The sequence below is a fragment of the Chondrus crispus genome, genomic scaffold (assembly GCF_000350225.1).
Source record: "Chondrus crispus Stackhouse genomic scaffold, scaffold_213, whole genome shotgun sequence".
NCBI lineage: Eukaryota > Rhodophyta > Florideophyceae > Gigartinales > Gigartinaceae > Chondrus > Chondrus crispus.
Genome location: NW_005179087.1, coordinates 64,307 through 134,721, shown reverse-complemented (window position 1 = coordinate 134,721; position 70,415 = coordinate 64,307). Strand labels below are relative to the sequence as shown.

At 53.1% G+C, this 70,415-nt stretch overlaps 7 protein-coding genes; 2 read left to right on the top strand and 5 right to left on the bottom strand.

Moving 5' to 3' along the window:
- Positions 1-51,941: 51,941 nt before the first annotated feature.
- CHC_T00009046001 (Phosphatidylethanolamine N-methyltransferase) lies at positions 51,942-53,388 on the bottom strand. XM_005715366.1 is given in 4 exon segments: positions 51,942-52,429; positions 52,430-52,493; positions 52,597-52,671; positions 52,790-53,388. The coding sequence occupies 3 exon segments, from the start codon at positions 53,386-53,388 to the stop codon at positions 52,430-52,432; spliced, it is 738 nt and encodes a 245-aa protein (XP_005715423.1). The 3' UTR covers positions 51,942-52,429.
- A 1,057-nt stretch (positions 53,389-54,445) lies between these two features.
- Positions 54,446-54,628, bottom strand: CHC_T00004124001 (hypothetical protein). Its single transcript, XM_005715365.1, has one exon. It carries the CDS (start codon positions 54,626-54,628, stop codon positions 54,446-54,448), a length of 183 nt encoding a protein of 60 aa, XP_005715422.1.
- A 5-nt stretch (positions 54,629-54,633) lies between these two features.
- Positions 54,634-54,816, bottom strand: CHC_T00004123001 (hypothetical protein). The gene has a single exon (XM_005715364.1). The coding sequence runs from the start codon at positions 54,814-54,816 to the stop codon at positions 54,634-54,636; it is 183 nt and encodes a 60-aa protein (XP_005715421.1).
- Positions 54,817-54,838: 22 nt separating this feature from the next.
- CHC_T00004122001 (hypothetical protein) lies at positions 54,839-56,232 on the top strand. XM_005715363.1 is given in 2 exon segments: positions 54,839-55,525; positions 55,526-56,232. The coding sequence occupies 1 exon segment, from the start codon at positions 54,839-54,841 to the stop codon at positions 55,523-55,525; it is 687 nt and encodes a 228-aa protein (XP_005715420.1). The 3' UTR covers positions 55,526-56,232.
- Positions 56,233-56,278: 46 nt separating this feature from the next.
- On the bottom strand, positions 56,279-57,511 carry CHC_T00008773001 (glycerol-3-phosphate acyltransferase). Its single transcript, XM_005715362.1, has one exon. It carries the CDS (start codon positions 57,509-57,511, stop codon positions 56,279-56,281), a length of 1,233 nt encoding a protein of 410 aa, XP_005715419.1.
- Positions 57,512-57,862: 351 nt separating this feature from the next.
- On the bottom strand, positions 57,863-58,585 carry CHC_T00004121001 (hypothetical protein). Its single transcript, XM_005715361.1, has one exon. It carries the CDS (start codon positions 58,583-58,585, stop codon positions 57,863-57,865), a length of 723 nt encoding a protein of 240 aa, XP_005715418.1.
- Positions 58,586-58,726: 141 nt separating this feature from the next.
- On the top strand, positions 58,727-61,164 carry CHC_T00004120001 (hypothetical protein). XM_005715360.1 is given in 2 exon segments: positions 58,727-60,289; positions 60,290-61,164. The coding sequence occupies 1 exon segment, from the start codon at positions 58,727-58,729 to the stop codon at positions 60,287-60,289; it is 1,563 nt and encodes a 520-aa protein (XP_005715417.1). The 3' UTR covers positions 60,290-61,164.
- The last annotated feature ends 9,251 nt before the right edge of the window (positions 61,165-70,415 follow it).

Here is a 70,415-nt window from a genome sequence, read left to right as displayed (position 1 = left end):
CTCCGAGATGTCGATCAATACGTTTTTGATGATATATCGGAAAATGCGACCTCAGATGATCGCAGGAAGTGGATTCGTGGTGATGCGAAAGCAAAGGCAGTCATCGGACTCACGCTTTCTGATGACTACTTGCAACATGTGCGAGGGTGTAGCAGTGCAAAAGAGACATGGGAGGCGATTCTGAATGTGTTTGAGCGTCACACTTTGCTCAACAAACTTTCCGCCCGTCGCGACTTTTACACTGTTTCCATGCTCCCATCCGAGAAAGTGCTCGTGTTCATCAATCGTGTGAAGCAACTTGCTGCCAGATTGCAGTCAATGAGTGTTGAGATTGACGATAAAGAAATTGCAATGGCTGTGTTGAATGGCTTGCCTCCACGATTCGATAACGAGTAATGCGATACGTGCAAGGGACTCGTAACTTAGGAATCGTGTTTGACAATAAATCCAAATCGCCGGAGTTGCTTGGTTTCAGTGATGCTGACTGGGCCGGTTGTTCAGACTCTCGCAAGTCGACCAGCGGATATGTTTTCAAGTTCTGTGATGGAGCTATCAGTTGGAGTTCCCGGAAACAGACTGTGGTTGCGACTTCGACGTGTGAAGCTGAGTACATTGCACTATGTGAAGCGTGTAAGGAGGTGACCTGGTTGCGTCAAGTTGTTGCTGATGTCCTCGGACTTGATTCTGATCCCACGATCATGATGGGGTGTGACAATGCAGGGACGATTTCGTTTGCACAGAATGAATCGATCAACCGTCGCAACAAACATGTTGATGTAAAATACCACTACGTACGAGATGCTATTAAGAGAAACATTGTGTATTTGTCGCATTGTCCGACCACTTCGATGCCTGCGGATATCTTAACCAAAGCACTTGGGCGAATTCTATTCCAGAAGTTTGTAGAACTTCTGGGGCTTGCAGTGTCCAGTAACAGCATGTGATCGAGGGGGAGTGTTGGAAATTTTCGACCACATGCTAAGCTACAAGCCTGGACAGATATTACACGTGTACGTCGACGAAACCTAAAATGCTTGCAAGAGCATTCTCAGGATGTTTGGTCTTCAAAGTGAACACGTGTCATATTTGTACACGGTTGCACTTTCCTATCATTTCCGAGCATGTTTCAATTTTGGTGTTGACACGTGTAAGTTATGTACCTCGTGGCACTCTACAGTACATTCTGAACATGTTTCATTTTTCTCGATTTGACACGTGTGTGACACGTATGACGTATGTGCCACAGTGGTTATTAATTGTATTGTAAAATCTGTAATCTACAGTACAGTACATTCAGATATTATTGACTCTCAAACGGTCCCAAATTATTAGCAAGAGAGAGTACAAGTAGGAAAGTCATTTGATTATCAACCGAGAGTGGAAATAGGAGAGTCACTTGATTATCAACCGAGAGTGCAAGAAGGAGAGTCATTTGATTATCAACCGAGAGTGGAAGTAGGAGAGTCACTTGATTATCAACCGAGAGTGCAACAGGGAGAGTCACTTGATTATCAACGAGTGCAAGAAGGAGAGTCACGTGACCAGCCCTAATGGCTCGAATTGTATGTAGTTCGAAGAGTATAAGTAGCGCCAATAGTTGGCGACCAAGAGTAAAATGGTATCAACTTCTTTTCCCGTCAACCACCAGCAATCTTCAACCATCCTTCTTCCCTCTGCCCCGCTGACCTTTCTATATGGTCATCCATTTTGCCGAATGGATGTACCCTTCGAGTATACAAGGTCTCTGTTCCGGGATCCCAAGCCGTTAACCGATAGTCAACACAATGGCAAGCCCACCCGTCTAAGAAGTTCGATATGATTACTATGAAGTTGCACTAGGAGAAATTTGCGAACAGATATGTGAATTTATTTGGATGAAATCCCTAACTATTCTGTTCACAAACTACCTTCGAGTATGCGGCACCGTTCTCGTGGCACTTCAGGTGCCCGTGAGACTCAAAGACGTGATTGCAAGGGATACAACGCGGAGTCTCCTTAGCGTTGGCAACTTGAATGCGATGAGACCTAGACTGAATGTGGTCGTAAAAGGCCTTCGCACTATTGCCACTAACGCCGCACACTTTACAATACCGCTTATACCGCGGGCACACCTTACGATTCCTCTTGCACTCACGCTTAAACTCTTTATCCGCGAGAACAGCCGCTTTCCGAGCAGAAAGTCGATGCGTAGTTCTCTTTATTGGTGCGGGAACAGAGCGCGGAATACGAGGAATCCTATAAAGTGCGCAACTCGAGGACGGACCGGGAAGAGCGAGCCAAGGCGAAGGTTGATCCTCAGGCTCAAGCACCTCAACGGATACGACCTCTGATGTCCTAACCGTTTGACCAGTGACCAGCTTCCCAGGCGCAGAGCGCACCGGTACTAATTCCAGATCTAACACAACCCCGTAAAAACAGGTATTCACAAAAAGGAATATGAAGATAACTGTCAGTAACAGATTTTGGAATTATTGCTCTTAAGAACCACCAAAACGTGCAAAGACAATCACTTAGACGTGTGGGAAATGGAAAGAAACTCAAAACTTACTTTGCATGAGAGAACGAAGAAAAACCAAATGCGAGATTGACGACGACGGCGGTAGCGGGAGCGGAAACGAAGACGAAGACCAAAGACAGAGACAGCAGCAAGAACCACAGCAAGAACAAAGGCCAAACCAAGAACGAAGACAACGAAGACAGCGGGGGCGATGACCAAAACCAATTCACACAAGAGAGCAAGAACGACAGCAGCAGCGAAAACCAAAACCAAGAACGACGGCAAGAACGAAAGCGACAACGACAGCGAGAAGACCAGCGGAAAGAACGACGAGAAACGGCAGCGAAAACGACAGCGACAACGACGGCAGAAACAACGGAACGAGAACGACAGACTCATGCAGTGAAACGACAGCGAGGGACTGGGCCCATAACCTAATGGTAGGTTCGGAGGGGCAAGGGAAAGAAGGGGGGCAGGTTGATGTGTGTGAGTGAAGGAGTTGGTACCGAGGTTTACTTGGAGCCGTCTTTCGGCAATACTTATACACTTTGAGTGTTACACTATCCCATTACTTTGGCACCTGGTAAACCGTACTTACCATATGCACGACCAAGCGCGGTCCTCTCCTGGCCCGTCCACACTGTTCTATTTCCACCTTACGAATTGACTATTGACTATCAGTGCACAACAGTTTCTACACATTTCGAGTGACTGTAAACCATGGCCCTATGCATGCAATCGTTTCACACCTTACTAATCTGCATCCAGACATGACAGAATATATTCTTGCATAATGAACAACTTGGCATCTCTCTATTTCCAACAACGCAAAGTCCTGTCATATCTCAGTCCCCATACATGCCCTTGTTTCGTACCTTACTAATTTCGGTACACACTGCCAGACAACTATGACGGGTAGCAACAATGTGCATCCAGACTTTCTACACATCTCACGTGATATCCGATGTGAATCACACCAGTACTGTCATCAACTTGCATCCAACGGCGCACCATAACGAGAGCACAGTACAACGTCGCATGCTGACGAGAGTGTAGTACAACGGCGCATGCTGATGCAAGGGTCGCATACAGCGTGACGCGTACACTGAGTACTCACGTAAGTACATGTCTCTTGCGAGAAATACTTGTTGTACTTTTAATTCACATGTACTGTGCTCAGACACGTGCCGGACGGTATGCGGGCGACGTGTACAAGTGTACGTACATGCAGCAACCTGGCGATGTGTACATGTGTACACCGCACACAAGTGTCCAGCGCCAAGGCCACCCGTAATTACCCATTACAACCATGGTGAACAACTTGAAACCCCCGAAATGATGTAATTAAAACGTATACCGATCATTCAAGATATATCACCAGCATGACTGCATATAAGTGGACAATAACAGACCAATAGAATTGCAGCATTCGAACCGACACCCAATAGATTTGCAGTATTGCCTGTGTAGCCCTATAACGGTTCGGGTCAAATGCAAAATTTCGGCATTTATGCAAATTTGCATAACCCTCCAAAAGTCCACTTTCGTCCCCAGAACCCCGAAATCTGAGACTTTCCACGTGTCATGTGGTGATATGGGGTGAGGGTCCGGACCGTCGAGTCACGTACACGTGTCGCTCGATTTTGCACTTTCCAGATAACAGCATGTGGTCGCACATCTTCAATACTGAAGTGCCACGAGAATGGCGCTGCACACTTGAAGGTAGTTTGTCGACAGAATAGTTAGGGATTTCTTCCAAATAAATTCACATATCTATTCGCAAATTTCTCCTAGTGCAACTTCATAGTAATCATATCGAACTTCTTAGACGGGTGGGCTTGCCATTGTGTTGACTATCGGTTAACGGCTTGGGATCCCCGAACGGATTTTCAAATACTTGAAGTTTATTTGCACTAAAATGGAAGATCAAGGAGGAGGAAGATCCATCAGAATCGACAAATTGACGGACTCCAACTTCTACGTGTGGAAGCAGAAAATCCAACTTCTGCTTGCTCTTCTTGTTATTCAACGACCAGATGCTGATATGCATGACACACAACGACAGGTTTGACACGTGTAAAATCGAAAACACTCCGCATGACAAGCTAAGGAAGTTTGATTTTCAACTTGTACACGTGTGATTTCTGTACACGGTTGCACTATACAGTACTTCAGGAGCAAGTTTGGTTTTCAACGTGTACACGTGTGAAATATGTACACGGTTGCGGTGTACAGTACAATCTGAGCATGTTTCATTTTCTTCGCCCGACACGTGTATGACCTGGACACACGTCCTCATTACACTGTCGGACGTGTACAGTACGCCTGCAGTCTTACACACAAAGTATAGAACCTTGGTGGCGGGTGCCTGGCACGTGCCAAAGGTTTACGGCGTCCATGGAGTGCAGCACGGGTACAGCAGGACACAAAGATACCGTTGCGCGAGTTTTGAATTCGTAAGGCAAAATGTGCACTGTTGTAATTGACAGTGGACAGGACCTCACGAGAGACTCAGATTCATAAGGCAACGTGTGCGCTGTAAACAGCCCTTGCAGGATTGATCTGAATTCGTAAGGCAACGTGTGAGCTGTAAACGTGCCTTACGAATTTGTGCCACGCTGGATTTGGAATAGTAAGGGAATTTGTGCTTTGCTTTGCTTTGTTGTACTGCCTTACTAATTTCTCCGTCATGACAGTGCTGATTCGTAAGGCGGTTTTCTGTTCTGTTCGCTGGGCCATCGCCAGTTTGGCTGAGTAGCAAGACGGGCACATGTGTTAGAGCCAATACATTTGTAGTATGTGTGTCGTAGCGTTTGGTAGTAGAGTTCTACAGGATGGCAGAAGTGTATAAGTAGCGCCAGAAGTTGGCGACTCGAAGTAAATCGGTACCCAATCCTTTAACTTCACCTCATCAACCGTCCTTCGATTTCCCTTTGCCCCGCTGACCTTCCAGTAGGTTATGGGCCCAGTTCAACGTTATTTTTCCGCTGTGTGAGTGATTGTTCTCAGTTTCTGCTGCCGTTTTCGTGTTTGTTTCTGCTGTCGTTCTCGTTTTGGTCTCCGCTGTCGTTCTCGTTTTGGTTTCTGCTGTCGTTTCCGCTGCCGTTTTCATCGCCGCCGTCGTTCGTTTTGTTCTATCGTCGTCTACTTGCTGTCGTTATCATCTTGGTCGTTCGTCTCCGTCTACCTGCTGTCGTTTCAACTTGGTGGATTTTCTTCGTGTCAGTTGCAGCTTGGTCTTGGCAATCGTTGTGTGAGCTGTGGGTGTAGTCCCTAGTCGCCAACGTACCATATCAATCCAAGAAGACTGCCCTTCGATCACGCCGGTGATCGTCGTAGCTGCCGATACCCTCGCTCTTGGTGAAAGGCTGGTGCCATTGGAAATCTGACTTGAGCGAGGGTCCGACCAAGAATCGTCGAGAGACGAAACACTGATCCTCGGGGAGGATCACAGTGTACTGGTCTAGTCGATCCGCACTCTGCCTTCGGGAGGTGCGTCGGCGGTGTGGGTAACGCTCTCGGTATTAGCCCTATAGGCACGACTTCGCTCCCCTGGGTGAAGAGAATACGTGCCTAAACACTGAACCTCTCACTATACGTGTATAAGGTCGCGTGCCTTGATTAAGTTCGCACGGAAGAGGGTGACCCTAGGCGTGAACATTGGGGTAGTACCGTATCAAGTTTGGACAAGCCGATCTTGGTTGCAGGGAAAGTTCGCGGTAGTGACCAAAAGTCCTGGTTCGTCTACAGGCAAAGTGTTGTGCTTACTCGTGGCACGTTTGATTTAGTTCACAGTTGAAAGACCCGCACTGGCCGACATACAGGGGTAGCGCCCTAAGGCATTTTTAAGAAGAATACGCTTGTTCCACTCCGCTGGGAACAAGCACCAAGATCGTTTCCGAGTAATCGCTGCAAACTTCTTATACGGGTGGGCTTGCCATTGTGTTGACTATCGGTTAACGGCTTGAGATCCCGGAACGGAAGACCTTGTATACTCGAAGGGTACATCTATTCGGCGAAATGGATGACCAAAGCTCTGGATCGGTCAGAATCGAGAAGCTGACCGCATCTAACTTTTACATCTGGAAGCAGAAAATCCAGCTACTGCTTGCTCTCCGAGATGTCGATCAATACGTTTTTGATGATATCCCGGAGAATGCGACGTCAGATGACCGGAGAAAATGGATCCGTGGTGACGCAAAAGCAAAGGCAGTCATCGGACTCACGCTTTCTGATGACTACTCGCAACATGTGCGAGGGTGTAGCAGTGCGAAAGAGACATGGGAAGCAATTCTGAATGTGTTTGAGCGTCATACTTTGCTCAACAAACTTGCCGCCCGTTGCGACTTTTACACTGTATCCATGCTCCCATCCGAGAAAGTGCTCGTGTTCATCAATCGTGTGAAGCAACTTGCTGCCAGATTGCAGTCAATGAGTGTTGAGATTGACGATAAAGAAATTGCATGACTGTGTTGAATGGCTTGCCTGCACGATTCGATAACTTGATTGTTGCTCTTGACGCACTTGGCAATGAAGATAAAGTGTTTGGACTCGAGTTTGTGAAGAGTCGTCTCCTGCAAGAAGAGCAACGAGAAAGCATGAAGACCGCTTCTGCTTCATCACCACATGCACCTGCACTTGTCAATCGTATGCCTATTCGACGCGATATGAAATGTACGAATTGCAACAGACATGGGCATACTTCAGCGCGTTGCTGGGGCAAGGACGTGAATGGGCGCCGACCTGCACCGCCAGATGGGTTTCGGTCACGCAACACTGGCTTGAAGCCAAGTGCATTCGTTTCTCGAGATGACAATTCCACTGCTGCCTTTGCTGAGAGTGACTTTACTTGCTTGCTTTCGACTTCCACTCCAGAAAAGAGGGCTGCAAACGCAAGGTCATGGCTTGTCGATTCTGGTTGCAGCGCTCACATTACGTTTGATCGCTCTTTGTTCGTTACGTATGAACAGATGCAATCTGGATCAGTCGAGATGGGCACGAAGGCTAGAGCTAATGTTGCTGGTCGCAGCGAGGTAGAATTCATGTTGAACGTCAACGGTAGTCCCCATCCTTGCAAATTGTCAAACGTTTTGCATTTCCCTGATTTCGGATACTCGCTACTGTCTGTTAGCCAAATAGTTTCAAAGGGTTTGCAACTGTCATTTGAAAATGAGAAATGCCGCGTTACTGCAGGACCAACTGTAGTTGCCACAGCGAGTCAAGTTGGGGATTTGTACATACTTGACGTCATGAATGAAACCTTTTCTGCTCACGTAGTTACCCTGCAGACGCTACATGAACGCATGGCCCATGTTAATGTTAATGTACAAGAAATATTGAAAATGTGCGACCACATGCCGTTATCTGAAAAGGTCAAAATCGAGTGACACGTGTACATCACTGCACGGTCCAGGCGCTCTCACCCATATCACGACATGACACGTGTAAAATCCCAGATTTTGGGGTTCCGAGGACGAAAGTGGCCTCTCGGAGGGTCATGCAAATTTGCATAGTTTTGCCAAGTGGAACCTTGGCCCATAGCACTATAGACTACACAAGAAATACTGCAATTCTATTGGCCCTCAGGTCTAATGCTGCAAATCTATTGGTCGAGCGTTGTCCACGTGTGCGTCATTGGCCTTGTGATGTACTTTAAATGGCCTGTATATGCCATAATTACGTTGTTTTGGGGGTTTCAAGTGGTTTGCCATGGTTGTAATGGGTAATTGCATGGGGCCCCCGGGCGGGACACATGTATGCCGTGTACACATGTACACGTCGCCAGGTGGATTCGTGTACGTACACATGTACACGCATCCAGGTGTATGCACATGAGGATTTACAGTTTTACAGTGTCAGACTGTTTGCGATCCTGCGCGTGTCCGAGTACAGTACATGTGAATCAAAAGTACAACAAGTACTTGTCGCGAGAGGAATACAGTTGTGCGATTATTCTGTGTACGCGTCACGCTGTATGCGAGTCTTGCGTGAGCACGTGCCGTTGCACTGTGCTCTCGTCATGGTGCGCCGTTGGATGCAAGTTCATGACAGTACTCGTGTGATTTACATGTATTCTCATGTGAGTTGTGTAGAAAGTCTGGATGCACATTGTTATAACTTGCCATAATTATCTGACAGTGCTTGGCGAAATTAGTAAGGTGAGAAACAAGGATACGTATGGCGATTGTGATATGAAAGACGTTTTCGTTGTTGGAAATAGACAAGTGCCAAGTTCTTCGTTGCACAACAATGAAGTCTGGCATGACTGGATGCAGATTAGTAAGGTGTGAAACAGTTGCATGCATAGGGCCATGGTTTACAGTCATTTGGAATGTGTAGAAATAGTTGTGAGCTAATAGTTACGAATCGATTCGTAAGGTGGAAATCGAACAGTATGGTCGGGCCACAAGAGGACCGCGCTTGGTCGCGCATAGTAGAGTATGGTTTACTGGGAGTCGGAGTAGAGCGATAGTGTAGCACTCGAAGTGTATAAGTATCGCAGGAAAACGGCTTCAAAGTAAACCTCGGTACCAACTCCTTCACTCACACACATCAACCTGCCCTCCTTCTTTCCATTGCCGGTCCGAACCTACCATTAAGGAATCGCATCAATGATTCACAATAATGTCGCACTCGCAGTGTATAAGTATCGCTGAAAGACGGCTCCAAGTAAACCTCGGTACCAACTCCTTCACTCACACACATCAACCTGTCCTCGTTCTTTCCCTTGCCCCTCCGAACCTACCATTAGGTTATGGGCCCAGTCCCTCGCTGTCGTTTCACTGCATGAGTCTGTCGTTCTCATTCCGTTGTTTCTGCCGTCCTTGTCGCTGTCGTTTTCGCTGCCGTTTCTCGTCGTTCTTTCCGCTGGTCTTCTCGCTGTCGTTGTCGCTCTCGTTCTTGCCGTTGTTCTTGGTTTTGGTTTTCGCTGCTGCTGTCGTTCTTGCTCTCTTGTGTGAATTGGTTTTGGTCATCGCCCCCGCTGTCTTCGTTGTCTTCGTTCTTGGTTTGGCTTTTGTTCTTGCTGTGATTCTTGCTGCTCTCTCTGTCTTTGGTCTTCGTCTTCGTTTCCGCTCCCGCTACCGCCGTCGTCGTCAATCTCGCATTTGGTTTTTCTTCGTTCTCTCATGCAAAGTAAGTTTTGAGTTTCTTTCCATTTCCTACACATCTAAGTGATTGTCTTTGCACGTTTTGGTGGTTCTTAAGAGCAATAATTCCAAAATCTGTTACTGACAGTTATCTTCATATTCCTTTTTGTGAATACCTGTTTTTACGGGGTTGTGTTAGATCTGGAATTAGTACCGGTGCGGTCTGCGCCTGAGAAGCTGGTCACCGGTCGAACGATTAGGACATCGGAGGTCGTATCCGTTGAGATGCTTGAGCCTGAGGATCAACCTTCGCCTCGGCTCGCACTTCCGGGTCCGTCCTCGAGTTGCGCACCATATAGGATTCCTCGTATTCTGCGCTCTGTTCCCGCACCAATAAAGAGAACTACGCATCGACTTTCTGCTCGGAAAGCGGCTGTTCTCGCGGATAAGCAGTTCAAGCGTGAGCGCAAGAGGAATCGTAAGGTGTGCCCGCGGTATAAGCGGTATTGTAAAGTGTGCGGCGTTAGTGGCAATAGTGCGAAGGCCTTTTACGACCACATTCAGTCTAGGTCTCATCGCATTCAAGTTGCCAACGTTAAGGAGACTCCGCGTTGTATCCCTTGCAATCGCGTCTTTGAGTCTCACGGGCACCTGAAGTGCCACGAGAACGGTGCCGCACACTTAAAGGTAGTTTGTGAACAGAATAGTTAGGGATTTCATCCAAATAAATTCACATATCTGTTCGCAAATTTCTCCTAGTGCAACTTCATAGTAATCATATCAAATTTCTTAGACGGGTGGGCTTGCCATTGTGTTGACTATCGGTTAGCAGCTTGGGATCCCCGAACGGATTTTCGAGTACTTGAAGTTTATTTGCACTAAAATGGAAGATCAAGGAGGAGGAGGATCCATCAGAATCGACAAACTGACGGACTCCAACTTCTACGTGTGGAAGCAGAAAATAGAACTTCTGCTTGCTCTACGTGATGTTGACCAATACATCGTTGAGGGAAGAGTTCTAAGTGAGGAACGCGCGGAAGAGCGTAAGAAGTGGAGCAGAGGTGACAGTAAAGGTAAAGCACTGATTGGTCTCTCCCTATCAGATGAGCATCTTGAGCATGTACGTGATGTTGATACTGCTCATGAGATGTGGGAAGCTATTGTCAACGTGTTTGAGATGCACACTTTGCTGAACAAACTAGCTGCACGTCGTGAGTTCTACACTGTGAAGATGCTTTCCAGTGAAAAGGTGCTTGCATACATCAATCGTGTCAAGCAGCTGGCAGCCATCCTCAAGTCAATGAGCGTAAACATCGATGATAAGGAGATGGCCATGGCAGTGCTCAACGGTCTGCCTGCCCGTTTCGAGGCTCTCATTGTTGCACTTGATGCTCTCGGTAATGAGGAAGAGATATTCAGTTTGGACTTTGTGAAAAGTCGTCTGCTGCAGGAAGAGCAACGAGCAAACATGAAGTCTAGCTCCTCACAGACATCGGCTCTGGTTAATCGTGCCCCGAACAAGCGGGACATAAACGATTACAAATGCACGAACTGCGGTCATACAGGCCATACGGCAACCCGCTGCTGGGGAAAGGATTTGAATGGGCGTCGCCCGGCTCCTCCTAGCGGATATAAACCGCGTATGTCTCAGCGGAAACAATCTGCATTTGTCACACAGAAACCTGATCCCGACATGGTTGTAAACAGCGTCGACTTCACATGTCTGATGTCGAAAGCTTCGCACACGAACGATCTGGAGATGTTGCCTTCGTGGCTCGTAGATTCAGCTTGTACAGCTCATATTACATATGACTGATCTTTGTTTGCGACGTATGAGCCACTTGAATCCGCCTCTGTTCAGATGGGAATCAAGGCTAGTGCAAAGGTTGCCGGCCGTGGTGACGTTCACTTGAAGTTAAACGTGAATGGCCGCATCGAACCGTGCAAGTTGACAGATGTATTGCACGTTCCGGACTTTGCGTTCTCTCTGCTCTCTGTCAGTCGAATGACTGAACTTGGACTGAAAGTTGGGTTCGAAAATGGAAAATGCATGGTCCGACGAGGCTCAACTGTAGTGGCGACTGCGACATTGGTTGGAGAACTTTACGTTCTCGACATCGTCAGTGACATCGGATCTGCACATGCTGCCACCCTGCAAACGTGGCATGAGCGATTTGCCCATGTGCATTCTCAAGGTATTGCTTCGATGATTCGTGACAATGTGGTAGGTAGAGTTAAACTACTTGGTAATGAGGCTAACAAAATCAACAATACTGACAATGATTGCATCTCTGAAAAATGTTCTGCGTGCGTCTACGGCAAAGCCACTCGATCTGTGATCCCAAAAGAGCGGTCCTCGAGGCGGGCATACTTCTGTCTAGACTCAGTTCACTCTGACGTTTGTGGCCCCTTAGAGGTGCAGTCCATTGGTGGTGCCAAGTACTTCATTACCTTCATAGATGATCACTCAAACTGGTCAGTAGTGTACCCTATGCACCATAAATCAGAAGCATTTGAACGATACAAAATGTTTGCACAACTTGCTCAGACTCACACTGGTCGCAAGATCAAAGTGCTTCGCACCGATCGAGGTGGTGAGTATCTGTCCACGGAGTTTAAGTCTTTTCTGATTGCAAATGGTACTCAGCATCAAATGACGACCGCGTACACACTGGAGCAAAATGGCGTCGCCGAGCGACTGAACAGAACTTTGGTAAACTTGGTGCGCTCCATGCTAGCGCACAAGAAAGTTACAAAGGGGTTCTGGGCAGAAGCACTTGCCAATGCAGTGTACGTTCGAAATCGAGTCACGTCACGTGCCATTCCCCCCAAGATGACCCATACCACTTATGGATGAAATCTGTGCCAAATGTTGGTCATTTGCGTGTTTTCGGTTCAAAGTGTTGGTATACATTACCAAAACACAACATCCAGAAACTTGACGCCCGTGCAAAGGAGGCAATGTTTCTGGGATATGCTGAAAATACGAAAGCTTACAAGTTGTGGGATGGTGATTTGCACAAAGTGATCGTATCCAGAGATGTTACTTTTGACGAGTCCACGGGAGGCAAATCTGGTGAACCGATGGATACAAACGAGGAGGGTACAACGGATGATGACACAATCAACTGGAACATCGATGAGGAAGTTGCAGAAAAAGATGCAGTGGCATCAGAAGCATCATCGCCGGATGAACAACAAGCATCTGATGAATCCTCCATCTCCTCTCCAACTCCAAGGGAGGACAAAACCACCGAAACAGTTGAGCAACATGTAGTTGAGGAAGAAACGATTGATCCGCCAACTAATCTCCGTCGGTCCACTCGCGTTCGCAAAACGCCTGGGGCGTGGTGGGCAGCAGCTATGGTGACTGCTGGACTCCTTAGCCACGCCCATGTGATAACGGAAATCCCAAACTCGTACAAACAAGCTATGGATTCTCCAAAAGCTCGCTTCTGGCAGAAGGGCATCGACAAAGAACTTGCTTGAAAACACAAAAACAAAACATGGACACTTGTTCCAAGATCTCAAGCATCAAACGTCCTGACGTCCAGGTCGGTTTTCGGAGTGAAGCAACTTCCTGACATTCCGGAAAATTGGTTGAAACTGCAAAGGGACGTCTTGTGGCACGAGGCCTTCAACAAGTAGAAGGCATCGATTACACTGAAACTTTCGCCGCTATCATCAATTTCACAACTATCCGTCTGCTGCTGGCACTGGTTGCGCACTTTGACCTTGAGCTGCATCAGATGGACGTGGTGACTGCCTTCCTCAACGGTGAACTTCACGAAGAAATCTACATCGAGCAACCTGAAGGATGCATCGACAAAGTCAAACCTGATTCGGTGTGTAAACATCCGAAAGCAATCTATGGTCTTAAGCAAGCCCATCGCCAATGGCATAGTAAGATCGATGAGTTTCTGATCACTGAACTTGGTTTCAACACTACACGCAGCGACCGATGTCTTTACATTCGACGTCAAGGCAATGTCATCATGATTATCGCGTTGTACGTGGACGATCTGCTGCTAGCTGGAAGTGACTTGGAGGCCATATTATGGATGAAAAATGAACTCAACAAACGATTCGATATGAAAGACCTTGGCGAAGCAAAGACATGTCTTGGTCTAGAAATCGACCGTATACGTTCTAAACACGTCCTGACCGTCACACAGTCGAAGTATGCCCAAGCAGTACTGAAACGGTTCAAAATGTCGGCATGCAATCATTGCGTTACTCCGATGGAACAGTCTCGACATGTCACAATGCAAGTTGCCGAAACTGGCACTGATGACAACCCATGCTTCGAACCATATCGTCAGGCCATTCGATGTCTAATGTTCCTAATGGTCGGGACCCGCCCCGATATTGCGTTTGCCATTGGAAAGTTATCTCAACACTGTGCCAACCCTCACGAGTCGCACTGGTCAGGTGTGAAACGTGTTTTGAGATACTTGCGTGGGTCCCAGCATCTTGGAATAGTGTTTGCTAAAGATGATCTTGGTACGGAACTTCATGGGTATAGCGACGCAGATTGGGGTGGATGCCTTGAATCACGGAAATCAACGAGTGGGTACGTGTTCAAGCTTTGTGATGGGCCTATCAGTTGGGCTTCCCGGAAACAAACAGTAGTTGCAAAGTCTACTTGTGAGGCAGAATACATCGCACTCAGTGAAGCATGCAAAGAGGCCGCGTGGCTTCGACGCTTCCATGCTGATGTACTTGGTGCGAATTCGGATCCAACAATTCGCGTTGGATGTGACAACGCTGGTACGATTTCGTTTGCTCAGGACGAATCTACAAATCGTCGCAACAAGGACATTGATATTACGTATCATTTTGTTCGAGATGCGGTGCAGCGGAAACTGGTCACATTGTACCATTGTCCCACAACAGAAATGCCAGCCGATATGCTGACCAAACCACTTGGTCTCGTGCTGTTTGAAAGATTCTTGGGCATGGTTGGGCTTTCCGAGTGCAAAGCTGCCCAAAGCATGTGATTGAGGGGAGGTATTGAAAATGTGCGACCACACGCTGTTATCTGGAAAGTGCAAAATCGAGCGACACGTGTACATGACTCGACGGTCCGGACCCTCACCCCATATCACCACATGACACTTGTAAAGTCTCAGATTTTGGGGTTCTGGGGACGAAAGTGGACTTTTGGAGGGTTATGCAAATTTGCATAAATGCCGAAAATTTGCATTTGGCCCGAACCGTTATAGGGCTACACAGGCAATACTGCAAATCTATTGGGTGTCGGTTCGAATGCTGCAATTCTATTGGTCTGTTATTGTCCACTTATATGCACTCATGCTGGAGATATATCTTGAATGATCGGTATACGTTTTAATTACGTTGTTTCGCGGGTTTCAAGTTGTTCACCATGGTTGTAATGGGTAATTACGGGTGGCCTTGGCGCTGGACACTTGTGTGCGGTGTACACATGTACACGTCGCCAGGTTGCTGCGTGTACGTACACTTGTACACGTCGCCCGCATACGGTCCGGCACGTGTCTGAGCACAGTACATGTGAATTATAAGTACAACAAGTATTTCTCGCAAGAGACATGTACTTACGTGAGTACTCAGTGTACGCGTCACGCTGTATGCGACCCTTGCATCAGCATGCGCCGTTGTACTACACTCTCGTCAGCATGCGACGTTGTACTGTGCTCTCGTTATGGTGCGCCGTTGGATGCAAGTTGATGACAGTACTGGTGTGATTCACATCGGATATCACGTGAGATGTGTAGAAAGTCTGGATGCACATTGTTGCTACCCGTCATAGTTGTCTGGCAGTGTGTACCGAAATTAGTAAGGTACGAAACAAGGGCATGTATGGGGACTGAGATATGACAGGACTTTGCGTTGTTGGAAATAGAGAGATGCCAAGTTGTTCATTATGCAAGAATATATTCTGTCATGTCTGGATGCAGATTAGTAAGGTGTGAAACGATTGCATGCATATGGCCATGGTTTACAGTCACTCGAAATGTGTAGAAACTGTTGTGCACTGATAGTCAATAGTCAATTCGTAAGGTGGAAATAGAACAGTGTGGACGGGCCAGAAGAGGACCACGCTTGGTCGCGCATATGGTGAGTACGGTTTACCAGGTGCCAAAGTAAGGGATGGTGTAACACTCAAAGTGTATAAGTATCGCCGAAAGACGGCTCCAAGTAAACCTCGGTACCAACTCCTTCACTCACACACATCAGCCTGCCCTCCTTCTTTCCTTTGCCCGTCCCAACCTACCATTAGGTGCAACAGACACGAAGAAGATCCACCAAGTTGAAACGACAGCGGGTAGACGGAGACGAACGACCAAGATGATAACGACAGAAAGTAAACGGCGATAGATCAAAACGAACGACAGCGGCGATGAAAACGGCGGCGGAAACGACAGCAGAAACCAAAACGAGAACGACAGCGGAGACCAAAACGAGAACGACAGCAGAAACAAGCACGAAAACGGCAGCGGAAACTGAGAACAAGCAATCACACAGCGGAACAATAACGTTGAACTGGGCCCATAACCTAATAGAAGGTCAGCGGGGCAAAGGGAAATCGAAGGACGGTTGATGAGGTGAAGTTGAAGGATTGGGTACCGATTTACTTCGAGTCGCCAACTTCTGGCACTACTTATACACTTCTGCAATCTTCTAGAACTCTACTACCAAACACTACGACACACATACTACAAATGTATTGGCTCTAACACATGTGCCCGTCTTGCTACTCAGCATAACTGGCGATGGCCCAGCAAACAGAACAGAAAACCGCCTTACGAATTAGCACTGTCATGACGGAGAAATTAGTAAGGCAGTACAACAAAGCAAAGCAAAGCACAAATTCCCTTACTATTCCAAATCCAGCGTGGCACAAATTCGTAAGGCACGTTTACAGCTCACACGTTGGCTCACGAATTCAGATCAATCCTGCAAGGACTGTTTACAGCGCACACGTTGCCTTATGAATCTGAATCTCTCGTGAGGTCCTGTCCACTGTCAATTACAACAGTGCACATTTTGCCTTACGAATTCAAAACTCGCGCAACGGTATCTTTGTGTCCTGCTGTGCCCGTGCTGAACTCCATGGACGCTGTAAACCTTTAGCACGTGCCAAGCGCCCGCCACCAAGGTTCTACACTTTGTCTGTAAGACTGCAGGCGTAATGTACGCGTCCGACAGTGTAATGAGGACATATGTCCAGGTCATGCACGTGTCGGGCGAAGAAAATGAAACATGCTCAGATTGTACTGTACACCGCAACCGTGTACATATTTCACACGTGTACACGTTGAGAACCAAACTTGCTCCTGAAGTACTGTACAGTGCAACTGTGTACAGAAATCGCACGTGTACGCGTTGAAAATGAAACTTGCTCAGCTCGTCACGCGGAGTGTTTTCGATTTTACACGTGTCAAACCTGTCGTTGTGTGTCATGCATATTAGCATGTGGTCGGAGAATTACAGCATGGGAAACTACGCAATGACGGGTGAGGTGTATATTGTTTGATTGGCATCAGATGGGACTAACGCTTACAATGCGCGACTGAGAATTTGGCAATTAATTTGCACAATTTGTAGCCATCTATTTTTCGGGTTGGAAGTGATTCATTACAGAACTATTCAATGGCACTGTATTCATTGCCTCATATATCAGCATCGGGGTCGCGATCTGGCATTCCAGCTCTGTGCAACTGCAGGGACATGCGCCTCACACGCTTCCGACGATAGCGCTCCTGGGACTGCCGTCGGCGCTCTACTTGTTCCACACCGATGTGCAGCTGGCGATTTTTCACACGCTGATATCGATCCAGGTCTTCCTGCCGAAGTGGATGCCAAGTAATGTGCAAATTAGTCAGCGCAGCACATAGCTGAGGCCGGAACAGCTCAGAGGGGCAGGAGGAGGACAGAGGAGCGGGTCGGCGTTGCAGGGGGGATGGAGAAGCAGATCGTGGGAGCGAGAGGGGGGTGGAGGAGCGGATCGGGGGAGCGAGTGTGGGGTGGAGGAGCAGGTCGGAGGGGCAGATGACAGATGGAGGAGCATGTGGGAGGGGCGGGTTTGGGGATTGTGGAGTGGATTGGGGGGCCGGGGGGTGTGGCGGCTCCGATACGGGCGAAGGGGTTGTGTTATTGTCGAAAGACTTGGGCATTCGACAAAAGCCTCGGTCAGGGAATGGGGTGGCCTGAGGCTGCTTAATCACAATAAGCTCATGAAGCTACCACGTAATTGTGGTCGTGCTGCCCCTTGCTGTAGAATAGCTGCGTACTGAATTATGGCACTGTAAATATGTACTGTTGGAAACGTATCCAATTGTGGATGTATTTTATTGATGATGATTGATTCTTACGGCTTATACCCCATAACTACGTGGAAGGCTTATTGGGGTAGTACCGTATTAAGTTTGGACAAGCCGATTTCGGTTGCAGGGACCGTTTCGCGGCAGTGACCAAAAGTCCTGGTTCGTCTACAGGCAAAGTGTTGTGCTTACTCGTGGCACGTTTGAGTTAGTTCACAGTCGAAAGACCCGCACTGGCCGACATACAGGGGTAGCGCCCTAAGGCATTTTTAAGAAGAATACGCTTGTTCCACTCCGCCGGGAACAAGCACCAAGATCGTTTCCGAGTAATCGCTACAAACTTCCTATACGGGTGGGCTTGCCATTGTGTTGACTATCGGTTAACGGCTTGGGATCCCGGAACAGAAGACCTTGTATACTCGAAGGGTACATCCATTCGGTGAAATGGATGACCAAAGCTCTGGATCGGGCAGGATCGAGAAGCTGACCGCATCTAACTTTTACATCTGGAAGCAGAAAATCCAGCTACTGCTTGCTCTCCGAGATGTCGATCAATACGTTTTTGATGATATCCCGGAGAATGCGACCTCAGATGACCGGAGAAAGTGGATTCGTGGTGACGCAAAAGCAAAGGCAGTCATCGGACTCACGCTTTCTGATGACTACTTGCAGCATGTGCGAGGGTGTAGCAGTGCGAAAGAGACATGGGAAGCAATTCTGAATGTGTTTGAGCGTCATACTTTGCTCAACAAACTTTCCACTCGTCGCGACTTTTACAGCTGATACCCCAAATACGGATGAGGTCGGTTCTGAAGAGAATGAAGTTACGGAGGAGGTTCTTGAAAACCATGGCGCTCATTCTGTAAGTGAGAATGATGAAGATGAAGATGATGTACCAACTGCCGTCGAAACTCCGAATGTCACCCCTCCAACTCCGACTCCAGCTGTGCGAAGATCGTCTCGAGTCAGCAGATCATGGTGGAGGAGCAACTTTGCAGCTGCTCTTCTTTCACATGCGCATGTCGCTATTGAAGGTCCACAGACTTTCAACCAGGCAACCAACGGTCCTAGAGCTGCATTTTGGCATACCGGCATTGACAAAGAACTTGCCTCGCAGACCAAGAATCGGACTTGTAAACTTGTTCCTTGATCTGAGGCGTCAAACATCTTGACATCTCGATGGGGTTTCAATGTCAAGGAACTGCCTGATGCAAATGGCAATATAGTTGAAAGTGCAAAAGCCAGACTTGTTGCTCGTGGATTCCAGCAAGTGCAAGGTCTTGACTATACTGAGACATATGCCCCTGTCATAAAGTTTACGACTATTCGTCTACTTCTTGCCTTAGTTGCTCATTACGACCTCGAACTTCATCAGATGCATGTCGTGACTGCGTTTTTGAACGGCGACTTGGATGAAGACATTTACATGGAGCAACCCGAAGGGTGCATTGACAAAAGCAAAAGTGATCACGTGTGCAAACTTTTGAAAGCACTTTACGGTCTTAAACAAGCACATCGTCAATGGCATGCCAAGTGGATGATTTCTTAATTGGTGAATTGGGATTCGAGACTTCGCGTAGTGATCTTTGTCTCTACATTAAACGCATCGGTAACACTATCATGCTGATTGCACTTTATGTCGATGACTTGTTACTCGCCGGTAGTGATATCGATGCCATCAAATGGATGAAGGGGGAGCTTAATAAACGGTTTGAGATGAAAGACCTTGGTGAAGCAAAAGTCTGCATTGGTCTTGAAATTCAAAGGGATCGCAGCGCCAAGACTTTGAGTCTCACTCAACTAAGTATGCATCAAAAGTGCTTGAGCGTTTTCGAATGTCAACGTGTAACCCCTCTCTGACTCCAATGGAACAAGGTCACACAACCACGATTTCAACCGAAAACGATTCCGAAACAAATGTACCGTATCGTGAGGCAGTGGGATCCCTGATGTACTTGATGGTTGGCACTCGTCCAGACTTGGCATATGCGATTGGAAAGCTTTCTGAACATTCTGCCAACCCATGTGAGTCACACTGGGCAGGTGTGAAACGGGTAATGCGATACGTGCAAGGGACTCGAAACTTAGGAATCGTGTTTGACAATAAATCCAAATCGCCGGAGTTGTCCGGCTTCAGTGATGCTGACTGGGCCGGTTGTTCAGACTCTTGCAAGTCGACCAGCGGATATGTTTTCAAGTTCTGCGGCGGAGCGATCAGTTGGAGTTCCCGGAAACAGACTGTGGTTGCAACTTCGACGTGTGAAGCTGAGTACATTGCACTATGTGAAACGTGTAAGGAGGCGACTTGGTTGCGTCAAGTGGTTGCTGATGTCCTCACACTTGATTCTGATCCCACGATTATGATGGGGTGTGACAACGCGGGGACTATTTCGTATGGACAGAATGAATCGATCAACCGTCGTAACAAACATGTCGATGTGAAATACCACTATCTACGAGATGCAATTACGAGAAACATAGTGTCTTTGTCGCATTGCCCCGCCACTTCCATGCCTGCAGATATCCTGACGAAAGCACTTGGGCGAGTTCTGTTCCAGAAGTTTGTAGAACTTCTAGGGCTTGCAGTAGCTACTTCTGGTAAAAGCATGTGATCGAGGGGGAGTGTTGTAATTCTACGACCACATGCTGATATGCATGACACACAACGACAGGTTTGACACGTGTAAAATCGAAAACACTCCGCGTGACGAGCTGAGCAAGTTTCATTTTCAACGTGTACCCGTGTGATTTCTGTACACGGTTGCACTCTACAGTACTTCAGGAGCAAGTTGGGTTCTCAACGTGTACACGTGTGAAATATGTACACGGTTGCGGTGTACAGTACAATCTGAGCATGTTTCATTTTCTTCGCCCGACACGTGTATGACCTGGACATATGTCCTCATTACAATGTCGGACGCGTACAGTACGCCTGCAGTCTTAAAGACAAAGTGTAGAACCTTGGTAGCGAGAGCTTGGCACGTGCTAAAGGTTTACAGCGTCCATGGAGTGCAGCACGGGTACAGCAGGACACAAAGATACCGTTGCGCGAGTTTTGAATTCGTAAGGCAAAATGTGCACTGTTGTAATTGACAGTGGACAGGACTTCACGAGAGATTTAGATTCATGAGGCAACGTGTGCGCTGTAAACAGTCCTTGCAGGATTGATTTGAATTCGTGAGGCAACGTGTGAGCTGTAAACGTGCCTTACGAATTTGTGCCACGCTGGATTTGGAATAGTAAGGGAATTTGTGCTTTGCTTTGCTTTGTTGTACTGCCTTACTAATTTCTCCGTCATGACAGTGCTAATTCGTAAGGCGGTTTTCTGTTCTGTTTGCTGGGCCATCGCCAGTTATGCTGAGTAGCAAGACGGGCACATGTGTTAGAGCCAATACATTTGTAGTATGTGTGTCGTAGTGTTTGGTAGTAGAGTTCTAGAAGATTGCAGAAGTGTATAAGTAGTGCCAGAAGTTGGCGACTCGAAGTAAATCGGTACCCAATCCTTCAACTTCACCTCATCAACCGTCCTTCGATTTCCCTTTGCCCCGCTGACCTTCCAATAGGCAAGCCATTCAACACAGCCATTGCAATTTCTTTATCGTCAATCTCAACACTCATTGACTGCAATCTGGCAGCAAGTTGCTTCACACGATTGATGAACACGAGCACTTTCTCAGATGGGAGCATGGATACAGTGTAAAAGTCGCGACGGGCGGCAAGTTTGTTGAGCAAAGCATGACGCTCAAACACATTCAGAATTGCTTCCCATGTCTCTTTTGCATTACTACACCCTCGCACATGTTGCAAGGAGTCATCAGAAAGCGTGAGTCCGATGACTGGCTTTGCTTTTGCGTCACCACGAATCCACTTTCTCCGGGCATCTGAGGTCGCATTCTCCGGGATATCATCAAAAACGTATTGATCGACATCTCGGAGAGCAAGCAGTAGCTGGATTTTCTTCTTCCAGATGTAAAAGTTAGATGCGGTCAGCTTCTCGATCCTGACCGACCCAGAGCTTTGGTCATCCATTTCACCGAATGGATGTACCCTTCGAGTATACAAGGTCTTCTGTTCCGGGATCCCAAGCCGTTAACCGATAGTCAACACAATGGCAAGCCCACCCGTATAAGAAGTTTGCAGCGATTACTCGGAAACGATCTTGGTGCTTGTTCCCAGCGGAGTGGAACAAGCGTATCTTCTTAAAAATGCCTTAGGGCGCTACCCCTGTATGTCGGCCAGTGCGGGTCTTTCAACTGTGAACTAAATCAAACGTGCCACGAGTAAGCACAACACTTTGCCTGTAGACGAACCAGGACTTTTGGTCACTACCGCGAACTTTCCCTGCAACCAAGATCGGCTTGTCCAAACTTGATACGGTACTACCCCAATGTTCACGCCTAGGGTCACCCTCTTCCGTGCGAACTTAATCAAGGTACGCGACCTTATACACGTATAGTGAGAGGTTCAGTGTTTAGGCACGTATTCTCTTCACCCAGGGGACCGAAGTCGTACCTATAGGGCTAATACCGAGAGCGTTACCCACACCGCCGACGCACCTCCCGAAGGCAGAGTGCGGATCGACTAGACCAGTACACTGTGATCCTCCCCGAGGATCAGTGTTTCGTCTCTCGACGATTCTTGGTCGGGCCCTCGCTCAAGTCAGATTTCCAATGGCACAAGCCATTCACCAAGAGCGAGGGTATCAGCAGCTACGACAATCACCGGCGTGATCGAAGGGCAGTCTTCTTGGATTTATATGGTACGTTGGCGACTAGGGACTACACCCACAGCTCACACAACGATTGCCAAGACCAAGCTGCAACAGACACGAAGAAGATCCACCAAGTTGAAACGACAGCGGGTAGACGGAGAGGAACGACCAAGATGATAAATAACGACAGCAAGTAGACGGCGATTGAACAAAACGAACGACAGCGGCGATGAAAACGGCAGCGGACACGACAGCAGAAACCAAACCGAGAACGACAGCGGAGACCAAAACGAGAACGACAGCGGAGACCAAAACGAGAACGACAGCAGAAACAAACACGAAAACGGCAGCAGAAACTGAGAACAAGCAATCACACAGCGGAACAATAACGTTGAACTGGGCCCATAACCTAATAGAAGGTCAGCGGGGCAAAGGGAAATCGAAGGACGGTTGATGAGGTGAAGTTGAAGGATTGGGTACCGATTTACTTCGAGTCGCCAACTTCTGGCACTACTTATACACTTCTGCAATCTTCTAGAACTCTACTACCAAACACTACGACACACATACTACAAATGTATTGGCTCTAACACATGTGCCCGTCTTGCTACTCAGCATAACTGGCGATGGCCCAGCAAACAGAACAGAAAACCGCCTTACGAATTAGCACTGTCATGACGGAGAAATTAGTAAGGCAGTACAACAAAGCAAAGCAAAGCACAAATTCCCTTACTATTCCAAATCCAGCGTGGCACATATTCGTAAGGCACGTTTACAGCTCACACGTTGCCTTACGAATTCAAATCAATCCTGCAAGGACTGTTTACAGCGCACACGTTGTCTTATGAATCTGAATCTCTCGTGAGGTCCTGTCCACTGTCAATTACAACAGGGCACATTTTGCTTTACAAATTCAAAACTCGCGCAACGGTATCTTTGTGTCCTGCTGTACCCGTGCTGAACTCCATGGACGCTGTAAACCTTTGGCACGTGCCAGGCTGTGACGAAAATTAGAAAGAAAAGAAGGGAGGTGAGCAGTAAAAAATTCACCGGCAGGACCGGGCGAGCTGAGGGTCGCGTTCCTTTTACTGCGTTGGTTCTTTTTCTTCCTTTCTGTGGCCGGGCAGCTATTCTGCCGTTCACTTCCGGGTATTCATACTACTACCTACGCGTCTATTTGTAGTATAATCACCCCCAACGACGAGGGGGGTGAGTACTGACAGTTCGGAAAGACCCCGATCGGCGGGAAGACAGAAGCACGGCCCACCCACGGTACCGAGCACGGGCTCGAGGTAGCGGTGGTAGAGCGGGATTGGTGAGGACGCGCGCACGCGCGAGCGGTTCTACGCCTCGACGCCCCGGAGCGGTACTGGGTGACGATCCAGTACCGACGGGCGGAGGCGGAGCCGGCTCGTGGGCGTGCTACGCGCGTCCTCAACCCGCGCGCGGTGCTACTCCTAGGTAAAACGGACGGAAGTACCTAAAAGTAAGCGGGCGGACCAAGGTGGAGGATCCTTGACAAGTCCGTGCTTGTCGTCCTCCACCGCCGGCGGTCCGCTCATATTTAATGTACAGGGTCACCTATCATAACATTACAGTAGTGCAGGTCGGCCTGCACTGTAGTGCTGTCAGCCGTCGGGGCTGGCAGCACACGTGTTGTACACGTGTGTGCGCGCGCGCACCCGTACACGTGGGGTACACGTGTGCGCGCGCACTGAGGTACTGTAGAGCTCGGGCTCTACTGTTATAAATCTAATCTAAATCTAATTTAGGGAGGGGGATATGCTACATGGCCCCCCTCTCAAGTGTGGACGTCCGCGTCCACTTTGCGCTGTCCCAGTCCTTCCCCGACAGTCCCGATCGATCATCTCGGCTCCGTCCTATCGGCCGTCCTATCATGGCCGACTCGACCTCTCTTCCTCCTCCGCCTCCGCCTCCGCTCGATGGCGGCGGCAAACCCGTGGCAGCGGGCGCGTCCGTCGTCGCGATTCCTTTGCCGAGCGGGGTCGCCTCATCGAGCGCGTCCCCTGGATCGCGAGAGGACGACATCGCTCTGACTCGTACGGCCCCGCTGGCCCCGCCGGCTTTCCAGAAGTCCCGTTTAATGGTAGGTTCGGAGGGGCAAGGGAAAGAAGGAAGGCAGGTTGATGTGTGTGAGTGAAGGAGTTGGTGCCGAGGTTTACTTTGAAGCCGTTTTCCTGCGATACTTATACACTTCGAGTGCTACACTATCGCTCTACTCCGACTCCCAGTAAACCATACTCTACTATGCGCGACCAAGCGCGGTCCTCTTGTGGCCCGACCATACTGTTCGATTTCCACCTTACGAATCGATTCGTAACTATTAGCTCACAACTATTTCTACACATTCCAAATGACTGTAAACCATGGCCCTATGCATGCAACTGTTTCACACCTTACTAATCTGCATCCAGTCATGCCAGACTTCATTGTTGTGCAACGAACAACTTGGCACTTGTCTATTTCCAACAACGCAAACGTCTTTCATATCACAATCGCCATACGTATCCTTGTTTCTCACCTTACTAATTTCGCCAAGCACTGTCAGATAATTATGGCAAGTTATAACAATGTGCATCCAGACTTTCTACACAACTCACATGAGAATACATGTAAATCACACGAGTACTGTCATGAACTTGCATCCAACGGCGCACCATGACGAGAGCACAGTGCAACGGCGCGTGCTCACGCAAGACTCGCATACAGCGTGACGCGTACATAGAATAATCGCACAACTGTATTCCTCTCGCGACAAGTACTTGTTGTACTTTTGATTCACATGTACTGTACTCGGACACGCGCAGGATCGCAAACAGTCTGACACTGTAAAACTGTAAACCCTCATGTGCATACACCTGGATGCGTGTACATGTGTACGTACACGAATCCACCTGGCGACGTGTACATGTGTACACGGCATACATGTGTCCCGCCCGGGGGCCCCATGCAATTACCCATTACAACCATGGCAAACCACTTGAAACCCCCAAAACAACGTAATTATGGCATATACAGGCCATTTAAAGTACATCACAAGGCCAATGACGCACACGTGGACAACGCTCGACCAATAGATTTGCAGCATTAGACCTGAGGGCCAATAGAATTGCAGTATTTCCTGTGTAGTCTATAGTGCTACGGGCCAAGGTTCCACTTGGCAAAACTATGCAAATATGCATGACCCTCCGAGAGGCCACTTTCGTCCCCGGAACCCCAAAATCTGGGATTTTACACGTGTCATGTCGTGATATGGGTAACAGCGCCCGGACCGTGCAGTCATGTACACGTGTCACTCGATTTTGACCTTTTCAGATAACAGCATGTGGTCGCACATTTTCAATACCTCCCCTCGATCACATGCTTTGGGCAGCTTTGCACTCGGAAAGCCCAACCATGCCCACGAACTTTTCAAACAGCACGCGACCAAGTGGTTTGGTCAGCATATCGGCTGGCATTTCTGTTGTCGGACAATGGTACAATGTGACCAGTTTTCGCTGCACCGCATCTCGAACAAAATGATACGTAATATCAATGTCCTTGTTGCGACGATTTGTAGATTCGTTCTGAGCAAACGCAATCGTACCAGCGTTGTCACATCCAACGCGAATTGTTGGATCCGAATTCGCACCAAGTACATCAGCATGGAAGCGTCGAAGCCACGCAGCCTCTTTGCATGCTTCACTGAGTGCGATGTATTCTGCCTCACAAGTAGACTTGGCAACTACTTTTTGTTTCCGGGAAGCCCAACTGATAGGCCCATCACAAAGCTTGAACACGTACCCACTCGTTGATTTTCGTGATTCAAGGCATCCACCCCAATCTGCGTCGCTATACCCATGAAGTTCCGTACCAAGATCATCTTTACCAAACACTATTCCAAGATGCTGGGACCCACGCAAGTATCTCAAAACACGTTTCACACCTGTCCAATGCGAATCGTGAGGGTCGGCACAGTGTTGAGATAACTTTCCAATGGCATACGCAATATCGGGGCGGGTCCCGACCATTAGGAACATTAGACATCCAATGGCCTGACGATATGGTTCAAAGCATGGAATGTCATCAGTGCCAGTTTCGGCCACTTGCATTGTGACATGTCGAGACTGTTCCATCGGAGTAACGCAAGGATTGCACGCCGACATTTTGAACCGTTTCAGTACTGCTTGGGCATACTTCGACTGCGTGACGGTCAGGACGTGTTTAGAACGTATACGGTCGATCTCTAGACCAGTACATGTCTTCGCTTCGCCAAGGTCTTTCATATCGAATCGTTTGTTGAGTTCATTTTTCATCCATAATATGGCCTCCAAGTCACTTCCAGCTAGCAGCAGATCGTTCACGTACAACGCGATAATCATGATGACATTGCCTTGACGTCGAATGTAAAGACATGGGTCGCTGCGTGTAGTGTTGAAACCAAGTTCAGTGATCAGAAACTCATCGATCTTACTATGCCATTGGCGATGGGCTTGCTTAAGACCATAGATTGCTTTCAAAAGTTTACACACCGAATCTGGTTTGACTTTGTCGATGCATCCTTCAGGTTGCTCGATGTAGATTTCTTCGTGAAGTTCACCGTTGAGGAAGGCAGTCACCACGTCCATCTGGTGCAGCTCAAGGTCAAAGTGCGCAACCAGTGCCAGCAGCAGACGGATAGTTGTGAACTTGATGACAGGGGCGAAAGTTTCAGTGTAATCGGTGCCTTCTACTTGTTGAAAGCCTCGTGCCACAAGACGTCCCTTTGCAGTTTCGACCAATTTTCCGGACTCGTCAGGAAGTTGCTTCACTCCGAAAACCCACCTGGACGTCAGGACGTTTGATGCTTGAGATCTTGGAACAAGTGTCCATGTTTTGTTTTTTGTGTTGTGAAGCAAGTTCTTTGTCGATGCCCTTCTGCCAGAAGCGAGCTTTTGGAGAATCCATAGCTTGCTTGTACGAGTTTGGGATTTCCGTTATCACATGGGCGTGGCTAAGTAGTCCAGCAGTCACCAAAGCTGCTGCCCACCACGCCCCAGGCGTTTTGCGAATGCAAGTGGACCGACGGAGATTAGTTGGCGGATCAATAGTTTCTTCCTCAACTACGTGTTGCTCAACTGTTTCGGTAGTTTCGTCCTCCCCTGCAGTTGGGGAGGAGTTGGAGGATTCATCAGAGTCTTGTTGTTCATTCGGCGATGATGCTTCTGATGCCACTGCATCATTTTCTGCAACTTCCTCATCGATGTTCAAGTTGATTGTGTCATCATCAGTTGTAGCCTCCTCGTTTGTATCCATCGGTTCACCAGATTTGCCTCCCGTGGACTCGTCAAAAGTAACATCTCTGGATACGATCACTTTGTGCAAATCACCATCCCACAACTTGTAAGCTTTCGTATTTTCAGCATACCCTAGAAACATTGCCTCCTTTGCACGGGCGTCAAGTTTCTGGATGTTGTGTTTTGGTAATGTATACCAACACTTTGAACCGAAAACACGCAAATGACCAACATTTGGCACAGATTTCATCCATAAGTGGTAGGGGGTCATCTTGGGGGGAATGGCACGTGACGTGACTCGATTTCGAACGTACACTGCATTGGCAAGTGCTTCTGCCCAGAACCCCTTTGTAACTTTCTTGTGCGCTAGCATGGAGCGCACCAAGTTTACCAAAGTTCTGTTCAGTCGTTCGGCGACGCCATTTTGCTCCGGTGTGTACGCGGTCGTCATTTGATGCTGAGTACCATTTGCAATCAGAAAAGACTTAAACTCCGTGGACAGATACTCACCACCTCGATCGGTGCGAAGCACTTTGATCTTGCGACCAGTGTGAGTCTGAGCAAGTTGTGCAAACATTTTGTATCGTTCAAATGCTTCTGATTTATGGTGCATAGGGTACACTACTGACCAGTTTGAGTGATCATCTATGAAGGTAATGAAGTACTTGGCACCACCAATGGACTGCACCTCTAAGGGGCCACAAACATCAGAGTGAACTAAGTCTAGACAGAAGTATGCCCGCCTCGAGGACCGCTCTTTTGGGATCACAGATCGAGTGGCTTTGCCGTAGACGCACGCAGAACGTTTTTCAGAGATGCAATCATTGTCAGTATTGTTGATTTTGTTAGCCTCATTACCAAGTAGTTTGACTCCACTTACCACATTGTCACGAATCATCGAAGCAATACCTTGAGAATGCACATGTGCAAATCGCTCATGCCACGTTTGCAGGGTGGCAGCATGTGCAGATCCGATGTCACTGACGATGTTGAGAACGTAAAGTTCTCCAACCAATGTCGCAGTCGCCACTACAGTTGAGCCTCGTCGGACCATGCATTTTCCATTTTCGAACCCAACTTTTAGTCCAAGTTCAGTCATTCGACTGACAGAGAGCAGAGAGAACGCAAAGTCCGGAACGTGCAATACATCTGTCAACTTGCACGGTTCGATGCGGCCATTCACGTTTAACTTCAAGTGAACGTCACCACGGCCGGCAACCTTTGCACTAGCCTTGGTTCCCATCTGAACAGAGGCGGATTCAAGTGGCTCATACGTCGCAAACAAAGATCAGTCATATGTAATATGAGCTGTACAAGCTGAATCTACGAGCCACGAAGGCAACATCTCCAGATCGTTCGTGTGCGAAGCTTTCGACATCAGACATGTGAAGTCGACGCTGTTTACAACCATGTCGGGATCAGGTTTCTGTGTGACAAATGCAGATTGTTTCCGCTGAGACATACGCGGTTTATATGTGCTAGGAGGAGCCGGGCGACGCCCATTCAAATCCTTTCCCCAGCAGCGGGTTGCCGTATGGCCTGTATGACCGCAGTTCGTGCATTTGTAATCGTTTATGTCCCGATTGTTCGGGGCACGATTAACCAGAGCCGATGTCTGTGAGGAGCTAGACTTCATGTTTGCTCGTTGCTCTTCCTGCAGCAGACGACTTTTCACAAAGTCCAAACTGAATATCTTTTCCTCATTACCGAGAGCATCAAGTGCAACGATGAGAGCCTCGAAACGGGCAGGCAGACCGTTGAGCACTGCCATGGCCATCTCCTTGTCATCGATGTTTACGCTCATTGACTTGAGGATGGCTGCCAGCTGCTTGACACGATTGATGTATGCAAGCACCTTTTCACCGGAAAGCATCTTCACAGTGTAGAACTCACGACGTGCAGCTAGTTTGTTCAGCAAAGTGTGCCTCTCAAACACGTTGACAATAGCTTCCCACATCTCATGAGCAGTATCAACATCACGTACATGCTCAAGATGCTCATCTGATAGGGAGAGACCAATCAGTGCTTTAGCTTTACTGTCACCTCTGATCCACTTCTTACGCTCTTCTGCGCGTTCCTCACTTGGAACTCTTCCCTCAACGATGTATTGGTCAACATCACGTAGAGCAAGCAGAAGTTGTATTTTCTGCTTCCACACGTAGAAGTTGGAGTCCGTCAGTTTGTCGATTCTGATGGATCCTCCTCCTCCTTGATCTTCCATTTTAGTGCAAATAAACTTCAAGTATTCGAAAATCCGTTCGGGGATCCCAAGCCGTTAACCGATAGTCAACACAATGGCAAGCCCACCCGTCTAAGAAGTTCGATATGATTACTATGAAGTTGCACTAGGAGAAATTTGCGAACAGATATGTGAATTTATTTGGATGAAATCCCTAACTATTCTGTTCACAAACTACCTTCGAGTATGCGGCACCGTTCTCGTGGCACTTCAGGTGCCCGTGAGACTCAAAGACGCGATTGCAAGGGATACAACGCGGAGTCTCCTTAGCGTTGGCAACTTGAATGCGATGAGACCTAGACTGAATGTGGTCGTAAAAGGCCTTCGCACTATTGCCACTAACGCCGCACACTTTACAATACCGCTTATACCGCGAGCACACCTTACGATTCCTCTTGCGCTCCCGCTTAAACTCTTTATCCGCGAGAACAGCCGCTTTCCGAGCAGAAAGTCGATGCGTAGTTCTCTTTATTGTTGCGGGAACAGAGCGCGGAATACGAGGAATCCTATAAGGTGCGCTATTCGAGGAGGGACTCGGAAGCGCGAGCCGAGGTGAAGGTTGATCCTCAGGCTCAAGCACCTCAACGGATACGACCTCCGATGTCCGAACCGTTCGACCGGTGACCAGCTTCCCAGGCGCAGAGCGCACCGGTACTAATTCCAGATCTAACACAACCCCGTAAAAACAGGTATTCACAATAAGGAATATGAAGATAATCGTCAGTAACAGATTTTGGAATTATTGCTCTTAAGAACCACCAAAACGTGCAAAGACAATCACTTAGATGTGTAGGAAATGGAAAGAAACTCAAAACTTACTTTGCATGAGAGAACGAAGAAAAACCAAATGCGAGATTGACGACGACGGCGGTAGCGGGAGCGGAAACGAAGACGAAGACCAAAGACAGAGACAGCAGCAAGAACCACAGCAAGAACAAAGGCCAAACCAAGAACGAAGACAACGAAGACAGCGGGGGCGATGACCAAAACCAATTCACACAAGAGTGCAAGAACGACAGCAGCAGCGAAAACCAAAACCAAGAACGACGGCAAGAACGAGAGCAACAACGACAGCGAGAAGACCAGCGGAAAGAACGACGAGAAACGGCAGCGAAAACGACAGCGACAACGACGGCAGAAACAACGGAACGAGAACGACAGACTCATGCAGTGAAACGACAGCGAGGGACTGGGCCCATAACCTAATGGTAGGTTCCGAGGGGCAAGGGAAAGAAGGAAGGCAGGTTGATGTGTGTGAGTGAAGGAGTCGGTACCGAGGTTTACTTTGAAGCCGTTTTCCTGCGATACTTATACACTTCGAGTGCTACACTATCGCTCTACTCCGACTCCCAGTAAACCATACTCTACTATGCGCGACCAAGCGCGGTCCTCTTGTGGCCCGACCATACTGTTCGATTTCCACCTTACGAATCGATTCGTAACTATTAGCTCACAACTATTTCTACACATTCCAAATGACTGTAAACCATGGCCCTATGCATGCAACTGTTTCACACCTTACTAATCTGCATCCAGTCATGCCAGACTTCATTGTTGTGCAACGAACAACTTGGCACTTGTCTATTTCCAACAACGCAAACGTCTTTCATATCACAATCGCCATACGTATCCTTGTTTCTCACCTTACTAATTTCGCCAAGCACTGTCAGATAATTATGGCAAGTTATAACAATGTGCATCCAGACTTTCTACACAACTCACATGAGAATACATGTAAATCACACGAGTACTGTCATGAACTTGCATCCAACGGCGCACCATGACGAGAGCACAGTGCAACGGCGCGTGCTCACGCAAGACTCGCATACAGCGTGACGCGTACATAGAATAATCGCACAACTGTATTCCTCTCGCGACAAGTACTTGTTGTACTTTTGATTCACATGTACTGTACTCGGACACGCGCAGGATCGCAAACAGTCTGACACTGTAAAACTGTAAACCCTCATGTGCATACACCTGGATGCGTGTACATGTGTACGTACACGAATCCACCTGGCGACGTGTACATGTGTACACGGCATACATGTGTCCCGCCCGGGGGCCCCATGCAATTACCCATTACAACCATGGCAAACCACTTGAAACCCCCAAAACAACGTAATTATGGCATATACAGGCCATTTAAAGTACATCACAAGGCCAATGACGCACACGTGGACAACGCTCGACCAATAGATTTGCAGCATTAGACCTGAGGGCCAATAGAATTGCAGTATTTCCTGTGTAGTCTATAGTGCTACGGGCCAAGGTTCCACTTGGCAAAACTATGCAAATATGCATGACCCTCCGAGAGGCCACTTTCGTCCCCGGAACCCCAAAATCTGGGATTTTACACGTGTCATGTCGTGATATGGGTAACAGCGCCCGGACCGTGCAGTCATGTACACGTGTCACTCGATTTTGACCTTTTCAGATAACAGCATGTGGTCGCACATTTTCAATACCGTTCCCGCTCCACGACCGTCTCCGTGGAGCTGGTGGCCCCTCCCGTGGGGCCACCCAAACCGGTTATCGCGTTCCGTCCGGCTGCCCTTTCGGCCCCAGCGGACGACGTCCTTCCCGTTGCGCATTTGGACGTCGCGCGCGACCACGCCGCTCCTGATGGTGCGTCCTTTGGCCGTCGTCCTCCTGTACCTCCCCCCTCCTCTTCCGGTCGGGAGGGGGAGGTGGCCTCTGCCACGCGGTGGTTCGGGGTTTCGTCTTCCGATGCCCCACTGCTCTCTGTCAACGAGCTGCCGTACCCCTGGTTGCGCAGGGGCCGTTCGGGGGTGACCGTAGCGGAGGTGATCTCGTGCGGGTGGCTTCGGTCCGATCTCGCCCGCGTGTTCAAGGTATACGAGGCGGGCGGCCTCGAAGAAGCGTTTTCGGCCCTTCGTCGGTTAATGGCCGAAGGCGGTGGGGTCGGCTACCAGCTCCCGGACGAGCTGCCGGGCGATCGTACATTCGTGTACAGTGTTGCGGAGGTCCTCTACCTTGATCGTATGGGGGCGTTCCTGTCCGGGTCGGTGCGGCTAGACCCCCGACGCTTCGTGCTGTCGGAGTTGGCGGGGTTGTACGTCTCACCCCGCCCCTACGCCTTCACCAAGCCCCTCGTGGCTCTACAGAAGTCCTCGTGTTCCTTGATGCGGCTATATGCCGTGGGTTTCGCTCACCACGATTGGTCCGCCTACAGGAGAGACGACGAGGCGGACGGTCGGGTCGTCCCATCCGCTGCCTTTGCGTCCGGCTTGACAGTCGGGGATTTTCCAGCTCTCCCCGTGAGCGTGCGGGAGAGCTTTCCTTCACTAGGGGTACACCCCCTTCTGCCTCCCATCCTGAAGTATTTTCGCATCGCGTGCGCCGACCTACAGCATCCAGCCCACTCGCGGCTCGCTTACAACTATGAGCGCGAGTGGGCGTGGTCCGTATGCTGCGCCTTCATGTCGGAGGTTTACATGAACAAGCGGGCGTTCGTTCAGCCCGGCCCCACGGTTGCGTTTGTGAGGCGCGTCGCGTCGGGCCTTCCCGACGTCGCATTGCATCCGTCCGAACACGGGTCCAGTCACGCCCCTTGGACATTCGGCCATGCCATTAGCCTCATGGATCGCGCCAGCGAAGTCACCCCTCGGATCCACCGTTCGTGGATGGACTATACGACCGGAGCTCGCAGCTCCTATCTCACGTACGATCCCACGGCGGACGCCTTCGTGGCGCGCTCTCCCCTCGTGCCGTCGGTCTCCGGAAACGCGCAGCCGAGGGGAGGGGTCGGGTCTGAGCATCGGCGCGGGCGCCGTAAACGTTACAGGGACCTCGACGCCGTGGCCGTGGACTCCGTTGGCACCGCTGTGAACCCCTTTCGGCCGACGTCGGTCGTCGGCCGTGGTCCTGTAGGGGACCCTGTCTCCGCAGCGACTGTCCCCCCCATCCCACCGCTCGATGCGGTGGGGCAGGAAACGCCCCGAGGGCGTCGCGTACGCGAACTGGTACTCCCCTACGGAGAGCTGGCGGCGTCCGCCAAGGTAGTACGGGCGTTAGGCGTGGCCAGCCGGCGCGGTTGGACCGTAGGCGGGTTGGTCGATACCCTGGCTGACTGGTTCCTCACTCGGAGCGATGAAGCGCGCGATCTACGTGACGACCTAGCGACACGCTCCGCGGAACTGCAGCGAGTCAGCCGTGAGCTAGGGTCCATGCGCGACGCATCCGAGCGCCAAGCCGCGGCCTACGAACGGGCGGTGTTCGATCGCGAACGCTATCGACGCGAGCGCGACCAACTGCGGTCGTCGCAGTCGGTACCGCCGCCTGCGAGCAACGTTCCCCACCCCTCGGCTCCTGTAACCATCCGCGACCCGTATGCGGGGTACGAGCCCGACCCTCGCCCGTCTCGGGACGGGGCGAGCGGTGAGGATACCACACGGGTCGCCATGCCTACCCTGGCGGACATGACAACCGGCTTACCCCGGCACCCGGGGTACTATCCTCAAGCCAGTTACGATTCGGGGGCTCGCTTGCCCCCGAATGCCCCGAGCCTCTGACCTTGTCAGCGTGTAGGTCAACCGCGCGGGGTTTCCTCCTCCCCTTGTCGGCGAGCAGAGGGAGCCCTGGCGCCTTTCCACAATAAAAATCGCCTTCCTGCAAAGTCGTTTTCGTGGTACCAACTCCTTCCGTTTTGGTCCCCACCCGCAACCCGCCGCTAGTTCCCCTTACCGACCAACGGCAAACGAGCGACGGTTCGCTGCGCGTAGCTAGCGCCCTTTTACTCGACGTCCCCTTCGCCTTTGGTTGGCGGGGGCCGTGGTGAGGAGGTTATACAGCGGAGGCGGGCGCACAGCCTTGTCTTTCTTCGCGTCCCTCGCCACTACGGGCGAGGGCGCGAGCGAGCAGCTGTTCGCTTTTCTTTTGGACGTCCCTCGCCATTCGGGGCGAGGGAGCAGACGCTTCTCTTATCTTTTGCGCACCCTCCCATTCGGGGCGAGGGCCAGAAGCGCGCGGCGTTCGTCTCCTTCAGTCCGCCCCCTCGCCTTGCGGTGGTGAGGACTCGGACTGTTCTCTTATCCTTTGCGCGACCCTCGCTACCGGGGCGAGGGCCAGAAACGTGCGACGTTCGTCTCCTTCAGTCCGCCCCCTCGCCGTGCCGGGGGCGAGGTCTCAGGGCGCTGTATTGGTCTTATCCGCCCGGTGCTCCTTTCCATGCGGGGGCGAGGGCGCCGGGCGCGCGACGATCGCATTTCTTCGCGTCCCTCCCCCTGCGGGGGCGAGGGCAACGCGCGCGGAGTTCGTCCTAGACCTTGTGCCCCTTCGCCATCCCCGCTTCGAGGAGACGACCTCTCCGCCGGGTCCGTGTAGTATAATCACCCCCAACGACGAGGGGGGTGAGTACTGACAGTTCGGAAAGACCCCGATCGGCGGGAAGACAGAAGCACGGCCCACCCACGGTACCGAGCACGGGCTCGAGGTAGCGGTGGTAGAGCGGGATCGGGGAGGACGCGCGCACGCGCGAGCGGTTCTACGCCTCGACGCCCCGGAGCGGTACTGGGTGACGATCCAGTACCGACGGGCGGAGGCGGAGCCGGCTCGTGGGCGTGCTACGCGCGTCCTCAACCCGCGCGCGGTGCGACTCCTAGGTAAAACGGACGGAAGTACCTAAAAGTAAGCGGGCGGACCAAGGTGGAGGATCCTTGACAAGTCCTTGCTTGTCCCCCCTCCACCGCCGGCGGTCCGCTCATATTTAATGTACACAATTATCTATCATGACACTACAGTACCGATGTACTGTAGTGTGCTACCGTAGTGCAGGTCGGTCTGCACTGTAATACTGTCAGCCGTCGGGACTGACACTACACGTGTGCGCGCGCGCCCGTACACGTGGGGTACACGTGTGCGCGCGGGCTGAGGTACTGTAGAGCTCGGGCTCTACAGCTGCAAATCTAATCTAAATCTAATTCCGGGAGGGGGATATGCCACATGGCCCCCCCCTCAAGTGTGGACGTCCGCGTCCACATGTGCTTGTAGAGCCGACCGTATTGTGCCCCCCCTTCCAGGGACGTAGGCTCCTTCGTCCCTCCGTAACACCGGTCTCCGGTATCGCGTGCCTCCTTTCCGTTTCCTTTCTGTCCTCGCCCACGCGCTTCTTTCGTTGACGACCTCCAAACGCCGAATCTCGGCGACCTCAGACTCTGCGGCCTTCATTCTCACGCGGGCATCTCGATGCATCCGTCGAGGGCGTTCCGGGCGGTAGGTCACCCTCATCCGATGTTTCTTTTCTTGACCATAGCAACGCCTCTGTGCGGGCCTCCCAGTCCTGTATTGGAGGCACATCCGCTCCATCGACCTCACACATCTCAGCCGTATCGAGAAACCTCTCCTCTCCGTCTTTCTGCTTTTGTCCCAGTGGCGTCGTCGTCACTCCTCCGTTCCCTTTGTCCGTCCTTCCCCTTCCCAATCCGTCATACGCGCCGTCTCACCCCCTTTTCCCCACAGTGTCTCTCTTCAGCCCCGAAAAATCGCCCGTGTAGAGGTCATGGTACACGTTGATGGCGACGCTTAAATTTCTCTTCTGTATTCCTCCTACGTGTCGGTGGTGATCGACCGGTTTCCTTCTTTTCTTCACCAATTGGCTCCTCAAGGCGGGAGCATCCCCCTTTCTCTTCTGTCTCCCCTCAACCCCCATCTCGTACTCCAGGGCCAACTCCAGGTGCCGTGCGGCTCGATGACCCTGACACTAATCGCGGAAGGAGGTTGGCGAACCGTTTTCGTCTGGTGCCCAGACCTCGGTAGTTGGACCCCTGTTCGCGCGGCATAGCATCTCTACTTTCTCCCTACTGGCCCGAAACTTCTCTGCGCGAATCATCAGTGCATCGCACTGCTATTCTAAACCGAATTCCGTGAGGGCAGGGGTTTCCTGGGTATCAGTCGTAGAGGCGACCTTGTCCGCCAGATGTAGCGGGGGTCCGATGTCCTCGTCAATAGCGCGATTGGCGTGATCCCCAATGGGAGCGTTATATTCCAAGGAGAAAAGCCCCTCAGGTGCTCAGGTATTGTACCCTCCCCGTAGTAAAATGCTCTCCTCCGCGGATTGGCGATCCCTCGCATCAGCTTCTCGTCCATGTGCCCCCTAGACTAGACGGGCGCGCGGCGTACATGGACGGCGGTCGCTCCGCGTGAGCACGCCTGCATGGGGGAAGCAGCAGTCATGTGGCATTAGCTGGCGATGCGCGTGTGCGCGCCTGCGTGAGGCAACAACAGCGGCGGTAGCTGCGTTGCGCGCCCGCGCGCACGCAGAGAGGGGCGGCGCGAGAGCACACCGTGCTGCGAGGGCGGTCGAGGCGGCGGTGGCGGGCTATGCGCGTGTTATTGTTGGCTATTCTCTGATCGTCCCACCCCATCCGATGGGGTGGGCCTAGAGGGTACGACGTGATTGCCCGAGGTCCTTCTTGTCCGTCGTGCACGCTTTCCTTGTCGCTGCCCGGGGTTGCTCGCGTACGCCGGGTTTCGACACCTTCTTTTCGTCGCTCCTTCCCCGCGTTCGCGCCGCGCGTCGGTCTCGGGAGCCGTGATTTTCCGCTTGCGGTGCGAGGTCTCATTCTTCCCCCCTTCGTGGAGGCACGCCATTGCTGCGGAGGCGGCACGCGATCCCTGCCGTCGACGGCGGCGCGCGTGCTCGAAGTAGGAGGGGGTCGGTTTGCGGCGGGCCTCTTGGGATGGAGCACGGCTCGGGGTACCATGCGGGCCACGTGCCGGCGTGGTGGCGTTTCGCACTCGACCCTCGTCGGCGGGGCGGCATACGTGGCGGTTCTTACACCGGGCGAGCGCACTGTGCGTACGTTGTAGGGTATGCTGCAGAATGACGGTTGGCGCACGTCGGGCGCGTGTTCCGCCGTTTCCTGAGGTGGCTTGTAGAGCTCTCGTCCTTCGCTCCCTGAACCCTCACCAGCACCGCCGACGGTAGACAAACTCCGGTTCCACTTTGCGCTGTCCCAGTCCGTCCCCGACAGTCCCGACCGATCATCTCTGCTCCGTGCTATCGGCCGTCCTATTATGGCCGACTCGACGTCTCTTCCTCCTCCGCCGCCGCCCGCTGGCGGTGGCGAACCCGTGGCGGCGGGAGCGTCCGTCGTCGCGATTCCTTTGCCGCGCGGGGTCGGGTCATCGAGCGCGTCCCCTGGATCGCAAGGGGAGAACATCGCTCTGAGCCGTCCGACCCCGCCGGCTCCTCCGGCTTTCCAGAAGTCCCGTTCCCGCTCCACGACCGTCTCCGTGGAGCTGGTGGCTCCTCCCGTGGGGCCACCCAAACCGGTCATCGCGTTCCGTCCGGCTGCCCAACCGACCCCAGCGGCCGTCGTCCTTCCCGTTGCGCATCCGGGCGTCGCGCGCGGCTCTGCCGCCCCCGCGGCGGTGGGGGCGGCTCGTGTTCCCGACGGTGCATCCTTCGGCCGTCGTACCTCCGTACCTCACCCCTCTTCCTCCGGTCGGGAGGGGGAGGTGGCCTCAGCCACGAAGTGGTTCGGGGTTCCGTCTTCCGATGTCCCACTGCTCTCTGTCGACGAGCTGCAGTACCCTTGGTCACGCCGGGGCCGTTCCGGGATCACCGTGGCGGAGGTGATCTCGTGCGGGTGGCTTCGACCCGATCTCGCTCGCGTGTTTAAGGTGTACGAGACGGGCGGCCTGGAAGAAGCATCTTCGGCCCTTTACCGCTTAATGGCCGAAGGCGGCGGGGTCGGCTACCAGCTCCCGGACGAGCTACCGGGCGACCGTACATTCGCGTACAGCGTGGCGGAGGTCATCTACGTTGATCGTATGGGGGCGCTCCTGGCCGGGTCGGTGCAGGTAGACCCCCGACGCTTCGTGCTGTCAGAGGTGGTGGGACTGTACGTCTCGCCCCGCCCCTACGCCTTCACCAAGCCCCTCGTGGCTCTACAGAAGTCCTCGTGTTCCTTGATGCGGCTATACGCCGTGGGTTTCGCTCACCACGACTGGTCCGCCTACAGGGGAGAGAACGAGGCGGACGGTCGTGTCGTCCCATCTGCCGCCTTCGCGTCCGGGTTGTCGGTTGGTGATTTTCCCGCTCTCCCCTTGGTCGTGCAGGAGAGCTTTCCGTCGTTGGGGGTACACCCATTGCTGCCTCCCATTCTGAAACATTTTGGCATCGCGTGCGCCGATCCACAGCACCCAGCCCACCCGCGGCTCGCGTACAACTATGAGCGCGAGTGGGCGTGGTCCGTGTGCTGCGCTTTCATGTCGGAGGTGTGTATGAACAAGCGTGCGTTCGTGCAGCCCGTCCCCACGGTCACGTTCGTGGGGCGCGTCGCGTCGGGCCTTCCCGACGTCGCACTGCATCCATCCGACGTCGGCTCTGCTCACGTCCCGTGGACGTTCAGCCATGCCATTAGCCTCATGGGCCGGGTCGGAGAGGTCAGTCCTCTGAACCACCGTTCGTGGATGGACTATACCACAGGCGCCCGTAGCTCCTTCCTGACGTACGAACCAACCATGTACGCCTTCGCCGCGCGTCCCCGTCCCGTGCCCCCGGCCGTCAGTAACGGGGAAAGGAGGGGAGGGGTTGGTTCCGAACACCGGCGTGGGCGTCGGAAGCGCTACCGGGACCTCGACGCCGTGGGCGGAGACAACGTTGGTGTCGCCCTGTACCCCTCTCGACCGACGCGGGGTGCCGATCACGACCCCGCAGGTAATCCTGTCCCTTCGGACGCTGTCCTCCCCGTCCCACCACTCGACGCGGTGAGGCAGGGCGCGCCCCGGGGGCGCCGCATACGTGAGCTGGTGCTCCCCCACGAAGAGCTGATGGTCGCCCCCAAGGTAGTGCTAGCGTTAGGCGTTGCCAGCCGGCGAACTTGGACCGTAGGCGGGTTGGTGGATACTCTGGCTGAATGGTTCCTCACTCGGAGTGATGAAGCGCGCGGTCTACGTGACGACCTGGCAACGCGCTCTGCGGAACTGCAGCGGGTGAACCGGGAGCTAGGGTCCGTGCGCGAGGCGTCCGAGCGCCAAGCCGCGGCCTACGAGCGGGCGGTGTACGATCGCGAACGCTACCGGTGCGAGCGCGACCGCTTGCGTTTGGCTCAGTCGGCGCCCCTGCCAGCTGGTGGCGTTCCTCACGGCCCTGCTACCTCTACCATCCGTGACCCGTACGCCGCGTACGGGTCTGACCCTCGCCCGTCCCGAAACTGGGCGAGCGGTGAGAGTATGACTCGTGTCACAATGCCCTCCTTGGCGGACATGGACGCCGAATTGCCCCGGCACCCGGGGTACTGTCCTCCGAACAACCGTGGGTCAGGGGCCCGCGTGCCCTCAAACGACGCGAGCGGCTGACCGCGCGGTCTGGTCGCTGACCGCGCGGGACCCTTCACCCCTCCGTCAACCAGACAATAAAAAAAAAAGGGGGAAGGGGGATGACTCGTCGCCGGGTCACAGTAAAATTGCTTTCCTGGTTACGTGTTCTTTGCGTCGGTCCTCTTCTTCCCATTACCCTTCGCGCGTTGGTATCCTCCGTGGCCAAGCTGGGGTCGACAGGTTGTTTGAGGGCTCTCCAGGTCCTGCCCGTGATGGGCATGACGGGGAGGTGGGTCGTGAAGCCGAGGCCGCCGTCACGGCGCACGGCCTACTTGGCCGTCTCGTCGCGCGCGCCCTGACAGCACTGCGCGGGCCGCGAAGCGTTATACTGGTTGCTCACCGTGGTCGTCGGGGCCGGCCGACAGGGGCATGGAGACGTAGAGCGCGAGGCGGCGCGGGGTTGGGGAGCGCGGTGCGTGTCTGTGGTCGTAGACTGGCGAGCTGGACTCCTCCTCTTGCACACGGCGTGCAAGCGCCCTGTACGACAGCGGTATGCGCACGGTGCTGTTCCTCAGGGGTTCCTACCTGACTTGCCCTGGCGAGGGACGGACTCGCTCATCCCCCTCCCTGTCTCGGGACTCCAGAGGCCTGTTGCCCTCCTTTTCTTCTGCCCGCGTATAGCTTCCGGCGAGCCATTTCTTTTCCGCCCGCGCAGCGGGCTCACCGCGGCTCGTTTTTCGAAACAGTGCTCAACGCATTTGGCTCCTCGTCTTCCTTGTTCCTTGGTGCCCCGCTCTTTCTCTCCCAGACGCGGAGGAGAAAGGGGCGAAGAACGATCGGGAGCCCCTTGCCATTTGGTGGCGAGGGCGCAGCGTTGGGGTTTCCGTCTTATGCCTCGCGCCCCTCGCCCTTCGGGGGCGAGGGCGCGGACGCGCAACACGCGTCTCCTTCTTGGCGCCCCTCGCCCTTCGAGGGCGAGGGCGCGGACGCGCAACACGCGTCTCCTTCTTGGCGCCCCTCGCCCTTCGAGGGCGAGGGCGCGGACGCGCAACACGCGCGGAGCGGGGAAAGAAGGCCGGTGTCCAACAGGCTTCCTGAGCGGTATTGCGGTCGGCCCAGGGGTTGTGCGCGGTGTCGGTGCGCAACGAGCCGAGTCGAGGTGTGGCACAGCGTTCTACCACTATGAAGTCGTCACTTCATTAGGCGCAACAGGCGGCGGTGGTGATTCGTACAGTATCCCGCGGGGCATTGCGTGTCTCGTATGCCGACGTGCGTACGTTCGCTCACGTGAGTTGCCCTTTTTTCGATTAATTTTCCGTTAATTTTTCCATTCCCGGGGTGGCGGATTAACACCGAGCGAGCGGGGCGCTGCGCGGGGTTGCGGCACTGTACGACAAGTGTCCCCATTTCTTCTCATTTTTTCACACCTCATCCGCCGGTAGTGCTGTCGAGACCGGGTCGGGGGTATGACAGTGTAGTTTTCTCCTTGCCCCAATTTTCGCGTATTAGCCGTTGGCGGAGCTGCTCGTTGTCTCATCTGGGACCCCCATCCTCACGAGCCACAGTGACTCTCGGTCTCTACGCCCCGCGTTTCAGCTCCTCTCCACTATTATTCCAAGGGGTCCCGTGATTCCGTTGGGGTTGCCTCAGTCGTTGGACCTCCCCTCGCCGCGATGATCGGACTTAACGGAACGTCCGGTGACCCTGTTCGGGGGGGGGTGTCCGACCTTTCAGCTCCGGAAGGGGTATTCGACTCCCCTTCGAGCTCTGCGTCCTCGTATCGTCGGTCACTGCGGGGTCGAGATCCTTGCTAGCAGTCCGTACTGCCTCGCCTTTACGTCGTGCGTTCTTGGGTTTTGGGAGTCAAATACGGCTTGACTTCTGTGCGGTTCTCACGTCAACCGTAACGAAGCGGTTGAGGGCCCCCCTCTCAAGCGTGAACGTCCGCGTTCACGTCAGACATGAGGTTCCTGCCGGTGCGTCTCCGGAGGCGTTGGGCGTAACGAGACACCAACTCCTCCGGAACGTGAGTCCGGGCGGTCCATGTGGGCGTGTCGTAATCCGCCCACTTGATGAGGAACTCGATTGTTCCGTCCTCCATGGCTCGATGCCGGAGTAATCGTTCCACGGCATACTGCGTGCCCTCGGTGACCTTGTCGGCAAGGTCGCTTGGGGCTGTCGTACTCGCCCGTGGCGCGCCCGTCGGTGGTGGCGCGTACACGCAGCGGTCTGCGGAGACGCGCTCGGTGACACCATCACGATCGATCGTGATGGTTCGCCGGTCGTTGGCGAGTACGCGGTATGGCCCAACGGCGCGCGACGCGAGCTTGTTAGACGTCTTTGCCCCATCGGTGGGGTTCAGGTAGACGTAATTACCTGGCTTGATACGTGCGTTGAACCGTCTGACGCGCTTATCGAAGTCGCGCTTGTACCGAGCCTGCGTCCGGCGCAGGCTCCCGTACGCCTTCTGGATCGTGTCGTCCAACGTCTTGAGGAACTCAGCGCGCGCGCTGCCCCTGTCGGACGGGGGCGCGTCACCGTCGGCTCTACGTAGAGAGAACTCCGGCGGGGGTCGGCTGAGGACGAGCTCGAAGGGCGTGGTACTCGTCGTACGATGTACGTGGGAGTTGTACGCGTACGTGAGCGGCCCCACGTACACGTCCCAGTCGTCCTGATGTTCGCCGACGTAACTGCGTAACATCGAAGCGATGGTCCGGTTGTATCGCTCGACCTGCCCGTTCGTCTGGGGGTGGTACGCCGAAGTGTACAAGTTCGTCACCCCCAGGACACGGCACGTGCTGTGGAAGAACTTCGCGTTAAACTGCGGTCCGTTATCCGACAGTAGCGAGCGTGGGACGCCGTATTTAAATACCCACGCGTCGCAGAACGCGACGGCTACCGTGTACGCGGTTACGGTCCGCAGTGCCACAACTTGAGTCAGCTTGGTGAAACGATCCGTAATTACGAGAAGGAACCGTTTCCCGGCCTTCGTCTTGGGTAGCGGTCCCAAGATGTCGATGGCGAGGCTCTTAAGCGGCCGTGTTGCCGGAAACAACTTCAAACGGTTGAGGTGTTTCCGCAACTTAACACGGTTCATCGCGCATGTTCGGCACCCTCGCACCGTAGCTGCGACATCTGCAGCGAGATGGGGCCAGTAGTACTCGCGACGGAGCGCGAAGTACATACGGTTCTGGCCCGGGTGCCCCGCGATGGTTGGTGTGTGGCAGAGCTGGAGAAGCCGAGCCCGTAGCGTCCGTGGCACCACGACCTGCACGATGTCAGGGTCAAAGGGGTGTCTCCGTTTGAGCACCCCGTGGTGGTCCTCGAAGAACGCGGAGTCCCGGGACTCTGACTGTCGTGCCAGTACGGTCTGGCAGAAGTCATCCACGCGTTGCTCTTCGGCTATCTCCTCTAACGTAAGAGGGGCCGGAAGGTCGTCCTGCGGAGGGGCGACCGTGGAGGCGGGCGCGCCAACTTCGGGTTGTTCGGCGCGCTCGATGTCGACAGCGTCGAATTCGTCGTTCTCCTCCCAGAACGAGGTGGGTCCTTCAAGAGCGGGGGCCTCGTCGTCGCCCCTCGGCTCGTCGCGCGTACGGACGCGCGACCCTCTTCGCGATCCGGCTTGGTTCCTTGTTGTCACGAAGACATGGACGGCCTTGTGATCGCAGCTCGCGGTACAGACGTGGTCCGCTAGCTCGTCCGACATGGCACGGACGGTCGTACCGGCATCGAAGGTGGAAATGTCGTCATCCACCTCGACGACTGGGCGAGGGTCGTCGGTGACTCTTGGCGACACGAGGCGTGACAGGGCATCGGGCACCTGGTGCACGCGCCCGGGGCAGTACTGGATGGTGAAGTCGTATTCCGCCAACCGCAGTCGCCACCGGGTAAGCCTTCCGGAGCTCTCCGTGAGGGACATAAGCCATCGGAGGGCATCATGGTCCGTCCGGACGGTGAACTTGGTACCTTCGATGTACGGCCGTAGTGTGCGTACGGCCCACACTACGGCAAAGCACTCGCGTTCCGTAGCGCTGTAGTTGCGCTCACTATCGGACAGTGAGTACGACCAATACCCCACGGGGCGCCAGTCGTTGGCGCCTTCGTGTTCCTGGAGCAACGTACAGCCCAGTTGATAGGCACTAGCATCAGTGTCGATCATGTACGGCCGACCGTACCGCGGCAATGCTAGGATCGGCGGGGAAATCATCCGCTCCTTCAACGCTTCGAACGCTTGAAGTTGCAGCTCGGTCGGGTCGTCGAAGTTGGGGTCCGCGTCCTTGCGCGTCATGTCCGTTAATGGGCGCGCAATCTTTGCGAACCCCTTCACGAAGCGGCGGTAGACGTTGCACGCTCCGAGGTACGAGCGCACCTGCGTCAACGTCCTCGGAAACGTGAACGTCTTGAAGGCGTCCGCCGCCGCTTCGGCGACGCTCAGCTTACCTGGGGAAATGACGTGCCCCAAGTAATGCACCTTCGGTTGGAAGAAGCTACACTTCTTGAGCTTGAGGGAGATTCCGGCGCTCCTCAACAAGCTCAAGACAGTGTCGAGATGCTTCGCGTGTTCTCCGTGCGTACGGGAGAACACGATGACATCATCCAGGTAGACGAGGCATATCTGCCATCGGACGCCAGATAGGATGATGTCGAGGGCACGTTGGAAGGTGGCCGGTGCCCCTTTTAGCCCGAACGGCATACGCAAATGGCGAAACGTTCCCATATGCGTAGTGAACGTGGTCTTGTCCCGGTCTTCCGGAGCGACGGGGATCTGCCAATAACCGGAATTGCAGTCCAACGTCGTGAAGACGGCTGCATCTCCGAGCGAATCGATGCAGTCGTCCATCCGTGGCAGCGGATACGAATCCGCTGCAGTCTTCGCGTTGAGACGCCGGTAGTCCACGCAGAACCGAAGAGAGCCGTCTTTCTTCGGTACGAGCACCACGGGAGACGCCCACTCGGTGCTCGCGGGTTCGATTACCCCTGCGTTCAACATTTTGTCGACTTCCTTGGCGACCATCTCACGCATAGCCGGCCCCTTTCGGTAGGGCATTGAACGTATCGGCTTCGTACCTGGTTCGAGGGGAATGCGGTGTTCGGTCGCTCGGATCGTTCCGAGCGCCCCGCTCCACAGACTCGAGTGCTTACGGAGCATCTCGAGCACGTGGCCCCGGAACTTGTCACTATCGACGTATGACAAGTCGATTTCTCTTTCCCAATCCTCGGGCGGATTTTCGGGATCCTTTTTAGAGGCGGGCGCAGTGCCCCCTTCCGGCGGCGGGCACTTCACCAGTCGGCCGTCCGTACTGGCTCCTCTCTCCTCAACGGTTGCCCCCTGGGCGGAGCCTGGTCGACCAGCTCCTGCCGTTCCGACTTGATCGGTCAAGTCGGTGAGGTGTAGCGCGTGCGCGATCCCCTCGGCGACGCGGCGTTCAGGCGTCAGGATTGCGAGGGGGTTGCGTTTAGCGTATCCCACAACGGTGTGTTTCGGAAGCCGCCTTTCCCGTCGCGAAAAGTTCGCGACGATGACGTCGAAGGTCTGGTTCGGCAGGACCTCGGCGACGCCGTTCGTCAGCCTCACTCCATGTCGGTGTTGAAGTGATGGCTTCGGCTCCATAAACACGAGGCCCCTCCCCGCCGTGGTGACGCGCACACGGGCCTGCGACCTCGCGGGAATGGTAACCCAGCGGGCGATTCGGATCGCCTGCGGGGCTTCGTCGCGTGCGTCAGCCCGGCTTGTCTGACGTCCGTGCCGCCTGGTTGGGGGAGTCGGCCCGCCCTTCCCGTCGACGATGGCAACGGAGCCACCTTGGCGGAGCTCCAACCGTTGAGCTTCGATGTCGATACTTCGTACGTGTGTATCGATGAAGGCCGTACCAAGGAGGACCGGCACGGCGAGCTGGTCCGCCACGACGAACGGAATTCGGAACGTCGTGTTCCTCAACCGCACGGCCAGGCGTACGACGGCCGAGAGCTTAAGCGGGTTGCTATTCGCGCCTGCCAATCGGGGCAGTGGCGCGTCGCGGATAACGTACCGCGACCAATCGGGAGGAAGGTCCGCCTTCCTCACCAGATTGTACCCTGAGCACGTATCAACGGCGATCGTGCGGGGCTTGAAGGCATTCCCTCCGTAGCTATCGAGCCGAGGACGTTGTAAATCTTCGACGTCATAAGGCAAATGACGCCGTCGACCACCTTCGGCGTGCCCGGCTCGGCGAGATCGTTCCGCCTGGGCCGCCGGCGCCGATTCCGACTTCTCTTCCGCGTCCTTCGGCCTTGGTCGCGGGGCGCCCTTCGGTCGGCCGCGTCCCGGCGACAAGTCGCGTTCGTACGCGGCTTGAATTCTTCTGGCGGCCCCGGGTCCCCCTGGGTCGGGCCGCTGGCGCGTTCGATGCGCTTCTTGTTAGGCACTTGGCTCACGGTTGCCACAGTGCCTTCCTTCATGTGCGCCGGGCTCACGGTTGCCTCAGCGTCTTCGTCCTTTCGCACCGAGCTTACGGGTGTCTCGGTGCGCTTGTGCGGGGCTGAGGGGAATAATATCGGTAAACATTCCCCTCCCCTGCCGGGGACAAATAGGGGCGGGTCAAGGTTGGTTTGACAAGACGGTTCACGCGACCGCGCGAACGTAACCGTCTTTACGGGTTTTTCGAACTACCCGAGCTGTCAGTGCTATTCGCTTGGCTATCGTTAGCTAGCGCGTCGACGGGCCCCTGGCCGCGCGGATGGGGACGGTTTCCCCACCCCGACTGGCCATCTTCTACGAAGTAATCGGATACTTCGTGGCCTTGGATTGCAACGTCCGGCCGTTGCAATATTCGAGGGGCGGAGAGAACGGGCTCCCCTCCGCCTCCTTCCGTAAGCTGGGGGTGCGTCTCACCAGCCCAGTCTTGGAGGTACATGATGGCGTTCTGTACCCCTTGGGGCAACGGGGGTCGGTCCCGGTCGCCTCGCCCATCTCGACGGGGATATCGCGTATCCATCCGACGAGGGTCACGTCGATCCCTTTGATCGGTCCCCGGGTATCGGTACCCGCCTTCACGAGGGGCAAAACGGACGCCCCCACCCGATCGGCTCGGGTCACCTCGACGCGGGCCTCGGTCTGCCCGCGTAGACTGCTGGATGAGATTGCGCATTCCGGGGCGCGTCTCCATCTGATAGCGGTAGTTCCTGTACGCCGTGAACTGACGTTGTTCAGGCGACAGGAACGGGCACGCGTACATGGCGTGGCCGTACGTCCGGCACAGCCAACAAATGTACGCGCTGCCATCGGTCGACGCGAAAGTCGCCGCGTGGCGTGCCTCCTCATCGGTGAGTCGAGGCACGTTAGGCAGCCCGCGGTCTCCTTCTCGACGGGAGATATCCAGCTCGGCCATGTTGTGGTTCGGACCACCCATGGCCCTCGGCGTGTGTGCGAACGCCGTTGCGAAGCTTCCAGTCGAACCGGTGGAAGCTGGCGTAGGGGGTCGGCCCCCTGCCCGTTCGAAGCCTTGCGTCATGAGGACAGGGTCGGCCTGCCACTCATCTTCTCCAATGTGGAGGGCGGTCGCCGGCGAACTCGTTCCGTGCGACCTTGGAGTTCGGACTCCCTTCGCTGCCGGCTTCGGGTCCGGCAGCGGCAACCCGCGACGGGCGCGGTAGGTTGTACCCTCGGCCGTTGCGATACGGCGAATCGTTGAGAGTTCGGTCTTCTGTTGTCCGGGCAACCTTTGCATCGTCTCTGCCACTGCGGCCCGGGTCGCAGTGGACAGCCCGCGCACGAAGTAGTGCGCGAGAGCTTGTTCTGAGAACACGGCTGTGCATCGGAACGCGGCGGATTCCAGCCGGTCTGCGAACGTGTTCTCGGTTTCGTGAGGAAGCTGTCGCGCCGACGCGACAGCGTCAAACGCTTCCCCCAACACGTCGTCGGTTAGGTAGCGTTTGATAAATTGGTTGACGAGACCAGGCCAGCTCGTGTCGTCGTGGAGCTGGCCGGCGCGGAGGCCGCGCATGGTGTAACTCGTATACAACCGCTCCGCGTCGCGCTCGAGGAAGTGAGCAAAGACACGGATTGCCACACCTTCGGTCAGGTGCTGGGCATTGAAGGTTATCCGGATATCCTTCAGGAACGGGAGCAACTGAATCGCGTCAGTACCGTCGAAGCTCTTCATCGTGGGACGGAGCCCACGGCAGCGTTGGACGTACTTCGCGATCCGTCCCGCGTCACCCGAGGTAACGAGCCTCGAGGTGTTGTCCAACCGATACATGCGGTAGTTCGCGACGGCGCTGAACTCCTGTATCATGGTGTGGACGGGCTCGAGCCCGGGTTCGGCGGGGCCCAACGTTCCGAACGGCGTGACGGGCAACGTTCGGACGTCGACGGGGCCGGGATGCGCGGTAAGATCCGCTGGCTGGTAGCCGCCCCAGCGAGGATCGAAGGGGAGAATCGGTTCCCCTGATCCGCGGGCGACTCCTCCACGGCCACGGTCGGGTTCGTCCGGTACCCGTCGGGACTGCCGCATGCTTCCGGATGCATACGGCCGGGCCTGAGTCTCGGACGCGAAGTTCGCGTCCGCCGTCGGCTTGATGTCCTCCGCCCTCCGACTGGTGACGGCTCCAGTCGGGGGCCACTCCTGCGCTCCGGATGCGCCCGGAGGAACAGTGGCACCGGGCCCACTCGAGGGGGCTCCGGGCGGCCTCTCGGCCGAGGTCTGTTCCATCTCACGGGCACGGCGGCGCGTTGAGTTGAGCTCCGCCGCCATGTGCGCGAACGCTCCCATCTGTTCGGCTGATGGGAAGGGTTGCGGGTCGCGTCGGACCCCGGAGTTCGCACTCGCGGGTTGACCCGCAACGTCCATGGCGGGGGAATCGATGCGCGCCTCTTCGACCAGTACCAAACGGGACTGTAGCTGGTCGACGAGGGCGCGCAGGTTCTCCAAGGACTGAGTTACGCGCTCAAACCTTCCTTCGCGGAGGGAGCGCAACTCATCCATACAGCGGGCGTAGACGCTGTCGGAGACGTCGATACGGAGGGATGTTCGGACATCTTCGATATACTCCGCGATGCGATCGTACATCGCGCGAGCGCGTCCTTCGGAGAAGTCGGGCGACGGTTCGCGGTCTCGGGGACCAGCGTCGCCGTCGCCGACTCGGACGCGGAGCGCGGCCTCTCGCACATCGGCGGGCTCCGAGCGAATCGAGGTGGGATATTCGCCACTCATCTCGACGCGTACGGACGCGGAGGTAAACGATAGTCTTCTCGGTTCGATCGTGAGAGTCTTCTAGGTCGGGAGACCACTGTAGTATAATCACCCCCAACGACGAGGGGGGTGAGTACTGACAGTTCGGAAAGACCCCGATCGGCGGGAAGACAGAAGCACGGCCCACCCACGGTACCGAGCACGGGCTCGAGGTAGCGGTGGTAGAGCGGGATCGGGGAGGACGCGCGCACGCGCGAGCGGTTCTACGCCTCGACGCCCCGGAGCGGTACTGGGTGACGTTCCAGTACCGACGGGCGGAGGCGGAGCCGGCTCGTGGGCGTGCTACGCGCGTCCTCAACCCGCGCGCGGTGCTGCTTCTAGGTAAAACGGACGGAAGTACCTAAAAGTAAGCGGGCGGACCAAGGTGGAGGATCCTTGACAAGTCCGTGCTTGTCGTCCTCCACCGCCGGCGGTCCGCTCATATTTAATGTACAGGGTCACCTATCATAACATTACAGTAGTGCAGGTCGGCCTGCACTGCAGTGCTGTCAGCCGTCGGGGCTGGCAGCGCACGTGTTGTACACGTGTGTGCGCGCGCGCCCCCGTACACGTGGGGTACACGTGTGCGCGCGCACTGAGGTACTGTAGAGCTCGGGCTCTACTGTTATAAATCTAATCTAAATATAATTTAGGGAGGGGGATATGCTACACCTACCTCTTGAGCGTAGAGGAGCCTCATCTCGGAGATGCCCATGAATTGCGAGTCGTCCCCGACGCACACGTCAAAAATCTGGGAACTGACACGAAGAGCAAAGCGCTCAACGCAATCGAAGACAACCTGACGGCCTGCGTCGTATGCAACAACGTGGTCAACCTCCTCATCATCGCGGTTCATTCCAGAAAGCCGGACGAGGTAGATGCCGGTCCGTTGATAACGCAACCACTCCTCCTCGGTCATGCCCCGGTCCACTTTAATTTGTCGGAGCCCCAGAACCTTGATGTTGTTCTGCACCCAGGCAGATGCGTCTGCCAGGCTCCGACAAGCCATTACGCCCCGCTGAAGCATGCTGAGGGCGATTTCGGGTCCCTGCAGGGCATGGATGCCGTTCGCCAAGGCTGCTCGCAAGCATTGGCCGTGACAGGACCTTGCCAATACCGGCAAGCTTGAATGCAGAGAGGCGGCATGCCTTGACGGACCACGATCACCGGGACAGCTCAGAGTGTAAAATCTGTCAGGGTGCTCCGTGCACCAATCGTCGAGTGCGTCGAGAAACGCTGCCTGCCGGCCCGGATTGTAAACAAGTTCCACCGAGCACCCCTGCTGCCCAATCCGTCCAGGAAATATTTCCAAGTCCGACTCAATCCCACTGCCCAGCTCAGCGTCCAGGGTGGAGTCCCCTCCTAGACGATGCGTTTCAATTGTGTGAAACGCAATGGGCCAGAACGTACACGGTCCCCCTCGAAGAAGGTCGGAGGCGAAGTACCCGGGGCCCGCTCTTCCAACGAATCGAGAGTCCCGGCCTGAGCTGAACGCGACGCGGCGAATCTCATACGCCTTCCCTTCCTTACCGACATCCCCACATTTCCTTACCCTGCCACCGCCTTCATGAGTTTCCATCACCTTCTTCGATCTCGATTTCCAATACTTGTCTGCGGCACGGAGGTCGTCGGTGAAGCCAAGTCGACGGAGCCGCATCAATCCGAAGCGCGCTGTAGGCCTCGCCGCGACCCAAGCAGACAGGGCCGCGACGTTGTCGCTGGGGATGGGGAGCGCTTCGAAGAACGCGCGCGCTCCCACAGTAGTCCTTGTGTCCTTCTCGAAAAGGTCCACGGTAGACACCAACCGTCCGGTGGTGAAGCTCGCGAAGGAGACTTTCCTCCCTCTGCATGTTACAGTGGTGATGCCTCGCTGCGCCTGAGCACCCGTCGCTACCCTCCCGGTCGGTACCGTGGCCCTCGGGCTCATATTCAGCTGCCTTCCGGATGGGTGTTGCTGCACGGGCGCGCTGCGTGACGAGACACCACGAGGCATTGCAATACGCCAAGACGGGAAAGCGCACGAGGAAGATTTGGAGGTGTAATTGCGGAAGGGATTCAAGGAGTTGCGGCTGGGCAGGAAATGGGACGCGGTATAACTCGGCGTTCGTGCACCCGATGCGGAAAAGGGAGATGGGGATTGATAAGGGTTTGTGTTGGAATACGTCGGTGCGGATCACGGGAGCAGCGTCGGGAGAGACCTAGTTGCACGCCCCCCCGCCGTCGACGGCGCCGAAGTATGCCAACGGGGGGTGTGTAGTTGGGCCACGTGGTAATAGGCCACGTGTGCGGGCTAAAGCGCCGGCGGCGACCGGCGCTGCCGACGGATAATTTAGGTCTACAATTTTATTGAAATAGCGCCGACCAGAATTGGTCGGCGCACCGGGGGGGGGGCAGACAAGGCTACGACCCCGGGGGACATTGTGCCCTTCCTTCTTCGCCGCGCCACATCCCTCTCTCGCGACTATCGTTCCCCCCCTCGTTCGCCCTACCGCTGCGCGACGCGCGGATACTACGAGCTGCCACCACCCGCAACCATACCTGTGCTGTTGCGCGGACTGTTCTAGCCCCTGTGACGAATGAGGTCCTGTAAACCGCGTGTGTGCACGAGTTATACACCTCCTCGCACTGCTGTTTCACCTTGCATCGCTTTGCATCATCATCTATCCCTTCCTTGTCCTGCATCTCACCTTATGTTACTGTACACAAGCCGACCAACAAACAAACTTCTCCTTCTCCTTCATTTCTTCTCCGTCCTGCAGCATTCTTTTGCACACATGCAAAACAATCACCCATTACATACACCACACCGACCCCCCTCACTCCTCCTTCTCCTCCCTTTGCTGCCTTTCTCTTTCAGCGTATATCTTCGCCGTGAACGGCCTGCATCGCACACAAAATCCCATCATTCATCAACATGTTAGAATTTTCATCCCTCGCTTGAATCACAACCGCGGTACCAACGCCTATCAACTCTGCCACTTACCCTTCAAACATGCACGCCAACCTGTACACTACGTACACCCATCCAGAAAGCACTATTCCGGCTGGCGATCTCGCCCTAATCACACCCACATAAAAAAAATGTCCCACATAAAAAAACGTCAGCACCGTCTTCCCGCCTCGCAACCCCCATCACCGCTTCGCATTCGTTACAAGATACGCTGCAAAATACGTACACAATAGCCCTCCCCATAAAAAGCAGCGTCGACCCATCGTACATCGGGTCCGAGAACATATTAAACGGAAACCCCGTCACCCTCTTCTCCATAAGAATCCCAAAGTAGTCCCCGAGATACGTCCCGACCACTCCGAGTTGATACGCCGACGAAAGCACCAGCACGAGCCCGACCGCCATACCCACCAGCCCCGCCACCTGGTACTCCACGCCCGCCAGCCACCCCACTTTCCGCTGCCTGTCCATGGCCTCAACGAACATCAAGTCCCGGTAGATGCCGCCCGCAAAGATCCACAGCCCCAGCGCGTACGTCCCGCGCACGGGTGACCCGAACGCTTTGGAGAGGATGCGCGTATAGTGCTCGAGTCGCGCCAGCACGTTCCAGATGATTGGCTGCAGCAGAATCACCAGCCCCGCTTGCCAGAACACCACGCTGCCCAGGTTCACGTCGCGGATCGTGTACGGGAACGAAGGCGATGTCGCTTTCGCGCTGAGGAACTCGGCAGCGCTTGTGATGGCCCCGGGGACTGGGAGGGGCGAGGGCATGTATTGCTCCGCGATCGACCATATCTCGTTTGCTTTTTCCATGATAAGGTCCATGGCGGCGGATGCTGGGGACATCGCTTTGATTGCTGCCTGCTAGATGCCCGGGTCTTGAAAGTCTTTAACGTCTTGGGGTTGGGCTTGGCCGAAGTGAAGGATTCACACAACTGAGGAGTAGGAGACCGGAGAGCAAGTGGTGGTGAGCAAATGATGCGGTTCTGAATGTGTATGTTCTCGATGTGTTCTGAATGACCAAAGGGCCAAACCCTACTCGCAGCTTGCCTGTAATGAATCTCGCACTAAATAAATAGTTTCGGGACCATACACGTCGATGATGTGTCTCCGTTGAGAACGATTGACACGTGGAAACGTGTCCTCTGTGCCCATATCCGTCGCGGAACTGCAGTATTCTCTCTGTAAGGTTTGTCTTGCATACTCGGGAGCCTTCTTTCGTCTAATAAGAGGCGGCGCCCTCGGAGGACTCACGTTTTACTCTGGCGGTTCTCTGGAGATTGTGCCGTCTCGCAAAGGCCAAGCAAGTGGGAAGGTCATGTCTCCACTGCTTCGAACTCTATCACGCACTTTTGAAGATGGCGAAAGAGCAAACGTACGGTTGGGGCACGACGCCTTGACCTTACCGGAGCATTCGCCTTCGAGCTCTTCTTGAAGAACGAGACTGCCTCACAGAACGAGTCGTACAGTACTTTCAAAACGCTGCCTCTCTGGCTGAGACGTGTACACTAGGAAATTACTGTACGTGTACAAGTTGAGCTGCGTGTGGCTCGGCGACTACAGTACTATAACAGTAGAGTATTTCTTTTTTATTTTTGAAGAAAGCAAAGCTACAGACCATCATGGCGCTACCCACTTGTGGCTCAGCACTCTATCAGTCGTGGACAAGTGTGGCAACTGCCTTATTTATGACGCAGTCTGTACAAGAGAACGTGCCGCACCCCTACCTCCCGCTTGCTGTTCACATCACGGTCTTATGGCGTCCAGTCCTCCCTTCTACAAGACACAATTTCTATCCTGACCGCCCCACCAAATTGTTTTCGCTTGCAAAGCTGCCTAAGTCGTATACTGAACTGCAAACAACGCGAGGCCCCGTCTCTTTTCACCACCACCGCAAGCAAACATCCCATTTCCCGTGAAAACGCTTTTTGCAACCAGAAACAACCACTCGCCTCTCCGCCTTACGCTTGCAAGCCTTCAAGTCCTTGCCAACATGACTACGCTTCCTGAAGCCCCGAAAGACTCTGCTCGGCGATCCAAGCCCACGACGACCTCGCATTATCATCTCGACTATGTCCAGACCCCGGAGCACAACCCCTGGCTCTTCACGTCGGAGGAGGTGAAAGAAACCCCGTCCCGAGTGCTGGACGTCCCCGAGCGAGTAGAGTCCAAGGTCGTCGCCAAGACCGCACGATTCATCCAGGAATGCGGCCGTGAACTCCCGGTCCCGCAGCTCACAGTGTCCGTCGCCATCACCTTTTTCCAGCGCTTTTACATGCTCGAGAGCATGCTCGTCCATCCTCCACCCCTCATCGCCGCCGCTTGTCTCTTTCTTTCGTGCAAGGTCCAAGAAACTCACAAGCGACTCAAGGATATTATCTACTGGACCGTCAAAGTCCGAACACGGCGCACTGAGGACTTCCCAGACGGCATGGAGCTGCACGAAAATTCACCAGGCTATTATGAAGAAAAGAACAACATCTTGGACAAGGAACGCGAAGTGCTGCGCGTTTTGAATTTTGACCTCAACGTCGACCATCCGTATAGACATCTGTGGACCCTCACCAAGTCGTATCTGGGAAACGGGCCTATGCAGAAGGCGGTCACACAAGCTGCGTGGAATTTCCTTAATGACTCCTTCCGCACTTATTTACATGTGAGTTACGACCCGAAAGAAATCGCCTCCGCTGCAATGTTCCTTTCTGCGAAGCTCCACCGACAACCTCTCCCGGATGGCACCACAAAGGATCCTGTTCATGGAAAAAGAATGCTCGCATGGCACGAATTCTTTCACGTGGATCTTTATAACATCGAAGAAATATGCCGTGCTCTGCTTGATATGTACGATCTCGAGGATCGCAGAGTTGCCGCACTGAAAAACGGCCCCGGGGTGCTCGAGTCATTGCCCGATTCACATCCAGCCGCAAAGCGGCGAAAAGTAGAAAACCACGTTGCGTCATAGGCGTCGCCGATCGTTCCAAGAACGTCTGTACAAGTCAGCGTGGCTGGCTGCCAAGAATGAACATACACCGGATTTCGCACGCCGAGAACGGCTTCGCCCAGGGATCCAGCTCTCGTAGAGGTTACGAATAACTTCTTTTTCTATATAACTGAACGGGCTACGCAGCGTGGCTCTGGTGTCAGGTCGCTGTGACCAGCAAGAAAGATGTGAGGTTGCACATACCAATACTTTCATGATCGCGTGCGTGCGAAGCTTGGTCCATAGAACATATCATGCTCTGGCAAGTCGTTTGCTACAAACGAGTCGGTTGCCACCAAACGAGGAGCTGTGCTAATTTCTTTCTGTGGCTCCAGTTAAGGAGGTTGAGCAGAAAGCGTGGAAGTACTCGATCACTTGGAAGATGGACGTGGGTGCGACCCATGCATGATGTGTACTCTCTATCGATATACGGCCACCGTACAAATGATTCGCTAAGAGTATCCCGTGATAAGACAAGGCCAACGTAGTTACATTAGCCATCCGCTTGCTGTTGGACTATGGACTTGCATCTCTGCAAGCAAGACAGACTCCACTAGCCTCGCACACAAGTCGGGAACTCTGCCAGCAACCAAGTTACTTGTGACTTGTTATCTATGAAAGGGCCGTTGCCCTGTTTCATTCCATATTTCGTGTTTTACATAAGTAAAAGCCGCTGTTCGCGTGCGGAATCTAGCTATTGCATGACGTAACATAACGAGCTCTTCACGCAGGCGGCTAGCGATCATACCCCCCAATGGCTCGATATCCATCTACGACGATGTCCTGCACGTAATTGCAACGGGCTACTCGCCGGCCTATTTTGTCTTGTGCCTCCACCGCGTTACTCCAGTCGATCTCCTTCCCGACATACATGTGCATGGGAATGTGATTAGCGACGCGCTCCTCGCCGAAGTTTGGACCTCCCACACTGGTCGGCGGTGGAAGCATGTCATACGTCCATAGAGACATTGGATAAAAGTGGCAGGGGACGCCCGACTTATTGGCGGTGAAGCGCATCATATCGACAGCGCCTTCATCAAACTTGGATACCTCGACTCGGGCAGTATCCGTAGATCGACGGTCGCGACCGCCGGAAGGAGCAAACCAGAGGACCTTTCCACCTTGTTTAAAAAGCTTTGCAGTGGTGGCGATGGTGCGTCGGTTGTGAAGCAGCTTCTCCTCACGAAGCTCCGGAACATCATTGATGTGCTTTTTCGAATAAACCGTGAGGAGATTTCGGCCGGCAGAAAATGGAGACACGACAGGATCATTAGTGACGCGATCGCCCGCCATAAAGATGATTTCCTCGCAGAACGTGCGGTGACACCCAGCAACCCATGCGAACAAGGCATCAATTGCATATGGGTCGCCCTCCGATTGATGATTGGACAAAAAGATAATATTGTGTCCCTGACGGGCGTACTCGACAGCCTCCGCGATGCTGTCACGGCCTAGAACGGTACTGTCGTCAGGATTTAGCAGCATGGAGGCGAAGTCAAAACCAAACTTGTAGTAGTCAAAAGGCTGCCGTATCCGTTCATGGTACGGGCCAAATTCAATGGGTGAGCAGATGGCGCGGCGGGCCAGCTCGAGCAAGGTAGAAAACATATTTTCCGTGAACTCGGTGGCATCCCCTGTGAAGCGCTTGTTATTTTCGACAGCTTTCCGATAGGAACCATACCAATGCAACAAGGTGGTGGACACATGGTCCGGCAGAACGCCCGCGGCACTCAAGCTCTTGGCACGCGCGTGAAAGGTCTCTCCATCCGAAGGCGTGAAGCGGGCGTCGCCCAACGGATCAACGGTGGCATGAAACGGCTCCGAACCGACCTGGACGACCGATCGTGGGGGCACGCGCAGGGGGTGGCTCGGGCGTCTCAAGCAGGTGCGGGAGGTTTGCGAGCGAAGGCGAGACGGAAAAGCGGGCAAGGCGAGGAAAGCAGGAGAAGGCACTTTCGGGGTTGTCATAGTGGAGGGGAGTAGGGGAAGGGGGGTGAGTGCGGGAAGGATTAGGACGTCAATGTCATTGATGCGAGACGAATGCTTGAACCAACACAGTGAGATAGACGAGGGGACATGGAGAACAAGGCGGTTGGGAGGAGGAGGTCTATCGGGAGTCAGCTAACGGCAGTCAGCGAGGAGGCGAGTTGCGGGAGCAAATCCCGGCCGCAGAATTTCGCAGAATTCGCAGAATTTCGGCAGAAGAGCCGATCCCCACCCGTCACACGCCATTTGCCACCCTGCCATTGATTCCATTTCCCCCGCCAATCCGCCCTCGCCAACTGGCGCCGCGCCACGCCCTGCCTCTGCACAGGGTCATCACTCGAAGAACCCGTCCGCTTCATCCATCTCCTCCGCCAACGGCACCCTGCGTTCCGGCCTGCGCTGCACCGGCCCACCACTGCTACTAGAGTCGTCCCCACCACCTTCCCTTCCCTCCTCTGGGTCGGCCGCGGGGCGCCCCGGGCCCGCCGCCCCCTCTCCCTCCTCCCCGCCGCTCTCCGACGAGCTTTCGTCCCACGCGCGCGGCTTGTGGAAGACGCAGCAGCTCTTGGAGCTCTTCTTCCCGTCGTGCTCGTTGTCGTGCGTCTCCGAGCTCCACCGTACGCGCCGCCGCCGCCGCAGCTTGAGCACCGGCCCCGCCGCGCTCGAGCTCGAGCCCGCGACCGCCGCCCTGGTCACCGTCACCGTCCGGCTGCTGGAACGCGGCGCCGACGTGCGGCCGCCGCGCCCGCGTGTTCGGCTCGTGCGCCGACGCCCCGAGTTCATGCCCGCTTGCGTATGGGGCTCGACGTCGGCTGTTGCAGCTGGCGAAGGCGTGGTGTCACAATAAAAAGGGAAAAGCAGCGCCGCGAGTGGGTAGCTTTGGAAGCGGTTTGTAAATGTGTTACACCTCTGCGACAGGGGGTGTCTCAAACGAAAGGTGACGGGCGTGCACATGCCGTGTATCTGTTCTGAAACGTCCTCCATTCCACACTTGCTCCTCTCGAACCCGCCATACGTGGCGCCACGTGTTACCATGACACGGTTGCCACTTCTCATACGTGTCGTTTGACACGTGTGGAGTTCTTGTCCACGTCACATTCGCTTGACCACAACCAAAATCCCTTGATCCACTTCTCACATCCTCCTGATGTAAAACATCATCATCGCCGCCATTGTACACCTTCACCCCTCGCGTTAATGAATCCACTCCGTGGCGTTTTCACCACGCTGTCCCGCGCCATGTCAACCCGCAAGCCCTATCTCTCCGAAAGAGAGCTACGTTCCCTCTCCCACCAACAGCTCCTTGCCTATACCCTTACCCACGTCCCCATCTCCGCCACAGCTCCTCCCAAGTCTTCACCACAACCTCCGGTCCCCCCAGAATCTACAGATACCACAGACACCCCAACCCCCAAGCGAAAGAAACGCCGGAAGGAGTTTGACATGTCGCGCTACGGCCAGCGCCTGGTCGCCCTGCACCTCGTCTACATCGGCTGGAACTTTCACGGCTTTTCCGCGCAGGCCGATAGCAAAAACACTATCGAGCACCACATCTTCGCCGCCCTCACGAAGACACGTCTTATCGAATCCCGCGCCACATGCGAATACTCCCGCTCCGGCCGCACCGATGTCGGCGTTTCGGCCTTAGGGCAAGTTATCGGCATCCGCTTGCGTTCCAACGTCGCCCCTCCGAGCACAGGGGAAAAAGAACTAGACTACATCAAGATTCTCAATGGCAATTTACCCCAGGGAATACGCGTTCTCGCATGGACTCCGGTCCCGGATGGCTTGACCCCCGTGCCAAAGACATATGATGGAGACCCGAGTCCTATCGTTGGCTACTGGAAGGCCGTCAAGGAAGGCAAGCTTGATATTGATCAAAGTAATGTGCGCCGGCCTTCCCAAGCCTTCTCCGCGCGTTTTGACGCTACGCATCGCTCGTACAAGTACTTTTTCGTGCGCGGCGGCCTGGACATCATGGCCATGAAAACGGCCGCAAAGCACTTTGAAGGTACCCATGACTTCCGCAACTTTTGTCGTATCGACGAAAACATCACCAATTTTGAGCGCCAAATGTACACCGTCGATATTCATTCCGCAAATGACCAAACGCCCATCACACCTAGTGTCGCGGACAACCTCCGCGAAAACGATATGTGCTACATTTTTGTTCAGGGGCAAGCCTTTTTGTGGCACCAGGTCCGTTGTATGGCTGCAGTCTTGTTTGATATCGGTATGCGGCGCGAAGACCCAGTACTTGTCAAGCGCATGCTGGACGACGTCAAGATGGGCACGGGGGCCTTTGCAAATGGAAAGCCCCAGTATCGCATGGCGTCACCCACCCCGTTGCTATTGTATGCGTGTGCCTATCCAGCGTCCGTTGTCGCATTCCCGCAATCATTTGAGGCTGGACAGGCCCCAGGTCATGCCAAGAAGAGCAATAATCAGGTCATCCAGAGAAATTCTTTCGCAAAAGCTGACGCTTCTCTAGCGCAATCTTATGCTTCAGTCGCCACAAAGGCGGCCGTTTTGGAGTCTATGCTTGCGGAGAATGACCGTTTTGTATCAGCCGACGGTCATAGTTCAACTTGGAACGATTCAGGGAAACCATTCAAGGCTTACCGAGCTGCAAGAAGTTTTGTGCTCGATTTGAAGGTTGGGAATCATGTGCCTTACAGTCAACGGCCATGTGATGACTCTCTGTTCGTCAAGCAGCAAAGAGCCGCGAGAAAGAAAGAAGCCAAGCCAACAAACCACTGACCGCCACTCTCCTAACACCATCAATGCCACTTCTGCTACTCCACAGTATAGATTCAACGGAAGCCGCTACCCACGTGTCCACTTCGACATCTGCTACTGACTCGCAAATCTATGGCAAGAGATGCCGGACAATCTGCAAACAACTTCCCACACGTTTAGATATTGTTGGTTTCTGCAGAACTATAGAAATCAGTCGGTTCAAGACATATCAGAACAAGGCTCGTATATCCCAAATTGTCAAATACCATGACGAGGTTGAACCCTCTTGATTTCCATTTGCGTTCATCAAATCGAGAAACCCTCTTTACCACACCAAATAGAGATGGAAACCACAAACATCTATCTGAAAATATATATATTATCGATGCACCTGATCTCAGTGCTTTCCGACAGCGATCGCGCGACCGGTTTTCGTAGCATGCAAAGAAGAACATCCTCAAAGCCGATTCATGCCTTGTTAAGCGTGAGATTAAAAGCAAGGCTCTACATGGTCTGACAAGAGTATGAATTCGAAAACGGTTAGGCTTGAAGTGTCTTGGTGCTGTGCGAGGACAAGTCAAAGACACTGACACTCACTGAGAGACTTTCATTAGTCAGGACTCGGGGATGCGTGCGTCTACTAAAACCTGTAAAGACACTGTATATGCTATCGTACTATATTTGTGTGCAAATGGCATATCGAAAGTGGGATAGAAACCGTGCTTCAACAGAAGAACTCGGAAACTCTTACGGTTTATCTAACATCCTCTGAAAGCATGCATCACAGAGGAGCATATCTTTGCTTCCACCCTCCTAGAGGAAAAACTAATTCCGGATTGACCAAAAACGGGCTACACGGCATCGTAGTTTCAAAATAAAGTTTTTCGTTAATGCTTCCAGCACTTCCTCCATGCAGCCTGTCAACACTAAACGAATGAGGGGAACACGTCCGCAAACCCGCTGATGATAGCTTAGATATTGAAACAACGTACGAAACTTTGGGATGAGCTTTCCGGCAAGAGTAGTGGCGTGGTGTTGTGAATGCCATGGAACGCCTGTTTCGGTTCCATAAAAATAACTAGCCGATAGCAGCAGGCCCTGAGTCACACACTCTGCAGAGCATATATCTTCCTATACTGCGTGACTGTATATGACTGCAGATGGCTCCCTCGCCAAAGGAATTTGTCTGAATCAGGCCCCGTCATCATTCACTTTCGTAGATACCGTTTATTGGGAGCGCAGGTAAGGAAAGCAATGGGATTGTACGTTTTATAGAAAACATACAGAGTGTGCAACTCTGCGCTTTAAACATCCGTACTGTTGCTCAAGAAAGGTGGTCCTGGTTTTTAAGAGGTCTACTTCTAGAAATGTGAAGTTCGAAAAAGACTGTCAATGCCTGCACACATCGCTGTCCTTTCTGGCGGACAAGCAGACAGTGGTAGATAGGTTCTCATGTCAGATTTCGCTCTTCTCTTGAAGCTCTTCATCAGCAGACGACATTCATATCCTTGTATGCATAGTGCAGTGGAGGTTCATTTGTACATAAATTACCGATCTCGATTCATTCAGGGCTTGATACACAAATTCCGGCTGCGGTGTGCCTTACTTCGTCCAGTTCTCAGTATAATAGATGATTTGAAGATGGGGTAGCTATAAAAAGACGGTCTCCTGATATGTTTTGATTCACTGCTCCCCTTTTAACAAAACTCTTAAAACTGGACATCTAGTCCTCAGATTCGCACTACGTTCTTCCAGATTCGAGGTGAAAGATGAGATTAGTGCATTGTCATGATCTCGTAGTTGTAGTCATCCCAACAGAACATAATCGACTTACCATTCTTTTTTGTGGCTCCGCCGCCATGGTACTTGTTGTTCACAACGAAGGTCAGCAATTCTCACTCACTTGTTAGTTATTGTTTGATTGATTCAATTATACGACATGCATGTTGGGGATCATAGCAAAGAGTGTCTTCTTTGAACTCAGAAAATTGAATCTATATATGCTGTACAAGAATTTGCTCTATCGTCAATTTGTTCAAGATAACTCTAAAACGAAAAAGCATACCCAGGTCGGCTTGACTTCACAGTATTTAGTTTAGGCTAGACTCCACAGCATGTAGTTTCAGCCACTGCAGCCTACGGATCAATCTTGATTAAGAGTATGTCGCCTAACGTGCAACTAAGCAAATAGACTGTCCATCTTCATATGTACCACATCTCAATACAAACCCGACCTTTTTGCCGTGGAGATCGTTCCTGAATTTCAATATATGTAAACAGAGAGAAAACTTAATCTCGACATCGTCCCTGCACCTTGTTATCCTATTCCTTGCGTTCTCCATGAACACCAGAAACTGCAGCACTATATTCGCAGCGAAATATTGCCCATACTGTCCGTCCGGAAACCCCCATCATGGAATCTCTGGCAAAATCTAGGTTGTGAAGGTTTTTAATGGCCCAACTGGAATAAAAAAAACTGCTGCGTTCCTCCCGACCATTTTTCATAGCCACGTAATACCATACATATTGGCCTGTCAAAGGGGGGTTACCTTTTGTCAGAATGAACGGCGCATGTGATGGGGACCCGCTACAGCCTTCACCATCTCAAAACCGGGAATCGGCGGGGGCATATATGTGTGTAGGATAGTAATTCCCTAGTATTAATCATACGGTCGATGGTCAATCATGTCTGATCTGATCCATATCACCTGTGCAGTGAAGGATTTGAAAGTGACATGTCTTTTTGAAATGCCTGCCGGTGCGTTGATTATAAGGTTCCACATTACTGCAGTGTCGGGCATTCAGAATATCCAGAACCTGCTCTTTATAATAGTCGAAGTCCTCTTTGTGGATTGCGATATATTTAGACTGGGTGCATTTCCGTTCTTGGAAAACTTCTATTATCTGTAAGACGGGAAGGCGATGTCAATTTCTCACGGGCAAGTGTAAATTACTTCACTCAAGAGTTGCATCGGGAGAGTCTTGGCAAGATCACTCGTCCCCCCTACCACTGCTGATTCTAAATTTTGCTACAGCCGAAATTTTTGAGTGATAAACTTTTCTGAACACTCTAGAGGAAGAAATTTACTGTTTTGTTTCTATTTGCATATGCATGTAGCACTGCGATTTGCCTGAACTATAACGGGGGCTACACAACCAAGTAATAAAAACAATATATATACAGTATAAAGTAATCAAAATAATATATATATATATATTAACGAAAACGTGCGATCTGCTTGTAATGAAGATGTTGGTCAAGGTCCCCACAATTCTCGAACATGAACGTGTAGCAAGGGCTTAGTGAACTCGAAGCAATTATAGGAACGGTCAACTGACATAACGAAATGTCACATGAACAGACGGCAGAACCGATCGGGGCATTGTTCACCACTCATGCTTTTCATGCCATGCATCGCTTGTCACGGTTGTACGATCACGCTTCTGTTTCCAGCTATCGGGGGTGAGACTGCATGGAAAGACATACTGTAGAGATAGGAATTGCTTCGAATGGCCCTCTGGTCTACGTCTGGAAAAGTAGTACAGTACTGCTAGCACTTATCAAGCGGTTCCGTAACGATACGTCTACCATCGCTTGAGGGAACTGAAGAAAATGTGACAAGCAAGTAGGGATGGAAGGAGGGATGACGACAATGCTTCAGCGAGTGAGTTTTTGACCCTGTTTGGACGGTAAGCATGGCGTGTGAGGGAATGTAATTAATTTTTCTTTTTTTAGAAGGCATTCGTGTGGTGATGTTGCGAAGGCTAGATCTAGATCACAAAAGTGTATCCTATATTCTATGCAGGGCCCGAATGGTAGTGTAGGGTATTGGTTGAGGTTGAGAAAAAAACTACTGCAGAAGGTTCTTCGATGAAGGCAGGATCAAGACTATGATGGAGATATAAAGTTTCCGGACGGACAGTGCGCATTTGGAGGAAATTATCAAAAAGGAATATGGAACTTGGGTGTCGGTGGGTATTGAGTTCTTCAGAGGGAGAGCAGTGTACAACAGGCAGTGGCTGATTCTTTTACGCGAAGAACTACACATAATTTATATACGAAGGAAGAAGACAACATAGCAGCAGAAGTTTGGGAGTACAGTGGATCACAGTATTTTTCAGCGAGTTCAGCTGTAGCGTATGCATTGGTTCAGTGCAAAGTATCGGATGGGGCTGATGCAAGCGATTGTGATACTGTATGCATTGTGGATGTAGAGACATGTGCTGTGCCCATGTTTCACTTTGGTGGAATTAGTCTCGGGCGACAGCGAGTGGCGAAGTGATTGTTGCACTGTGCAGAGTTGGAGTGGTAGTGATGTCGATCGGATATAAGGGGACATGAACGTGAATCAGAATATATTCGTTCCCTTTGCCGTGAGAATACATGGACACCCTTCAAAATCCCATGTTCAAATGGAACGCGCCACTCCTCTGCAGTGTTTTGTAGTGCAATTGAAAGGGTTTGTCACGCCTTATAAGGCAGAGGAGAGGCAGGCATTCAAACGCCTTTAGGCAAGCACAGGCGTCGACTACAGTAAATATCTTGCTCTGTAACTGTAGGAACACTTCATATAAAACATGCTAAAAGTCCAATACTCACGTTTCGGCGCAACCAAAAGGTTCCACAGTACTACAAAAAATAATCAGAGCGCAACCAAGATGCTTTAGGGACACATATCCGGGAACAAATGCTAAAGCAAATGCTACGTGGGAGGCATTTTTCTGACGTTGAGAATGGCCAAAATTTGGTACTCCGCCCGAAGTGTTTGTCAATCACGGGGGTCACTGAAGCAATATCATGCGTCCTTAGTACAAACCTTCTCGATGGGCCAGTGCCTGTAAAACAACCGCAAGCAAAGCGGCCAACCATCTAAATTGACCCCCTGCATGAAGCGGCTTATCCTTCAGGAGGCCTCCGCCGGAAAAACTTGGCGAACGAGGTACAAAAAAGTGTGAATGTGCTGGTGCATCGCTTTAGGGTTCAGTGCTTCACAAGGAAGACTGCAACCCTTCAGTGCGGACGGTTTTTTAGTGCCCCATTACTCACGCCATTTCACACGCAGGAACGAGTAGAGGTTTGCGTATGAGAACGTAACCTGAGAGATTGATAAATGGCGCAGTGTATTTCCTCTGCCGAGAAGAAATTTAACAAGGACGACCCAATGGCTGGCACTTCTACTGGTTTAGAGGTTGTCAACATCAAAGATGTAGTTCAGTTTTGATTTGACCATGATTTTCGAACTGCAGAAGGAATAATTTAGTCGTTCTAAAAGGTATTAAAGACTCTCTTCGCTCCTAAAACTTTTCTGCAGAATGAGCTTCTTCTGTTTGCAATTGATAACCGTAGTGAACGTTTGGTTTAGAAAAAAGATATAAGTGCAATTTCCGGATCTGCGTCACAAGACGCTGGTTGACGAGCATATTTCAGTCGTATTGTCGTGACCTTCGAGCTCGTTTGACCTGAATTTCCTTGAGAATCAATGATGCATCATCGTGAGGAGGTTACATGAGAACGCGGTACAGCACAACTCCGTTATTAGCATCCAGTGGGCATCGACTCGGTTTAAATGATCAGAGCGGAACATGTACATCAAATCTGGTCGTGTTCATGTAGAGGTGCTTTATTGCGGTTCTACATAACATGAGAGTCCGTTTTTGTCTTTGGAAATGTGGAATTATTGCGGCACCATTCTGAATAAAAAAGTATCCGGGGTGCCCCTGTTCTTACAAGGTAAGATGCTTACTATGCTTACTGTAGTCAACGCCTGTGCTTAGGTATACGAAGTTTGTATAAATGTCTCTGCATTGTCCTTTTGGGCGTGACAATGTATTTTTATTGCGACTGAATTGATATTTTCCGGGAGGAGTGTGCATATTGGACTGCACTTTACGAATGTGTTTCAAGCTCTGTATTCGAAGCCTACAAGACATGCCGGCTGCATGTGAAAGCATATACAGTGCTGCACAAGGGTGTTCGGTACGAGACGGTAGGTTGATATATGTAAGCGTGTAACCTTTAGTTGTTGAATATTGAGGTTTGGGTGTAATAGGGAAGTCTGGGGTAAGATTTTCACTGTGTGCGGTCGTTCAAAAGAGCATTGCGCATGGTTAGCTTTTAAACCACTGGCGCGTGACTTGTCAAGGCGAAAGCGGGTGTTTCGTGATGCGGTGAGGACAACTCGGTGTGGCGGCCAATGGGAGGATGCGAGCAAGGTCGCTTTGCGGGGGGCTACAAGTGGAGACACTTGTCGGATGGAACGAGCATCGGGCTGTAAAGATGCAGGTCTTTCTGATCCTCCAAACGTAGTTCAAAACGAATGTATTTTTGGACCATTGCGTTTCCCCTCCACCCTCAGCCAACCTCCGTCTCGAACTCACATCGATCCCCCCTTTTTCCCTAAACGTCGTCCCTGACTCGTCGTTGGAAGCAACGCGCACTTGCCGCACCTCAGACATACCTTACGCTTCGAACGTGAGCGGGATCGACGACCAGGCGGAAATTTCGTGAAGGCTCACAAACCCCGACCGACAGACACAATGTTTACACGTCGTCTGGCACCGCTGGTACGTCGTGCATCTCTTCTGCATCGACGTGACGGGACTGTCGCGCGGCGCGCTATGAGCGCCAGCGCAGAACCGCAAGGTACGTAGAAGCTAGTGTTTGGCGAGGCGGCGGTGGGGAGATGGCGCAACGCGAGTGGAAGGTGAAAAACTAACTTTTTGCGGGATACGCGACTGCTGGTGCGGTGCGCATGGCACAGGCGCGGGGAACAAGCCGTTGGGGCCGACGGAGAGGACGCTCTCGTTTCGAAGATGGCAGCGCAACGGGGCGATGGGGTTTGTGGGGCTGGGGGTGATCGGCGGGCCCATTTTATTCTACGTGACAGATTAAGGCGGGGTTTTGGCGGTGTGTGCGCCTGGCATGGCATTTTGGCACGAGTAGACTGCAATAAAGTGAGGGGAAAGAATGAGTGAAAGAGCGTAAGCTGAGTGGAGAGTGGAGGAGACGCGGCGGCGACAGGTTCGGCGGACTGGACTGTAACAGTGGGCTGCTGGAGGGTCACGGTAGCGGGCGGGATATGGGGGAAGTTTGAAGTTGTGCATGAGAGTTTGCTGGCACTAGTTGCTAGGCTGTCAGATGGCGCACGGAAAGAGCAATGAGCAGGTGGGGTTGTTGTACGCTCTGGGGCATCGTGTTGTGCCATGTGATCAGCCTGCGATCCGCCTCTCCTCCTCTCTCCCCCCCTAGTCGGGCCGCAGATGCAGGGCAAAATTGCGCGTCTCTCGGCACATGGCGGATTGTGCTTCGCTGCCAGATGGGCGTTTGTGTGTATATGTCACGATAGAGAGCGCGTGAGTGGGAGGAACGAAGGTGCGATGGGGACGCGTAATGAGACGCGGTGTCAGGCATTGGTCAGTCGTCAGGCCGCGAAACAGGATATGGCAGGAGAGGGAAGAGCTGTCGGCAGATGATGTGGGTGTAGGGGTGGCGACGGGGAAGGGAGGACGGGGGTTGGGGCGAAGACGAGATGTAGACTCAAGCTATCGCAGCGTTGACGTGGAGGATGAGAGTGGTTTTGGCGGCGGAGGCGATGGGATTTAGAGTACGGGCGAGTAATCAGTGTTGGCAGGGCATGGCGAGTGTGGCGGGCGGGGGGACGGCAAGGGGGGGCGGGGAGAGCGGACCGTGCCGCAATACTCTGTACGGCAGAAAAGCGGGGCGGCAGGGGGCACGGCGGGGAGCACGGCAGGGGGCACGGAAGCGGACCGTGCAGGCCACAGTCAGGCACGTGCCAAGGGACGCATATGCGCCTTGTGGGGAGGGTGCGGGACCATCGAGGTCGCTCAGCACTTGTTGGCCCGCTCCCCGCGTAATACCGTACCCCCCCCCCCCTACGCGCATCCAATCACGGCCCCGCCCAAAACCACCGGAATCCACTTTGCTTGTAAAAAATCCGCATGTCAACCCATGTCCGCATCGAGCTACAACACTGTGCCAATGGTCCATGCCATACACCTCCACCCCCAGCCCCCGCCATCCCCCCGCCCGCCCCCCGCCCCGCCCCACGCCGCTTCGGTCTCCAGGCGCGTTGCAAAAGACCCCGCTGCCGCCACGCCCGCGCGGCGGGACTCACAACCGTGCGTTGATGCCAACCCCCCCTTTGTGGATCCGCAGCAACCAAGACGGCTCATCAACCGGCGCCTGTCCACTGATGCGCGCGCAGTTTGCTAGCAACAGCCGGCTTGGTGTTGCCGCGCCATCGCCTTGCGCCAATCTGCTCTCTCCACATGCCACTGCCACGTCCCTCCAGCGCCGCACCTTCTGCGTCCCGAGCATCGTCTTCGCGTTTGTCTGTCTCTCTCGCGCCTCGCACCGTCAGACGCTCGCGCCTCTCCATACTGTGTGGCTTTGTCGGAGGCAAAGGTGGCCACTTGAGCCCCGAAAGCTTCGAAACTCCACGGGTGCGCGCCATCGTTGCTTAGGTTGTCAGGCTTACGACTACTGTATTGAGGGATAAAAATAGCGCTACATGAATTGCATGCATACATGCTACAGCATTCGTGTTCCCAATCCCCATCATACACGTACCGGCGGGGCCACATTCTGGCGAAGTGAGATATTCCCCACCTCGCCGGCTGCCCTCCTCCCAGTAACCACGTGATTCTGCATGGCAATGCCCTCTTCTGCCCGAATGGTCCGCCCACCAACCCCGTCACGCTACCCCGGAACGCACCATCTGCAACATATCCAATCAACAATCTCCCGCACGGAACAGCACGGCTTCCGGGAGCTTGGTCAATATGGCAAAAAAAGAAGAAAACATCACTTTCCGCTCCCCGCCCTCACCATCGTTCCATTTCTTACATGAAATCCACTTCATCCCCCCTGCTTCCTCACTTCTCCCGGTCCAACTACAGGAACGCTTTCGGGTCCGCCAACCCGCTTCCGCTTCAGTTACTTAATTACGTCACGCTCAACGCATACCGCGCATCATTGCTACCTTCCTGCGTGTCACCATATTTCTTTTTTTATCACACAAAAATCTATAAAAACATACATTCACTTTCATACATCCGATTCATTAAACTATCATACATACCCCCGTTCTCGTTGTCATGTTTCTCCATCCGCACTTCCTGTCACGATTTGTAGAAGGGGTATCAATTAGAACGTGCTCAACCTTCTGCCACCTGTCCGTAGTCGGTCGGTGACACATCCCTTTATTAGTTATTGCTACCTAGGGCGGGGATCCCCTATATATTCTGAACGGCCAACGACCAATGAAGCTTACTACAGGCATAATTGTACTAAAAACCACCCCAAAAGGGCCACTGAGAGAAACTTTTCTCCAACTCGACGTACAATGATTGGCACTATAAAACGCAGGTAATAAGAGCATCTCCACCTGTGTCCGATCAAATGACCAAATAACCAAATTTAAGTGCCAAGTGGCTGATAGAAATTGGTTGGGCTATTTCTTTGGAACGGTAGATTTTGGTCATTTGGTAAACCAATATGGTTGTTCCCCACACCACCCACCAAACCACTTCTTGGTACGAGCCGAGCTCATACTCAAGTTGAAGAGGATATGGAGGGCAGTTGGTGGAACGATGCCATCGGGGACGAGGATGAAGACCTGATCCAGGACCTTCTGGATTCGAGTAGCGAGGATGAACCCCTTCGGCGATGGGGGGATCGGTTGCGGGAAAGGCGCCCAACATCGAACAAGGCAGGATTGAAGCTGGTAATCGTTTGTACAACCAGTACTTTTCGCCAGACCCGACATACACATCCGCACAGTTCCAGCGCCGCTTTTGACTTTCCCGAACGGTTTTCGATAGAGTTCATAGCGCACTCGTTTTCTGCGATTCATATTTCCTTCAGAAGAAAGACTGCACAGGAATTACGGGCCTATCTAGATATCAAAAACAACTGCAGCCCTCCGTATGTTAGCGTACGGGGTAGCTGCTGATTCTGTCGATGACGCGCTTGGCGTCGCAAAATCAACTGCACTGAAGGCCCTAGAGCATTTTGTTCGCGGTGTGTGTCATTGTTTTGCCTCTGAGTATCTGCGAGCACCTACGCTAGCGGATCTGAAGCGTCTATTGTCTCAATCGCAAGAGCGGGGATTTCCAGGTATGCTTG

Bases quoted from the DNA above. Each gene is read 5' to 3' on its own strand.
- CHC_T00009046001 (XM_005715366.1), bottom strand. From the start codon at position 53,388: ATGGACCTTATCATGGAAAAAGCAAACGAGATATGGTCGATCGCGGAG. The intron at 52,672-52,789 runs GTACGTATTTTG...GGGTGTGATTAG, and splicing joins TTTATGGGGAGGGCTATTGT to GGCGAGATCGCCAGCCGGAA. The intron at 52,494-52,596 runs GTAAGTGGCAGA...TGTGCGATGCAG, and splicing joins TTGGCGTGCATGTTTGAAGG to GCCGTTCACGGCGAAGATAT.
- CHC_T00004124001 (XM_005715365.1), bottom strand. From the start codon at position 54,628: ATGATAATGCGAGGTCGTCGTGGGCTTGGATCGCCGAGCAGAGTCTTT.
- CHC_T00004120001 (XM_005715360.1), top strand. From the start codon at position 58,727: ATGAATCCACTCCGTGGCGTTTTCACCACGCTGTCCCGCGCCATGTCA.
- CHC_T00004123001 (XM_005715364.1), bottom strand. From the start codon at position 54,816: ATGGCGACGGACACTGTGAGCTGCGGGACCGGGAGTTCACGGCCGCAT.
- CHC_T00004121001 (XM_005715361.1), bottom strand. From the start codon at position 58,585: ATGAGAAGTGGCAACCGTGTCATGGTAACACGTGGCGCCACGTATGGC.
- CHC_T00008773001 (XM_005715362.1), bottom strand. From the start codon at position 57,511: ATGACAACCCCGAAAGTGCCTTCTCCTGCTTTCCTCGCCTTGCCCGCT.
- CHC_T00004122001 (XM_005715363.1), top strand. From the start codon at position 54,839: ATGCTCGAGAGCATGCTCGTCCATCCTCCACCCCTCATCGCCGCCGCT.